At 35.9% G+C, this 54,361-nt stretch overlaps 3 protein-coding genes across 4 annotated transcripts; 2 read left to right on the top strand and 1 right to left on the bottom strand.

The window, feature by feature from the left end:
- Positions 1 to 13,281: 13,281 nt before the first annotated feature.
- Positions 13,282 to 35,327, top strand: LOC126965673 (glucose dehydrogenase [FAD, quinone]-like). Of its 2 annotated transcripts, none has more exons than XM_050809388.1 (7): positions 13,282 to 13,426; positions 27,927 to 28,837; positions 28,917 to 29,133; positions 29,223 to 29,424; positions 30,585 to 30,796; positions 31,865 to 32,014; positions 33,696 to 35,327. In XM_050809388.1, the coding sequence occupies exons 2-7, from the start codon at positions 27,951 to 27,953 to the stop codon at positions 33,909 to 33,911; spliced, it is 1,884 nt and encodes a 627-aa protein (XP_050665345.1). In that variant the 5' UTR covers positions 13,282 to 13,426; positions 27,927 to 27,950; the 3' UTR covers positions 33,912 to 35,327. The 2 variants fall into 2 exon arrangements, with proteins under 2 accessions (XP_050665345.1, XP_050665346.1); XM_050809389.1 differs by lacking the exon at positions 13,282 to 13,426 and adding an exon at positions 23,411 to 23,519.
- Positions 35,328 to 36,088: 761 nt separating this feature from the next.
- LOC126965754 (39S ribosomal protein L51, mitochondrial) lies at positions 36,089 to 42,720 on the bottom strand. The gene is made up of 4 exons (XM_050809513.1): positions 42,500 to 42,720; positions 42,285 to 42,404; positions 42,044 to 42,188; positions 36,089 to 36,276 (listed from the first exon to the last, which is right to left on the bottom strand). The coding sequence occupies exons 1-4, from the start codon at positions 42,556 to 42,558 to the stop codon at positions 36,133 to 36,135; spliced, it is 468 nt and encodes a 155-aa protein (XP_050665470.1). The 5' UTR covers positions 42,559 to 42,720; the 3' UTR covers positions 36,089 to 36,132.
- A 7,462-nt stretch (positions 42,721 to 50,182) lies between these two features.
- Positions 50,183 to 53,826, top strand: LOC126965711 (zinc finger protein 665-like). The gene is made up of 2 exons (XM_050809458.1): positions 50,183 to 50,293; positions 50,554 to 53,826. The coding sequence occupies exon 2, from the start codon at positions 50,568 to 50,570 to the stop codon at positions 51,699 to 51,701; it is 1,134 nt and encodes a 377-aa protein (XP_050665415.1). The 5' UTR covers positions 50,183 to 50,293; positions 50,554 to 50,567; the 3' UTR covers positions 51,702 to 53,826.
- The last annotated feature ends 535 nt before the right edge of the window (positions 53,827 to 54,361 follow it).

Genomic DNA, 54,361 nt, shown 5'->3' with positions numbered 1-54,361 from the left:
CCCTAAGGTCGAAGGTCCCTAATTCGTATCGGTTCGGAAAAACAGCACAAAGTGGCAGTGCGAGTCAAGAATTTCTTGCAAAATGTGCGGTTGTAGAATGCTAACTTGAACCGTTGAACGTAATGCTGGTGGTATTTAGACTTTTGACGTAATGTCCGGTGGTGGAATTTGGCCGCTGGAATCAACCCGAAAAGCTGCTCTGAGCTCTCCCCGTGATAAATGCGGTAGAAGACGCAGAGATAAATATATTAACGCCAAAGAATCAACACGGTTGGAGATTACTTAATCGTCGATGATTCGAGCCACTCTTCGGTCTTATATAGTTGCAGATGGTGGTTTATAGTGAAGTATTGTCTCATCTTACTCAAGAGTACACCAAGCTTTTTAGTTTTTAGACGCCAGTTTGGCCTTTTCTTCCACGTGACCACGCGGTTTTAGCGGTGAACGGACAAACTTGTGTCTTCTTAGGGTTGAAATGGACAAAATTTAGAAACCCATTCTGAGACTTTGCAAGGCATTGTCTCGCTTTCATACACACGTTTGTTCCAGTTCTCGTCGACGCTTTCCCGGGAGATGATGGAACGGCCGGTGTAGGAAGCAAACCCTGTACTTTCATCTGCAAAGCAATACAATAAATACTGATGATTTGCAGCTTATCATTGATATGCAGAAGAAATAGTGTAGACTGTAGGGGATCGCACTGAGCCTTGCGGGACACCAGCGTTTATGGGTTTTAAGTCGGAGCATACACCTTTGATAACAACCTCGATGCTCCGATCGGCCAAAAAGCTAGTGACCTATTTTCACAACCTCTCGGGAAGTCCATATAATGGCAGTTTCACTATAAGTGCTTTCTGCCACACCCGATCGAAGGCCTTCGCTGTAAAGTCGCGTGCGGCACATAGTAAAGGTTAAAGTTCAGTAAAAAAAATGGATTATAAAGTTTGAATTAAAAATTCCAAAAATTAAGGTTAAAAAGACTTAAAAAGACATATTTAAAAGACATTTTTAAAAGACATAGAGCGGTGGCTCCATTCCCAGTCTGTTGTATCATTAAGAAAGTCATTTATGTTATAGTAACATTAACCACACTAACGTATTTAAAACGTTTGTTCCAATAAACCGGTTTCATCTGGAAACCAAAAAAGAAAATTCAAGTTAATTATAATGTTTTATCTGGGTTAAAACGTGTATTTAAATATAATTGAAATTCTCGGCTTAGCATTGATTTAAAGATAGCGGAATGCAGTTTTTGCTAAGACTATAAAGGTTAAGGTGCTTCCCTTTCAAGGCATCTTTAAATTGGACATAAATAATAATGTTTTACATTGCCCGTTACAAGAGTTGATAGCCAATGCTTTATCGAGATAAATACTTATTTATTCATAGTGTACAAAAATGCATTAGCATAATGTTATGTAAAGTATTAAAATACTTAAGATGTACTTAATATAGAGGCATGCACCGTTTAAAAATACATTATCGAAGTTTTGCATTTAATCAAAGTTATTCACATTTTCAGACTTCGATCAAATATTATGACGTGCTAGGTATACATAATTGTCTAAGAGCCCATGGACCCCAGACTTACGTTATTTTATAAAAGCTGAAAGTTTGTCAGCGTATGCTCCCAACACAGGTAAGAACGATGGACCATTATGGAGATTGGGTTACAGTTGCTATGGCAGGTAAACAGTACTAAAGATGTGTAAAATACCGATCTAAATACATCAAATAATAAAGTGCGATTTTTTTTTTTCAGAATATTATTAAAAATCACGATATTCATTGCCAGACACTTAACATCGTGGCAGCCCCTTGCCAGACACCCTTAATGTTCATGAAATTATAATTTTACTTACATCATAGTATAAAAGCTGATTTTTAAATATAATACTTGGGTAATAAGTAGATGATGTTTCCTCATTAGCCAGACACTTTTGGTAGTTCCGAACCCTTGCCTTGTCTGGGGTCCACGGGCTCTTGCTCTATAAACACGGATATAGAAATAAGATGTCCTCAAATATAAACGTGCTAGATGAACCACCAGACGGTAAGTAGGCCTTTAAATAATTTCAACTTTTTTGCTCATAATGCAATTGATCATGATGATGTATGTGCAATTGATCCTACAAATATATAAAATTAAATTTTAATATATATATTTCTTTTGTGCGTCTGTTATAACTGAACTCTTCCTAAACGGCTATACCGATTTAAATGAAACTTTCTGTGTGTCTTCAGGTGGATTCGAGAATGGTTTAGATTCACAATTAAACTACCTCCTAAACGGCTGGACCGATTTTGTTGTTTTTTTTGTATGGTCCAGTGAATTTGTGTGTTCCAGTGGTTAAGATTCTCAATTCCGTCCATATACTATAATTCTCCTGCTCATGTGTATGTTAGTGAACTCCTCCTAACGGCAACAACGTCTGTCGGGTCCATTAGTATGTTTATATATTTTCTGATATGAGATGAAATGCTTATGAGATCCAGTTTCATAACTGTAAAACTCAATTTAGTTTAACAATTGCAATCTTAAAAATTTTGAGACCTATATATGTATATATATATATCAAGGTCAAAATAAATTACAAATCGCAAATATGTAACTGAATGTCTTCGCTGTCCGACCAGTTTTAGTTGGGTCAGGGTTATTACAAAGGATTGATAAAAATATAAAATTAATTAATTAATTACACAGTGCTTAGAAAATATGTCAAGTTTAACAAATCTTTCAATTATGAGCATATTATTAATCCATTCATTTCAATATGTACATCTGGGCTGTATGCATGTTGCTCAATTTTATTAGACATTATGGCTTAGATTAAGTATTGGTCTCCGCTGTTCTCCAAGTAGATACCGCACTACCTAAGAACAATAGCTTTTTTATTACGGCAACTATTAGATGCTTGTATATGTGGCGTCTTGACACTCAATGGCATCTTTCAAATTTTGTAACATACGCATCGTGTTATTTTACATTGAAATTAATGAAATACAAAATACATATTGATGATATGTGATCCCAGTGTCTTTCTTGGTTCTTGTAGTATTATTTGGAAAAAGTTTTACTGCGCAACCCGGCATTTTAGTTTCAACTAGCTGACCCGGCAAACGTTGTTTTGCCATATAAAGTATAATTCACGCGATAGTTTTATAAGTAATAAAATATTGCCTATATTATAGCCTGTACATCATTTTGTTCTATTGTCAATAGTTTTTGCAGCGCACGCAAAAATAGGTTTTCGATTTTACACCTTGTGTTACAAAATAGCAATTTTATTACGGATCCCTAATTTTGAAAAAAAAAACATAGCCTATAGCCTTCCTCGATAAATGGACTACCCAACACTGAAAGAATCATTCAAATCGGACCAGTAGTACCAAAGATTAGCGCGTTCAAACAAACAAACAAACAAACACTGCAGCTTTATAATATTAGTTTCAATTATTGGGAAAGATTAACAGAACATGTGGCACGTCAACGTCACACATTGTTCGAGATTGCCTAGAGAACGCCCACTTCGACGTAGTATTAGTTGCCGCACAAAATATTATACACAGCACTAATGTTGCACAATACGTCAGCTGTATAGCTACAGATATACTGCTATAAGTATTTCGGTGATGCGAACTCACGAGAATTCACCCATCAAAAATTGTCTAACTATATATATTTATATTTATTTTTTAATTATTTATTTATCGCGTGCGTAAGTCATGTCAGTAACGCGAACCCATGAGGTATTCCTTACCAAAAATTGCCCAACACGGCGAAAGAAGTATTCATCAAATTCAAATTCAAATATTTTTATTGAAAATAGGATGTGAAATCACTTATTGAAAGTCAAAAAACTACCACCTTTGGGCTTTTTTTTTTCATCAAAAAATTTGTTTTACAATTAAAATAACATTTACAAAGTAACAAAGTAACAAAGTAACATTGTACAATTAAACTTATTATTTAATAGCCTGAGGGCGGTCGCTTCATTCCCAATCTGTGTATTAATATTAAGAAAGTCATTTATGTTATAGTAACCTTTATCATTAACCCCGTAAGCCCAAAGTGCTCAGGCTAAGTCGCGTGCGGCAGCTAGTAAAGATTAAATCAAGGCAACACTTGTGAGGACATAAAAATAACGTTGATAATGACATTAACCTCAACATCTTTTAGTACAAAAATTTATAAGCCTGAATTTGAGCCTCGGAGTGACAGTTTATTTTACTGACATTGACATTAGCATGTCGTTCAACCGTGCACGTGAATATGCGTATATAGATAAACAACACAACTATTTTCAAATATCTTTACTACTCGATTACATTATGACCTGACATCGATGACGTCACATCGTAGCTTTGTTACGGTGTGCATAACAAGCGTCACTTGGATATTATCTATATATATATAAAAATGAATTGCTGTTCTTTAGTCTTGCTAAAACTCGAGAATGGCTGGACCGATTTGGCAAACTTAGGTCTTGAATTATTTGTGGAAGTCCAGAGAAGGTTTAAAAGGTGAATAAATAGGAAAATGCTGCTAAATTAAATAAAAACAACAAATTTGTTTTTCTTTTGATGTGTCCATACATAATTTCTATGATAGAATTTATTGACACACGGTTTGACAGTTCTGCTGTGAAACAATTTCATTACGACAGCAGGATGCATATTTTACGAAGTAATTTTTGATGTTATGATAGATTATTGACAAATTCATACAAAAAACATAATTTTATTTATTATATACAGAACAACGTCTGTCGGGTCAGCTAGTTATTTATAAATAAACAACGATTTATTTTTGAAGTCAAAACTTCTTTAGCGGCGTTTAGCACTTTTCATGTGATGGGTATAAAATGTTAAACTCGCGTCAGGACACGTGGCCTGATCGGAAATTCGTAAGACATCGTTGAATTTATGAATGAAAGTTGATTTTTCTGAGAGATAAACTTTTTAATGTAAAATATTTGTAATAGTTCTGACGTGTTAAATTTTTTATCCAATATAAATTGTTATTTTTGTGTACGATAGCGCAATAAATGAATATTGTATTTAACCACATAAATAAAAATAGACCATATCGTGCGAAAATACTCCCCTGGTTAGGGAGTTAAATTCCAAAGTAATTTTTGCACAACGTTAATGTACAAGTTCAAGTCACTTTTGCCAGCACTCCCGGAGTGCAGCCTGTATTTTTTGTTTTATGTTGATTTTGCGCTCATTTTTCAAGTATATTTAAGAAAGCATACTATGTTAGGAGTATATATTTAACCTGTTGTTGTACTTAAAACAATAAATAGCGATAAATTCACAATTGAGTTATGTTTTTACAAATTACCCGACCGCTTATCATGCTCGCTTAACCGAGTAAGGTTTCACTATTGCCAATTATTATTACCGTATGGTAGCGACCTAGCCAAAAATTACTTTTTTCTTTTGTGGATCCGATTTTAACCACACGGATGATGATGGGGTAATTAATTGAAATCGGTGTCGCCGTTTTGGAGTTCATAGAGAATAAAACATACACGCATACACATCGAGGGAAGCTTCTTTACACAGGGTCTGGAGGTCTACTCGCAAAATCGACAACGATACATTCGGAACGATACGATAATACTCCGAATATATCGCAACTATCCTACTGTAACAAATGTTCGAATTCCTTATCGTTTATCGTTACCATAGACTAATATTTTGATTTTTTTACGATGTTAGTCTGAATGAAATTTGTTCAAACCTAAACATTATCTGTGCTATGTCGCAGTTAAGTGTCAATAGTCAAAACATAGTTTAGGCGCTAAGGACCATGCTAGACTCTGCACCACCAAGTTGGTATCATTTACACATATTGTAAATGTAAAAAAAATATGTAATGAATATAATATTACCATTTAAAATTGAATAAATAATAGCATCGACAGCCTAGGAGGTGCCGTTGAGATTATCGTAGAAGTGACGTTTGATTATTTGTGAAATTCGAATATTCGTCTCTGACATTTTCAACTAAGAGTAGGGTTAGGACCGATAATATCGAATAATGTTTCGTTCGTTCAATCATCGTTTCGACATTGATTACGATGTAACTAATGTAACTAACTAACGTGGGATTCGATACGACTAATGCCACGATTAATCGAATATCGTAAGTACCCGCGACGGCCTGCAAGGCGGACTTTTGCGAGCAGTGACGGACGCGCGATTTTTGTTAACACCAACTTCACAGATCCGACCGATATTAGAATAATAAATAGTAGTAAAAAAAACTAAAAAACATACTTTTATAGTGAACCGAATTAAATTTATTTTGAAATTTAAAATTAACTTCAATTCTTGCCCTATAGGCGATTGATGAAAATTATTATATAAAATAACAAAAATCTTATTTTGCAAATTGAAAAATGGAATATTTTTATCAAATTAATGTATTGTCATCTGTCCTCGCTCTCCTAAAGTGGGTCAAAATCACGCCCAAATGAGTCGCTTACAAACAAACATACAAACAGGTGAAACTAATAAAAAGCGTGTAAAAATAGAGAAACATATAAAAGCAATACATATTAAAGGTCATTGTGATTCAAATTTAAATTTATCACCTTTTCTAAAGACTAAACAATCTCATATAACCTATTTATTAGCTAAGTTTCGTAGGTAGGTTTCGTACTTAGACCAAGACCCGACCGCGAAAAAGTTGTCATTGTTAATTTGACCTGTCCAAGTCTAGCTCTCGCCATGGTTCTCTACAAGGTCGTATATACCTACCTATTTAAATAGTTCCTTTCTTTCCTATTCCTATCTTCAACTAATGTAGGTTTGACAACGAAAGAATATTGATTTAAAATTACGATTACTTACATACCTATTTATTTTATACAAAAAACTAAACTATTTTTATAAGGTTATCTAGGTAGGTAGCTCGGTTTAAGGTAAAGAAGACAACCCTAATGTCGTCAGAAAAGGAAAGGGTAAGATAGAACGAGAGGCAACCTCTAGATGAATAAGAATGTAGGTTTATAGCGCTGTGCGATCTGAATTACACCTTATTGTATGGCCGCAAGAGTTCTTACTTCTTTAATTGATTTTGGGGAGTGAGTCTTCTGTACTTGTACTATTATATATTCTGTGACAGGGTTCTAGATGGGCACCACAGAGCCCTATATGTCATCAAGCATGTAGTGTTCTTGTATGAAGGACGTAGCTGATTAAATTACTGGTCTAATGTGAAATAAAGAATGTCAAACTGAATTCCCAAGAAAATTGCAAATCATTGATAAAAATTGCAATGAGATTCCCTGCGTAATTTTCTTTAATAATTAAATACTGGGCTTAGATTAAGTATTGGTCTCCGCTGCGCTCCAACTAGATACCGCACTACCTAAGGATAATAGCTTTTTTATTACGGCAACTATTAGATGCTTGTGTGCCTGGCATCTTGTGGCATCATCTCTCGTCTTTCTTATTTCTTGTAGTATTATTTTCACATAGTTTTACTACGCAACCCGGCATTTTATTTTCAATTATTAACAAAGTTTAACAGAACCTGTGGCACGTCAACGTCACACATTGTTCGAGACTGGCTCGAGTACTCCCACTTGGGTGTAGTATTAGTTGCCGCACTTTGCGATTACGCCTGCGTTATCTAGTTGGAGCGCAGCGGAGACCAATTCCTAATCTAAGTATAATAAATATTAATCAACTATTTATAATCATTAATCATAAAAAATCATTTTAACAGAAATGAACGAGCCTACAGAAGCCTTGAACGTAGACAATGTTTCACTCTGAAGGTTATATACCAATTAACACATATTCTGTGGCCCACAAGCCTGCTCTAATAGCAGGTACGTTATAGAACACAACACTAAGATCTAATTAAACATAACCAAAGTTTTACTTGTCACCCATATATCTAAACTAATATTATAAAGAGGAAACATTTGTTTTTAATTAAAATATAGCATTTGGAGCTATGAACACTACTTAATCTTGTAAGACATACCCTAAGTCTTGTTTGTATTTTATGTATTTATTAATACGGAACGTCAGCATCATGTTATATTTAACAAATCTCTTAATTAAGGTCTTAATTAATAAAGGACCAATTACTGATACACATGACTATAACAGATATACACAATACAATACAAAAAAAATGTAGGTTGCCAATGCTTGCTGTTGGTTATAGTTAATACTCCAGAATTATTATTAACTACTATTTTTATTTACAGTTAAACAAGTTTTTCTCGGCATGACGCATTTGTTTAGCACGAAACTCAGAAGAGTTATTTTTATAGCTTGTACATTTGCTATCCTCATAATTTCGTTGGCGTTAAGTTCCAATCCTATCTACGTTTTGCTCAAGATTTGTATTCTACTAACCAATATTGTTCTACTAACGGCCGTTTTCAATAACGTATCTCTAGTTAAGGATATATTGCTATCACCGTTTAATGACAAGATCTTATCTATCCATAGATATGTCCAATATAGTTAAAATATTAGTTAGAGTCCAACATTTCAGTCGATAGGTTACTAAAATGTAAGTAAGCGTAAAAGGATAGATTTGTCTACCTCGGGTAAGTTAAACTAAGGATAGAAAGGTTATTGAAAACGGCCTTAAATCGAAAGACTTCTACTACTATTAAAATAACTACGTATGCTCTATTGTAAGATGTTTTAAGTTGTCAACTAAATCAAAGATCAAATTTTTCAGGATACACATCATACAATTTCCCTGATTTGGAACGTAACTGTATCACATTCGGAAATGAACGACGGTTCATTTATTAAATTTGTCAATGTGTGTTACAAGAATACACTCACCCCAACTATTTACCGCTGGACTGGCGGCTGTCAAAGTGCTTTTGTGCCTGTTTGATATTCTCCATTTCGGCGCTGCAGCTGTTGGTCATGTAGCGAGAGTCTGCGGTACTGAAACTAGTGATGCAACCTCAGCAAACATCGATAGATGGTGGGAAACTATTAACAAAAAAAATTGTGCACTGTATTACGTTGATTCTTGAAGTATAAATAACACGGAAAACGAACGAAATTTAATTCAAAATGCAAAAATACTTCCGAGTATTGTACGTTCCTTCGCAGCCATTTGTATTATACGTCAAAATTAGTTCTCTGGACGCTCGCGAGTGGCGCTTTAAAAGGCACAAAAAATTTGCTTTCAAACATATGGAACAGTCGCAATTTGGGGCACTTGCTTAGGCACGAGAGGTACAAACTCCTACAACTCATCATGATGGGAAAAGTTGCCGGAAGAAGAGGCGTAGGTCGCAGAAAAAAGTCTTGGCTGCGCAACATCCGAGAGTGGACTGGCATCGCGAGTGCGGCAGAACTATTTCGCCTCGCGAAGGACAAACAATTGAAACTACAAAGCTGACCGCCAACCTTCGCTAGTCGGAGAGGCACGCGAAGAAGAAGATATGGAACAGCCTGTCCAGTGGTATTTATACAATGCAAGAAGCAGTCAGTGCAAGAATACGAAATTTAACTTTTTGACTTATGTTCGCTTCGATCCTATTCTCATTTTCTTACGATAGAGCAACAGATTAGCCCTGTTATTTCTCTAGCTACAGGGCCCTTGTAATAACTAACGGAAACACAAAAATACTTGAAAACTACTTGCTTGACGACTTTAAATGTGGTTACCATCTAGCCACTCAATATGTATAATATGTTTTATTCTCAACACTAATATGGCTAGATTAATTTTAATTAATTACCTCAGCGAGAGATCCATATAAAGTTTGGTTGCAATCGGATCGACAAAAAAAAATATTTTTGACAAGGTCGCCACTATATTGTAATAATTAGCAATAGTGAAACCGGGCCCGGTTTAACGAGCATGATAACCGGTTGGGCAATTTAAATAAACATTTCATAAAATTTGTATTTACGATTTAAGCGCCCTATAGGTCTCAAGTCAAAGTCAAATGAACTTTATTCAAATAGTTTTAAGCTAAGCACTCTTGAATCGTCATTATTAGAACATATATTTTAATTTAAATTACGAATTATTAAAATTAAGAAGACCAAGAGGAAGGAGCCCCATGCGATGGACCGATCAGATTCGCACTGCCCTTGAAACCACTGTCCACGACGCTTTACACTCTGCTTCCGACGGGGGCAGATGGCGGCAAATAATACGATAACAACTACTCTATTGAGATGATCACGACCCTCAGCACTGAGGAAACCGACGCGAGGAGGAGAATTTAAATTACTAACTCTATCATATGATAAGAAAAAGTAGAGCTCGTGAGAAGATTCCTGCCGCCGAATTCCACCTTCGCACGACACGCCACAAGTTAGAATATCATCCCCACCATCTGGATGTGTGGCGGTCCTCCACAGTGCGGTTTCAAGGAGCTTTCTTCCACGTACTACAAAGCTGTGGAATAAGTCAAAGTCAAAGCCACTTGCTTCTATCCTTACAAACCCCACGCGCTTCCTCTACATTCATTACTCTTTTCATACATGCTCGTCGGTTGCTTCGGACCTTTGCTTTTCTCAAAGGTTGGTCAACGAATGTTCTTCGAGGTCTTCTGCGTCCGACTTGCCTACACACACTTGCCTTATATATTCGATAAGTCATTATTTCTTCACTCATTCGCTCTACGTGTCCAAACCATTTCAGCATTCCTTTCTCACATCTTCTTTCAGACCACAGCGTGCTCGTATTACCGCATTCGGAATTCTATCAATCAGTCTCACAGCACACATACTACGCAGTGATCGCATCTCAACTACGTTAATTCTGCTTTTATGCTTCTTCTGCCATACCCAACTCTCACTTCCATACATTAACGTGGCGACAAGCACTCCATTATGGACTTTCGCGCCTCTATTATTTACAATTTTAACAATACATTTATAAATAATTTAATCAGTCTGTTCCATTTTTATTAGCTTGTTATGTACATCTGTTTGTATGTAACCTAATCTTTGAACGTGGTATACGACCCCTTCGAACTGGCAATGATTTGTGTCAATTTAATACCCACGCAAAAGATATCCCATGAGAAAAGTAAACCACTGACAAAGTTCAATGATATTTTGTGCGTTCGTAAAGTTAACAATTTTATTCATAAATTGCTAAGCAAACTTGAACTTGAACCTGTTCCTGACCTTCTAAAGTATTCTATATAGCCTGGACCTTTTGTTTCAGTAATTAAATACCAGAATTGTACAATCCCAGAATAGTGGAAGACCCCCATTCAACATAAAACAAATAACAATTCCTATAGATTAAAAAGAACAACATAAATAGTCAATATGCAGTTATTGATTTCCTGTAAAGTTGATAAGATCCGGTAGATGGAGCCACATGAATGAGGTAGGCATAGGCTTAGCTGGAGACAAGTTATTACTTAATGTAATAGAAAATAAATAATGTTTTTCTTTTAAAAATATTTATGGCAGTGTTTATAAATGTTTATTCCTTTTAATTACAAAGTAGCCTTAAGCTAATAAGCAATTTAATTTTAAGTTAATTTACTAAGTATAGAAAAGCTAATAAAGTGTCCATTAGAACTATTCTTATTGTCTCTATTAAGAGGAAGACACTATGTTCTTGATTTCTTTACAATTGTACATGTTAGTTTCATTTTCTCTGCACTATATTACACTAGCTTTTCACAACACAAACTCAAAAGGTTTATTTCTTTTGAGTCTTCTGACTAGTGTTGTCGAAGAGCTGAATAGCCTCGGCGTTCACATGATGGTAAAGTCTTAGCTCAAGAGCTTCTGCATATTTTTGAATAATTTTTACAATACCTCAGAGCACCCTATTCTGAAAGCGTTGTATAAATTGTATATTTACAACCCCAAAGTTTATCACGGGGGTTCCGAAGAACTGTTTCATCTGATTCATGCTGCCGATATTCCACCTTCGCACGACACGCCACAAGTTAGGATATCATCCCCACCATCTGGATGTGTGGCGATCCTCCACAGTGCGGTTTTCAAAGAGCTTTCTTCCACGTTCTACAAAGCTGTGGAATGCACTTCCTTGTATGGTGTTTCCGGGACGATACGAAATGGGTACCTTCAAAAAAAGCCCGTACACCTTCCTACCTTAAAGGACAGCAACGCTCCTGTGATTCCTCTGGTGTTGCAAGAGAATGTGGGCGGCGGTGGTAACTTAACACCAGGTGACACGTGTGCTCGTTTGTCCTCCTTTTCCATAAAAAAAAAGTTGAATACTATAAGACCTCACTGGCATAAGGATCTGTTTATGTAACAGGACTTTATAGTTAATGAATCATTGTATTTGTTGGATGCAATTCTAATTGTGACAGTAATCACGACCATCATGTTCACGGAGCATCCTTACACAAACAATGAGTTTAAGCTCTAAAGGTTGATGCATCCAATAAACGATAATTTATATTTATACATTTAATTATTTATTTCTTTTCATGAAATAATTTATATTATTTAAACACGACTCATATATTGTATGCAGCACATTACAAACTAATTTGTTATGTATATTACAACCATTGTAAAATACTCTATTCGATTGAAAAGAGTGGTCGTTGAGTTTCTTATATGTTCTTCTCACGAGATGAACTTCTTACGTACATATAGTAAACTCAGTAATTCAAAGGTAAGTAAGAAATATTTGTAGTGATGATTCAGAAGCGCTAACCTCAGGGCCGGATTTAAACTTAATGCCGCCCTGGGCACCGGAAAAAAATCCGCCCCAATACTGGAATTTTACTTATAGTAAAAATATAAAATACTAATTAAATTTCTTTAATTCCATAAAATAAAATAAAATGATTATTATTTTAAATCTCCAAGGAAATAAATTGATTAATTCTTTTTTATTATTAATTTTGACTAAACGAGCCAAAATTATAATTTACAAATAATGGATAAATTGAATTTCTTAAACTATCAATAAAACCAAAAATTATTAATTAGCAGAATTAATTAATTATATTGAGCAATCTCAATTAGACTAAAAATTTTTTTTCACTTTCAAAAATTCGCCGCCCTGGGCACTTGCCCCAACTGCCCCTAGTGTAAAGCCACCGCTGGCTAACCTATTAGAATAAAGTTTATTTGACTCTGACTTTATTGTTCACTGATAAGTGTTTATGGATGGCGAAAACTTTTTCGCAAATGTGAACCAAGCCTTAAATAAATTAATTATAAACGCACGTTTCAGTGTCCAGTTAAATAAGTCATCAGTAAATGGCCTTAAGTATCATGTAGTCAATCTTGTCAACCGACCTTAAGGCATAATTTGTGCAGGCTTCGATACACATCGGTCCCAGCGCGAGTCGAAAACAATATCAGAGTTACTACGTGCGTGATGCTTGTGGTGTGAGCTCTTTAAGTGATTTTAATTTAAAAAAAAAAACATATCTTCAATTATCAGTGATAACGTTTGGTAAGTACTTGACAGAATTTCTTAGCGACCTAGTATATTATTATTGTATAGAAAAATTAACAACTTTAAAAAAACAATACTTTAAAAAATATACAGTGTGAATCTAGTACAAATATTTTATCAATTAAACTAAATGTTTATAATTTATTCATTTTTAAATTTCTGTATAGTCCATACGAAATATTATAAAGAGGAAAGATTTGATTGTTTGTTTGCATTGAATAGGCTCCGAAACTACTGAACCGATTTGAAAAAATATTTCACTGTTGGGAGGTCCCTGGGTGACATAGGCATATTATATTTTCAAAAAAATTTGGGTTCCTCACTATAACTTCAATATTGTAACCCAAGGTGTAAGAAAATTACCTTAAATATTCTTTACTGCAAAAACTTGTTACAGCGTATTTTATAAGCTTAGATCGATTATACATCAAGATAGACTGTGACAGCTGTCAAATCGTTGAAAAGGTTGAGGTTGATAGTTAAGCTCTATTATGCACATTAACACAAAGCTTGTCACGCACACTAATGTAATAAACCTAGCCTGTTTTCATCGGTTGTCTAGCAGCAAGAGGCTCTATCTAGACGTATTAATTATCTAAAGCTATAAGTTTTTAAATTAAATTGAAATGTCGCAACAACGTGCTCAGTCCTGTAGGCGGAGGACGTCGCGGGGTATCAGCTAATCTATAATAATATGTATGTACTGGAAATGATAGAAAAGTATTTTATTATATGAAATGAAATAAAGTTTAAATCCGTATGAGAACCAAAGTTACCGACATAGTCCAAACGATTGCGAAATTGAAGTGGCAGTGGACATACATAGTGCGATTGACAGATGGCCGTTGGGGCAGTAAAGTCCTCGAATGGCGACCACGTACCGGAAGACGTAGTGATGGTAGGCCCACACAAGATGGACCGACGATCTGATCAAGATCGCCGGAAAACGTTGGACGAGGGCAGCGCAGGACTGATCGTCGTGGAAATCTTTAGGGGAGGTCTTTGTCCAGCAGTGGACGTCTTCCGGATGAAGATGAAGATGATGATGAAAATTTCACTTTAAATTTATATAAAATGTTTCAACCCAACTGTTGCTCTTACAACACATCCTATCAATATAATCTTCAAATACATGGGTCATCTCTACATATTATAAAACAAAGTCCCCCCCCGGGTGTGTCTGTCTGTCTGTTCGCGATAAACTCAATAACTGCTGCACAGATTTTCATGCTGTTCACGGTTCACCAATGGATAGCGTGGTTCTCGAGGAATGTTTTATTATATAGTTTATTATGTTTTTGAATATATTTTGATTACATTAACGATATTTATTGGAGGTGTCGGAAAAAAATAAGCCGTCTGGGAGTTTTCAACGATACCGCTGTCTAAACTCTAACAAACCCTTTGAGATATAAAAAAAACGTACGGTGGAATTGTGTATCTTATATAGATAAGTCTGGAATAGCATAATATGTCTATCTCTTAAGGATAACATAATAAAAACATAAAAAAAATAAACATAAATAAAAACAATAAAAAACTTAATACTTAAACAAAATTGGCAATACGTTTTTGTTTCATTTTTAACTCATTAACTTAGATTACAGATTATAGCGTTTCAGTCTGTAGGGCGCCGTAGCTAGTGATATTACTGGGCAAATGAGTCTTAACATCTTATGTCTCAAGGTGACGAAAACGAAAAGACGAAAAGACGAAAAACCCAAAAATAGCCCCAATAGCGCATTGGGTTTTTCAGTAATCCTGAGTGGCACTGCAGTGTAATGGGCAGGGCGTATCAATTACCATCAGCTGAACGTCCTGCTCGTCTCGTCCCTTATTATCAAAAAAAAATTGTTCGAATAAACTCGATTGCCGGTCATTTATAGGAACACGTCCAACTTTTAAATATATTTCAGTATTTTCTGAGTGGTACTTTTATTATTATTTTATGGGCGTAACGGCTTTTGTAAGTATTTTAAAATTGGAATTGTTTTTTCTTATCTATTATCTTTGTCTATTCGTACCTATTTAATAAATTGCCATACTGTTCTCCGATGCCACGCGACTTTGCCAAGTAATTACTTTACGCAAACCCAAAGTCAAAGTTAAAAATTAATCAAGTTTTAAAATTACACTATTGTATGAATGTAGTTTTAAATGGATAAGGTTTTTACATTCATCACCTCAGTCATAACTCACCACCAGATGCAATTCTTTAGCCTGTAAATATTGTTAATGATGTACCAACGTACGTAATCTAAACAGCAGAATATTTTCGAACAATAACGAAATAATTTTTCAATAACTCTTTTATGAAAATGAGACACGATGTATAATGGGCTCAATTTACTCATTATGGTCAAATAATTCACACTTTTGAATGTCAAAAGTTTACATTTTACCATTTACTACCAATTCGGAAATGGTTGGGCTTATTGAGAAGAAGTGGCAAGAAAAACGTTACCACTCTTTTAAAATAAACATTAACGGCTGCATCCATTTACAAATTATTGATGTAAGTACATTACTCAAATGTGTATGACTACCGAGTACGTTTGTTTAAAAAATAAATGTATATTATTAAAAAAAAAACACAAGAGTTTTTGAGTACTGTAGATGCATTAATCCTTACACATACGTATATATCTAATCTTATATCTTTAGATTAGATATATACGTATGTGTAAGACTATAGTAGCTCAGATGGGACATTGGGTGATCCGGAAAGCAGAAGACCCGGTTCGAATCCAGATGTCCTATTAGTTTTTTTTTTTAATTCAAGTTTGTAGATTCTTAAAAATCCGAGCAAGGCTCGGTTGTCCGGATATTCTTTATTTATTTACGGTGTATATGTGAGCTTAATAAATACTAACAATATATAATAGTTATTTATGTATCTGTTGTATAATAAGGGGTATTAAAATACACCCATAATATAAATCCTCTATAAAAGATTCTGAAACAGTTACCTTACTGCTAACATTAAAAAAGCCAATTCTAGTAACCATAATGCAAGCATTTATGTTTGTTTCCGAGTCATGGATGTTTATATATATTTATGTATGTTTATTTGTATGTTTATATGTATTTATGTATGTTTAAGTAAGTATATTGTATTAAATATATCGCTGTCTTGCAACCCATAACACAGGCTATATATCCCTAATTTGGGGCAAAGATAATTTGTATAAAAAGTGTGTCAACATTATTATGTTATTATTATTATTATAATATCATCCAAAGGAGTGTTATTATGAAAACGGGTGATATAATGTTGTACTGAATTTCATTGGGTGTTTTAATGTTGGCAATAAGCTAACTGTTTTAGAATCTTTAATAGAGGATTTAATACATAGATGTAGATAAAAATATGTAACAATCTACGATAACTTTAAATTTAATAAAATAAGGCAGAATTCCCCATGATAGGATATCTGTCAGTCTCATACGTCAGCAATCCGTGCGTGATGGATTTAGCTAAATAAATGAATGAATAAAACCTTCATTGCATACTAACAAGATTGTTTTAGCTAGCTAATTTACATTTCAAACGATACATATTATGCTACTAGTCCTATTCTTTGGGACACAAAACGGCTGAGGCAATGAGGCACAAGGGCTATGTAGGCAAAACTTACGCATTCTAACCAGGACACTGACAGGGCATTGCAGATTAAACAAACACCTCTCAATCCTCACAAATTGCAGCGTGTAAATCCTGTAATAGTGCAGATGAAACCCCGTTACACGTCCTCTCTGAATGTGGTCCTTTACGGCCGTTCCCAATTTTCTATCTACAGGTATAGATAAATTACTACCTTCTACTGTCAGTATTTAGCTGTCAATAAACTGAAGCTGTCCTAATATACCCGATAGTCATTCTTATCGCCTTATATTGGGACGCGTGAATTGCTGTTTCCATACAAACTTCTATCGCTGGTAAACTATACTTCGTCCCATTGACAGACAGTGAGTTACCGTCGATAAGTTTATTGGGACAGCAAATTCAACGATAGTTACGATTTTTATATCAAGTAAGAGATAGACTAAATATTGGGAACGGCCATTAATGTGTAAACCTAGCAACTCTTTGGAAATCCAATTCTTAAACCACTTGAGATACGTCAACTCATTGCAAAAGATATAATAAGATCCATGAATAGAATCAATCTTAGCAGTGAGCTATAGTTATCAGTGGCTATCACAATAGATCACATTGGTTGCAGTTGAACAGAGCTGCACTGAACTGTACTAGAGCCGCTTTACAAACCTTTACTTTTTTGGCGACGTATGATTGTTTTTCGATTTACTGACGTACAAATTAATAAGATTAAATATATTAACAACTCTCTATAGATATAGTGAAGACGCAGTGTTGGTAGGCCAACAAGATGGACCAACGATCTGGTCAAGATCGCCGGAGTAGGTTGGATGAGGGCAGCGCAGGACCGATCGTCGTAGAGATCTTTGGGGGAGGCCTTTGTCCAGCAGTGGACGTCTTCAAAATTTCATAATAATTAAAATATCAATAATAATAATTAATTATGCAATAGACTTTTTCTTCGACCTATTAATACACATCTTTTAACTCAACTGCTGCATTTTTAAATAGAATATAAGACGATAATTTTTATTGTGAAATATTAATTTTAATCGTATTGTCGTCGTTTTTCACAATATTGTCTCGACCAAAGCTCCAAGGCATTTTAAATAATATTATAAAGTAGCTTGGCTTAAAATGCCTTTATCATTTTACTATCACGTTAACGTAACTTGAACTTGACAAGATATTTTTGTTTTCACGGTCAACATTTAACCTACACCTACATTTGGATGCTTTTAATGTGGAATTTATAGTTGTTATAATATAATTAATGTATATTAGATTTTAAAATTATAATATGTTAAGGCCGGAATCGACTATGAATACCTAAAATTCACTCTAGTTATATCCATTTTGAACCGACTTCAAAAAAGGAGGAGGTTCTCAATTTATCGGTATTTTTTTATGTTTGTTACCTCAAAACTTTCGACTCGGTGAACCGATTTTGATAATTATTTTTTTATTTGAAAGCTGGTGCTTCCCGTGTGGTCCTATTGTAAATTGGTCCAGATCTGCTAGTGGCATCCATGAGAAAACCATAAAATTAGGTATTCGTATGTGGGCGACAAATTTACGAATAACTCAATATCGCGCCAACCGATTTCGATGATTCTTTTTTAATTGGAAATGATATCAAGGATATTTTGGTGACAGTTTCGTTGGGTTCAGATAACGGGATCCATGACAAAGTACCGGAACTCTTCAATTCTTAGGAGCAAATTAACGATACTCGGCCGAATCTTTTAATGCTACTAGGATATTTGAGTCACCTACCGTAACGTCATTATGGTCAAATAATTGTAATAGTAAAATATGGTGATCAATGAAACTCCTTAATAACTTACAGTAAGGGTGCGATCTGTGGCAGAATTTCTAACTGTCTGTAATCAAATTGCAAAGCGGTTACGTTCATTGCTGCATCGAGAAATTTAGTATATCTTCACATATTTAGACAAATTGTTAAAAACAACCGACTTCATACTACTACAATAACAAAAATACTATTCCAAAATAATAGATAAAAATTTTTGGGGTCGGGGTCAGCCAAGATAGGTTTGTAACTACATACATAGTTATAGGTGAGATGTGCTTGAGTCGTGAGGAGGCGAGAGGTGAGAGCGGGGCCGCGGCGGGGGGAGGGAGGACACCGATTCCAAAAATAACAATTATCGTAACTAGAATTAGATTAATAAATAAGTTTGTATATAAATACGCAATTATTTTTATAGTTTTTAGTGCATATTATATCTATTATTATTTGGAATAGTATTTTTGAAGTCGGTTGTTTTTTTTGTTAACATTTTTTTACTCTAAATTAATATAACTGGCAGTTATTAAAAAAAATATTATATATAATAACATGGGATGGTTGTTTACTTTTAATTTTTCGAATAATATTTTACAACTAAAAAATCATAATTTGACCTCTTTGAAACTTTCGGCTAATATTATAAACCAAATAACATAAATTCTTGTTTCCAAAAATGGAGAAAAGAAAATTACATCGAGTGGATGTCTTAATTTTTTTTTTATCATCATTTATTATTTATTTTAATCTTTAACTTCGGCTCATACGCCCTGGTCACCCGCCCTCGTATTTTGATCAAGGTCACTGGCGTGCATTAATATATAATATATGCTTGCGTAATGTATGATTAGTTAATAAAACACGTACTCAAGTGTTACCGCCACAGAAATATAAATAATTTTCGTACATAATTACTTCACAAGTCCCTTTATTTATTATTGTGTTTAAATTTTCCGTACCCAAAAGTAGCAAATGGTTGTATAATTATTATAATATAAACTCCATGATAATTTGGAGTCCCAAAAACAATCCGTACGATTGGCAGTGCAGAATTTTCCCATGAAAAAGAGTGCGTGCTTCTATTGATAACTGGCCTCAACGTTTAAAGGACTGTATTGCAGCCAATGGAGACCACTTCGAACAAACTTTTATATTTTAAATTGTTTTATATAAACTAACTTACTTTTTCCTTGTTTCAGTATGTATGGCATGATAAGATAGTGCTTGCAATGTAGGAAATTTATTTATTTTTATTATTTATAACACACAACAGTAAATGCTAATCAAAAGTAATTCGTGTCATCTCTTGGGTATTTCACGTCTAAATATAGGAATCTTTAAATTACGTATCGATGTAACTATTCGTGACCTTTTATTTATGCACAAGATGTCGAGGCGTACGTGAATTCCTTTCGTATAGCCATTCGTGTAAACACAGCTCTACCATAGAATAAATAATTATGCTGTGACCTACGATTACATAGGATTTACACTGATTTGGAATTAAACGTGATTAGGTAGATGAAATGTCATACAAAAACGTTATTGAAGTGAAAATTTCTTTAGCATCGTTGTGATTTGAAAGTCGATGAAGCGAAGATGCGTAACAGTTAAAATAGAAACATACATAAATTATAAGATTTATTTAACGTGGTAGAAAATAATATAGGAAGCATTAAACAGCGTTTTGGTACCAGGCGATCATAGTTGAAGAAGAGATTGTCTTATGTATTACGCGAGTAAACCTTAATATATTCTGACGTCTTGCGCACCACGTATTATTACATAGCCACCAGGAGAACATAAATATGGTAGCGGCGATAGAAATGTCTTTCATAGCGGTTGAAATCATGTGTCATCCTAGCAACATGTACCAGGACTTCATATACAGTTAAGAGCTTCATGCACAATGCAGGTTTCACTTCTGATATATTATGTACTTTGTACGCACGCCTTTTTTTAGGTATTCAATTTGGCATTGTTTGACATACTAAAAATAACAAAAGAAAAAAAAAACATTTTAAAAACCAAGCTTTTATAACTTGTTGATAAAAAGATCTAAAAAGTTAAAAATAATTGAAACCTGAGAAGAAAATAGTTATTTGTTCAATAAGTGAGCAAAGTTATTTTTTGCAGCGAGTGCTGACTTTAAATCACGAATTGGCGAAGTAGTCTAGAATTGAATCGCGAGCCTTGCGAGTGATTCTAATATAGACTACTGAGGTAGGGAGTGATTGAAAGGCACGAAACAAAAAAAAATGTTCTCGTATGAGACATACAACTTTTCACCTCGACTAGCGAGAAAAGTGTTATAGGTAAGAGAAACAATTAAGATAATAAATTTTTGTGACAGCTATGCAATACGCTAGGCTAAAATGAGTTTCGGAACGCTCCGGATCGCATCGTTTATTTTTTTAATAATTTTAATAAACAGGAAAACACTTCTCTTTTCCCATCCAGGGACCCCACCAAACTACAAGTACCTTGCTGTAGAACTACATTATTTCAGAGAAACTGTTTTTGTATGTGCATAAAAATCTATAATCACATCCCAAAAATAATAAGAGAGGTATCGTCAAATAGGAATTTCTCATCTAAATTGAAAATATACCTTAGTAAAAACTGCTTATATATTCATTAGACGAATATTTTCAACTAAAAACTTGACTATATACTATATAATACTGGTACTAATCTTTTGTTGAATTGATATTATTGTTACTAATGATTTAAAAATGTATTTTATAACATTTGCATGTCATAAATGTGGCAAATATGTAGTTTATAATATTTATGTAACATCAATCTAACATGTTTATGCAAATAAAAACGTTGACTTTGACTTTGACTTTTTAACGCGGAGTGATTCCCGGATGTATGGACACGTGGTGTTCGAAATTTTAATCACATTGCCTCACGATCGCAGCAAAAAATATATGAATTTGAATATTTCAACTTAAAAAAACACACGCAAGCTGAATACATAAAAAATTAATCCCTCCTTAAAAGCCGGCAACGCTCATGTGATTCATCTGGTGTTGTGAGAGAATGTGGGTGGCGGTGATCACTTAACATCAGGTGATCCATACGCTCTTTTGTCCTCCTCTTCCATAAAAAAAATAACAAATGTCAAAGATTAAAATCACAAAATCATTAGGTTATCTGTACTTTATATTAAGACGCAAAAATACAAAACTTCGATGCATACGCGACATTGTTTATTAACATATTTGTAACATTCAACGAACAAACTATGTAAATTATATTGATGTCAATAGTTTTAACATATCATGGCAAAAGGTAATAAGGCGATCGCTTTAACATTGAAGATCATGTTATCAACCTTCATAGCAACTATTCCCTAAAGTTGCACAATATATCTACATACTTACTCAGATATTAACAAGACTAGGTAACCTTCGTCAATAATGTTACTACTACATCAGTTATGTGCTATAGATACTTATTTTATTACAAAAATTTCACTGTATAATTGACTTTTTTGATTATATTATCATTCGATCAGCCCCCTGTTCCATTGGTATTAGTGTGCTTGCGTGAAGTGTGAAGGTTCAACCTAAATCCTCGCTAGCATTGTATATGCATTGCACCAGTGGGATCTCTCCTTTGAACAGGAAGCCGGCTATATTATGGGTACCACAACGCCTATTTCTGCAGTGAAGCAGTAATGTGTAAACTAGTGAAATTACTGGGCTAATGAGACTTAACATCTGGTCTCAGGGTGACGAGCGTAATTGTAGTGCCGTTCAGAATTTTTGGGTTTTTCAAGAATGTATTAGGTAGGGCGAATCAACTACTATCAGCCGAACGTCCTGCTCGTCTCGTCCCTTATTTTCATAAAAAAAAAAATTTTTTTCACTTTTGGCTGATGTTTGTTTTGTATATTCCTCTTTCTTCTTCTAATTCCAACTAAGTTCCTAACCTTGGATTTACAATGGATTATAATATAAGGTGAAAAAAAGACTTGTGTTTAGCTATCCCCGTTGTTAAAAGTAAGGAAAAAACTTGATCAACAGTAATTGGCCAGACAAAACATATCAATAAGCTTCTTTGCTATGGCAATATGAAGACAAACGGCGAAGGTACCAGATAAGTGATGTTATGTGATCAATGCCAATGATGCAGTATCTATCATCATATCACGGTACTTTTTTAATACAGTGTACCATCCCATACCGAATAATGAAATTCATTCTATAGTTTGATTTGGAAAAAACTTCCTTCTAAAGCGCAGTGTGGAATTTGGCTTTGCACTCCATATGTTTGAGGAAATGGAGAGACCCAGTATAATTATAGTGGGCTAACTATCAATCAAAAAATCAGTGCTTTTAGACGCGATGCGCGGTTTGATATGAATTCCAATAATCTATATAGAGTAGTCATTGTAGCTAGTAAGCAAATGTTCACACAGGCAGAATGCATGGAAGCATTTTAGCGTTTAAGTGTTAAACAAACTTATTTACATACGATCAACACAGTATAGTCATCTTTTATATATTTAGTATACGTGACGTGTAAGATCAGTTATATCATAAGCAAATACGTGAATCGGTATATATTTGCCGACGAAAGAATTCCTAGGAGTTCTAGAGAGTTATTTCTCGAAGTTTTTTTGCGAAACAGAAACCGAAGTCAATTTATTGTGACATGGAGACAGAGTATGTATACCTTTGTTTTTTTGTATATTACAGCAAAGTAACTTCAAAACTTCCACATTCACGGTCCGATTTAAAAATTAATAATTACCAGTTACTTTACCAGTGGGAGGCTCCGTCGCACAGGATGCCGGCTAGATTATGGGTACCACAACGGCGCCTATCCTACCGTGAAGCAGTAATGTGTAAGCGTTACTGTGTTTAGGTCTGAAGGGCGCCGTAGCTAGTAAAATTACTGGGCAAACGAAACTTAGCATCTTATGTTTCTTATGTCTCAAGGAGACAAGCGCAAATGTGGTGCCGATAAGAATTTTTTGGATTTTCAAGAATCCTGAGCGTTACTATGTTGTAATGGGTAGGGCTTATCAATTACCATCAGATCAGAATCAGTCCCTTATTTTCATTTTAAAAAATGGAAGAAGCTGGAACTGGGGAGCTTGTCTCGTCCCTTATTGTCATTAAAAATACTAGTTACTACAACGTAACATAACCAATTAATATATAATAGTACCTAATGACCTACATTTATATATATACCTACGTAGAAGTTGACTCTCTTTCTATCGTGTTGACCTAATTTCAATTTTTGTTTTGGCGGCCTATTCCAGTCCAAATCCAAACATGTAAGTCCTGAGTCACTAACGTAGCGATAATATCTATAACATAGATATATATATATATATATTAGGGGTACAAAAAAGGCCATTTTGTACTGAAAAATCCAAACATATTTAAAATTAAACTATATTTATTTAATGGAAGTATTTTTACCTTCATTATCTATTACTCTACCATGTCTCATATGGTCATACCGTTTTGTTAGGACTCTGGGGACATCGACAAATTCTGTGAAAGCATTGAAGTATTGAATCTTGAGTAGAAAATTTACTACCACATAAAAAATGTCCAAAACGTCGCGACAAAATAGTAGTCGGTTGGGGCTTGTGGAAAAAAACAGTTTCTCGAGCCGTGTAAGATATTGCGTCATTGTGCAATAATCATGGTGAAGATAGAGTTATTTGCGCTATTTATAATCTTTTTTATGATATGTACCTAATATGTTCATTTATAACTCAAGAACAGTTTGACTGATCTTGAAGAAAATTAGTGTGTGTAAAGAATATATGATTGCGTAAATAACTAGACAATACTGTTTGAAGTAAGTTGTTACAAGTTAAAAACTCATTCCATTCGAATTCAAATTTGGAAAGCTTTATTATGTTAGAAACATCGACCATTTCCCGCCATTTTACATCTTCGACGTTATTATTAAGTCACTAATTAATAAGAAAAATGGGATGTTAAAGATAACTAAATGCAGTGATTGAGTGGGTATGAACTATGAAGCCGTCGGTAATTACTTCAAAGGCCAATCGTTCGAATACCGTACTATCGATAGATATACATCCTCTATGATAGAAAAGAATCCACGGAAAAATAGGCGCGCCATTGCCGTCGAGTTGCGGATAGTAGCCCGTGATAACCTAGAAAACAATCCGAGAAATTTGCACGTTTTAAAAATTAATTACCTGGTTAAAATATCATCATAATATTAATTAATAGACATGATTTTTATTTCAATAATATATAATTACTAGCTGACCCAGCAAACTTTGTACTGCCATATAAAGTAATAAAAAAATTTTTTGGGGTATAAAGAATAGATGACGACCGATTCTCAGATCTACCAAATAGATCGTACATAAAATTTATCAGACGATTTAAGGTGTTAAAAAGCATGGGACGCACTTCTTTGTAAACCTTTGATGATCTTTTGATCGCATCTACTGACAGAACAGAGCGTGCTCGTCTTTTGGCCGTGACACAAAATGAGTCGGGCTTTTGGTTACAAGTCTTGCCTTCTGTGCCGATTGGAACGCTACTTGACAATATGCGTATCACTCCGGCTAGGTATAAAACTGAATGAACCACATCAATGTACATGTGGCGTTCAGGTGGATGCTCTTGGGCGTCACGGGTTATCCTGCCTAAAATCGGCAGGCCGCATCAGTCGTCACGCCAGCATTAATGAAGTCATCCGTAGGGCATTTGCCACTCTTAATATACCAGCCGTTTTAGAGCCAAATGGTATTATCTTCGCGATGGCAAGCGTCCTGATGGAATGACGCTGGTGGCTTGGGCACGGGGAAGGGCGCTGGTGTGGGACGCGACTTGCGTCGACACTCTGGCTCCTTGTCATGTCCAAGCTACGTCAGTTGGTGCAGGAGCTGCTGCTTCGACTGCCGAAGACAGCAAGCGTCGCAAATATTGTGGTCTCAGTGAGTCATACATCTTTGTGCCGTTTGGTGTCGAGACCTAGAGGCGCGGAGTATGTTCAAAATACGTATGCGTATCCGTGGATGGAATAGAATAATATTAAAATCGCGATACAAAAATAGGCTTTGATTGTAGACAGGTGAATTTGAAAGAAAAAATTTGAAGTTGTATGGATTTTTTAATGCTGAATTATAACAAAATTAAATAAAATATTTAGGGATGGGTGACCCTTATCATTTAGGGGTATGAAAAATAGATGTTGGCCGATTCTCAGACCTACCCGAGATACACACAAATTTACAAACAAATTGGTTTAGTCGTTTCGGAGGAGTTTGATAACAGACACCGGGACACGAGAATTTTATATATAAGATAGATAAGCGAATAATACCTTACTGACTTAGGTATAAGCTCATGAACTCAATTTATAGCGTGGCGACGTAATCATAAAAAAATAATCCAAAAATACCTAATTAACCTTAACAAAATAATTTTCCAATAATATCATTTCGGAACGACCTGTAAGTAATCTAGTAGCCGCGCCCTTTCGTAGACACTGGCACCTACCTATTTCATGGCTTCTAGCCTAAACACATGGACCATAGGTGCCCCAATGAGCTTCCTTGTCCGGTGTTTCCGGGACGATACGACATGGGTACCTTTAAAAAAGCACGTACACCTTCCTTCAAGGCTGGCAACGCTCCTGTGAATCATCTGCTGTTACAGGAGAGTGTGTGCGGCGGTGATCACTAAACACCAGGCCACCCGTACCTACGTTTTTTTTGTCCTCCTCTTTCATAAAAAAAACCTCGCACCAATTGTTCCGGCATCGAACTCTGTAGTAATAATAATTTTGTGTGATGGACAATGCAAATTACGATCGAATATGGTCCGCTACGAGACGAGATCATGCGTTCAGACTTTACCTGTGCCGTGATTAAAATCCTTTATAAACAAAATTTAGGCAGAAAACAATATTCGCAGTTTCCGCATTTGTGAAAATTTCCAGAAATGCTTCAAGATGATGACATTTTAATATTTCACTCACTTTGATGCATTACACAAGGATTTGATGGAGAGGTGTGAGGATCTTTTAAATTTACAAATTCCTCAATGGATAATTAATCCGTACAATACCACAGCCATAGACGAAGCCAATCTGATAATGCAAGAAGAGTTGATTGCAATCAGCACAGAGGAAGAGCTTAAGCAGAAGTTCAACCAAGGCTATCCGAAGTTCTGGTTGCAACGCAACATTGAAACACAGTATCCTATATTGTGGAACATTGCTGAAAAATACATTATCGCTTTTCCATTATCATACCTATTTGAAAAAAGCTTTAGTGTGGTAACAAACATTTTGACGAAACAAAGAAACCGTTTGAAAATCAATGAATGTGGAGATTTAAGGCTGCAACTCACCAGTATTGAACCGGATGTAGCTAGATTATTAGATAGTCACCATCACACTGAATGTTTTATTTTCTCTTTGCGAATTAATACTTTTTTAAATGTAATTTCCTACCTACTTAAGATTCTTTAAGTACTTAATTTGTAATAATCATTATAAATTAAAGTTGATATTTACTGACTTGTATGTCTTTTTATTTTGTTAAATTTTGATGAGAAAATGAAGTCAACTTTACTCACTTAACCAAGTGCAAAGTTTTCCAATTAGTACCTTAGTAAACTAAAGATAGGCCCTTATTCATAATAGTCTACTAACTTGAAGCATTTTTAATTCTCACTCTGTCTTCTTCTATTGACCTAAATTAGAATAAAAAATAACAATAACAGTTCATTTTGGAAAACGGGTCACTTGTTCAAAATAGTCTGGGGAGCCCTGATTTAGTACTTCATTTTTGATTAGTAACTAAGTCGCATGTAAGGCAATTTAATTAAATAAATAAGTATCCTATCCTCAATCCGTGTGGTCATTTAATGTCGCGATTGTAACTAGCGCCATGCTGTGTACTACTTATACTGGGTCAAGGACTTTGTTTTCATAACGCAGCTTCTTAACATACCATTAAATGCCAATAAATTTTTATTTTCACAGACGACATCGAAATAAACTGCCATAATGCAGTGGACTCTGATATAAACGATACCAATAAATTTTTATTTTTACAGACGACATCGAAATTATCTGCCACAATGCAGTGGACTCTGATATTAACGATCTCATTATCCGTTATATCTTTGACGACAAGCCAAACAAACAACATTTTCGACTTCTGGACAGACCTGTTTCGCCCTTTACCTCATGCTAAGAAGGAAGGGTTCGTCCCAGACTATACCCCTAAAAACAATCAAAAGTTTGATTTCATTATTGTTGGAGCCGGTTCCGCTGGATGTGTTTTAGCAAACAGGTTATCAGAAATTTCTGATTGGAATGTCCTCCTGTTAGAAGCTGGAGGTAATGAAAACTTTTTTTCCGATATTCCAATATTTGCACCCTTTATTTCAATTACACCTATGAACTGGGATTATAGTTCAGAACCAGAGAAAAGAGCTTGTAAAGATTTAAGGGGAAATGTATGCTATATGCCACGTGGAAAAGTGCTTGGGGGGAGTAGTGTTCTTAATTTTCTTATATATCAACGTGGTCATCCTGAAGATTATGATGATTGGGAGGATATGGGTAACGAAGGCTGGAGCTACAAGGATGTTTTGCCTTATTTCAAAAAATCTGAAAACATCAGAATTCCGGAACTGTACAATTCAAGCTTTCATGGCATAGGTGGTTATTTGGACATAGATTACGCGTCCTATTCATCACCATTGGAAACTGCATTTAAAGACGCAGGACAAGAGCTTGGTTACACGTGGAATGATCCAAACGGTGAAAATTTAATTGGCTTCTCAAAGCCACAGGCAACAATCAGAAATGGACGACGGTGTAGTTCTTCTAAAGCATTTCTGGAACCAATTAGATACCGAAAAAATTTGAAAGTGTCAAAGTATTCCACTGCTAAAAAATTGTTGATAGATCCACTATCGAAAATTGCATATGGAGTTGAATTCACTAAAAAAAGCAAAAGGTATAAAAACAAATACTTGCAAATTATTATTAAATATTAACTTTATTTCACGATATTTTAAAAATATTATAATTTCTAGACTACGGGTGTATGCCCGGAACGAAATCATATTAGCCGCAGGAACAGTTGGTTCTGCCCAGTTGTTAATGTTATCCGGCATTGGACCAGCAGATCACCTGAATGAGATAGGAATTGAACATATAATAAATCTTCCTGTAGGATACAACCTGCAAGATCATGTTACGTTTTCCGGGAATGCATTCATTGTAAATGAAACTGGACTCTGCGTCAGTGACGTACGTACTTACATAAGTTTTGCAATAAACTATACAAAATACTTATTTTATCTTTCGCAATAGATGTTTCATCTTTATTTTATTTTCAGATGATAGCAGCTTCACCAATGTCTGCAGCTGCATACCTAGCAGGACACGGGCCTTTAACAATACCCGGCGGAGCTGCAGGATTGGCATTTTCCCACACCAAATACTCTAATGATCTAAGCGATTCACGACCTGATATAGAAATAGTGATGGGAGCCGGTTCTTTAGCTGGTGACTTCCTGGGAATAATTAGATCTCTTCTCGGTAAGGACCTTTCCTTAATAAAACAAATTTTTAACTACGAAAATTACAAATATTATGGTTACATATTTTTACCGTTGGGGTGGAGACGATGGGTTCTTGGAGTCAGCCACAGACCGAACAATAGTATTGAATAAGTGTGGCTAGTACAAGGAGAAAATGAGGAAAATATGGAGAAACAGGACACCCCAAAGCCGCGACGACCAGGCTCGTGGGAACGTTTACATTAAATGAACACACGGGTATCTAACATTGATGGTAAAAAAATAATTATAAAATTTAAAGTAATTAATTTAAATTTTCAAATAACAAATTTTATATATATGTATATAGGAAACAAAATTTTAATCACCCTTGCGTGGTCGCATGCGACGGCACGAAGTATGTGTCAGTGCCTACGCTAGCACGCGGCTAGTAGATTTCTTATAGGGGTTCCGAAATGATATTATGGAAAATTGATTTTTTAGGTGAATTATGTATTTTATTTTAGAATATATTTTTTTATGATTACGGTTAAGTTGTTCTTCCCGTGTGTTCATTTATTATGAGATATTATGGAAAATTTATTTTTTATGTGAATTATGTATTATTTCTATTTGAATATTTTTTTATGATAACGGTTAAGTTGTTCTTCCCGTGTGTTCATTTATTATGAGATATTATGGAAAATTTATTTTTTATGTGAATTATGTATTTTATTTTTGATTTCTTTTTTTATTACGGTTAAGTTGTTCTTCCCGTGTGTTCATTTATTATGATATATTATGGAAAATTTATTTTTTACGTGAATTATGTATTTTATTTTTGAATGTTTTCTTTATGATTACGGTTAAGTTGTTATTCCCGTGTGTTCATTTATTATGAGATATTATGGAAAAAACAATTTTATGTGAATTATGTACCTATTTTATTTTTGAATATTTTTTATGATTAGGTACGGTTAAGTTGTTCTTCCCGTGTGTTCATTTATTATGATATATTATGGAAAATTTATTTTTATGTGAATTATGTACCTATTTTATTTTTGAATATTTTTTTATGATTACGGTTATGTTGCTCTTCCTGTGTGTTTATTTAATGTCGCCATTGTAGCGACACACTGTATATTACTTTCAATATATGGACGTTTTTTGTATATTTTATACCTATTCATTATTTGTCAGGTGTGACGGACGAATTTTATCTGAAGGTATATGGATCTTTACCAATACAAAAGCGACAACAATCGTTTGCACTAAACCCAGTCCTCATACGTCCTCGGAGCATCGGTCGCTTGACCCTCAGAAGCTCAAACTTTGATGAGCACCCAAAAATTCAACCGAATTATTTTGATAATTCTAATGATATGAAAATAATAATAGAAGGAGTACGATTGGTAAGTTTTCATTGGGTAATATAATTTTTAACTACTTTATGACTTTCATTACTTTATAAAAAAAAAACTACGTTTACAAAACCGACTTCAAAAAGTAAAAAGTATAAAATAACTTAATAAAGATTTAATTTAATACGCCTCGTATATTAATAAAACCCCCTTAATTACAATTTTTTATTATTAAATACTAGTATTTGTAAGTGCTACCTATTGAAAAGTTTTAAGTCGGTGCCAATACCAAAACAAAATAAAACTTAATATTATAAACAGCTTACTTACTGTAATTATCAACGACGTCTGCCCGCGCGTGTTCTACTCGCTTGGGATGCTTTGATCTAGAGTCTAGACCAAGCTAACCCGCTCAAAGTCACGCGTGGCGAGTGTATGTACCTACTACATTTGCCTTGTTTCCTCCTTTTTGAAGTCGGTTAAAAACATAAAAGTATCTCTGTCAATCTATCCCTAAACAGCTTCAAGCGATTCCCAACCAATACCTGAAGCACGCCGGCCCAGATGTGAACATCGCATATAAGAATAAATCTTCGTTCGCTCTTTTTTATTTGTAGCTTCGCTAACATCAAATCTATAAGAAGCACTTAAACTTCTGTGACTTTTTAATAAATTTTTCTTAGATAATTTATATGTCTAGATAAAGCCTCTTGTTCGTAGACAAAACAGGCCAGGTTTATTATTCCTCTGCCCCCACCGCACGTCCTTACACTTGTGTTGCCTCGGTATATTATATCGCGACAATAGCAAGTCTACCTAAAGACAATGTAAATTAAGTGAAACTCACGGTTGCTTTGAATGGTAGCAAACCTTGCATCTTAAATTCTTCATAGTATAACACTTATATTTCTTTAAAGCATTTATATATTTTATTTAGAATAATATTAGAATATGTATAAAGAGATATGTTATGATAAATAAATTTGTTAATGTTTACAATATAAATAAAACAAAGTAATGCGAATGTAAGAATAATCTTCTTAAACCTTACAATATTTTCCTATCTACTTAATATTATGTTTATAAACTTAATTTATAAGGCTATATTATCTCCAACAGGCACAAAAAATTATCAACACGAAGTCATTTCAAAAATACGACACGAAACTACATGATGTGCCATTCCCTGGCTGCGAGGACCTGGTGTTTGACTCTGATGAATACTGGGAATGTGCAATTACGCAGACATCGATTACTCTTGATCATCAAGTAAGTTTAGCGTGTTAAGGTGCGTATAGATGGGTGAAACGTAATGTATCATGCAATGAAAGAATTCGCCGTACACATCGCTGGAATTTGTAACAATTTCTTTTTTTTTATGGAAAAGGAGGACAAACGAGCGTACGGGTTAAGTGGTGTTAAGTGATCACCGACGCCCACTTTCAGAGGAATCACAGGAGCGTTTCCGGCCTTTGAGGAAGGTGTTGGCGCTTTTTTTGAAGGTACCCATGTCGTATCGCCACGGAAACACCGCACAACGAAGTTCATTCCACAGCTTTGTAGTACGTGAGAGAAAGCTCCTTGAAAACCGCACTGTGGAGGACCGCCACACATCCAGATGGTGGGGATGATATCCTAACTTGTGGAGTGTCGTGCGAAGGCGGAATTCGGCGGCAGGAATCAGGTGAAACAGCTCTTCGGAACACTCCCCGTGATAAATGCGGTAGAAGACACACAATGAAGCGACGTCTCTACGAAACGCCAAGTGATCCAGCAGTTCACAGAGCACTGGGTCACCGATAATTTAAGCTGCTCTGCGTTGCACGCGGTCAAATCGATCGAACTGATACTGGCGCGCGCCAGATCAGAGATGACAGCAATACTCCATGTGTGTCCGAAGCTGCGCTGTGTAGAGCACTAGAATGTGTTCTCATAGTTTGGCATTTGCAAAATGAGCATTTCACGCGCACGCTACGAGCATTACAAGCCGCGCATGCAGCGACCCGTGATTTGTCGGTTTTTCGAACGAACACAAAGGGGTGTGGCGGCTGAATGGCTTCGTAGTTCACGGTTGCAGCGAACATGCAGTGAAAGGTAGTCAGTTTACCAGTCTGTACGCACCTTTAAGTAGTTATAAACACGTAATGAGTATTTAGGCTTTCATAAGTCTAATTCTGTACTAAAACAAATACGATTTGCACTAATCGCCAGCATGGGATTATAGCCTATTATTTTGATTTAAGCTATACTTAAGGTTCATTACTACAAATCCATTTGCACTCATATTAGTCTACGATGGTTCCATTCATGTGCATATCACATCTGCATGATATGCACATGAATGGAACCATCTGTTCATCTGTCACAGCCGATGTGCTTCGAAAAATTAATAATAATTAGTAATTAATATGAACGAGCAGCTTTGGTTTTTTGTTTTGTTTGTTCATATCCAGTATTCATGTTTTAAATAGTGTTTAAATGTCTGTCACTTATTTAAGCATACAATTCTTCAATTGCAGACAGTCGTAGAGTTTATTCCTTAAAGAGTTTATACATATAGGGCGCCATCATTACTTCTGACAATAAGTTCCATTAATGAACCACCCTGTTGCTGAAGAAGTGTGCTAGCGGAAACTTGCACCAATCATAGATTGTGTCTATGAGGTTGCTGATGGCTTAAATCGTAATCGAGGGGTTTTTTCTCAAGAGTTAGGTGCTCTGTGAGATTGGTAGAGCAATTCACAGAGTATCTATGGGTCACCAGATGGTAAGTGATCACCGCCCCGCCGTCCACACTCACCGGCAACAACAGAGTTCATTACTGAACTACGGAACTCCAAAATTTTTTACAATTATTATAAATCTAATCGGCCCGAACTATTCAACCATCAAGTATAGAAGAGATTTGAAATTATTAATTTCATAATGTTTATCAATCGTACTTTTGCAGGTAGGCACTTGCAAAATGGGCCCTGCAGATGACCCAACCGCTGTTGTTTCTCCACGGTTACAAGTCCATGGTGCTAAAGGTTTAAGAATAGCAGATGCATCTATTATGCCAAGGATTCCTGCTTCTCACACTCATGCACCTGTTGTAATGATTGCAGAAAAAGCAGCAGATATGATCAAGGAAGATTGGGATAAACCTATTTTTAAGATTTCCTAAGATATATTATACTTACCACTAAAATTAATGTGAAATTCGAATTAAGTGTGCAGTTCCAACTTAGCCAATTCTTTAAGTATTGTTAAATGTGGCAATATTTAAGTACCTCCCTATAGCATAAAAATAGCAAATATAAGCGTAATGTAAGGAAAGGATAGATAACCTTTTTATGGGAATAATAGAAAAATCGATCAAATGACTAAATTAACCGAAATCTTAAAAAAAAGCTTAAAACATCCTTACGTGGGCGTTAATTGCCTACGAATTCTGAACGCCTGCGGTCCGGCGTGGGACAAGTTGGTGTCAGTCGCTACGCTAGCGCTCGGTTAAGAATTATTTAGACTTGAAAGAGCGAAATCTCAAGTCAATTTCCTAATTTGCAAATATTGGGGTTGAGTAGGTTATCAACTGTAAAGTAGATGCTGTAGATGGAGCCACAACCTGGGAGTTGAACAAGATATACCAAGAATAATTAACCATGCCAGACTCGAACGGTTGACTCAGTTGGTAGGAGCGCTCGGACGGAACCCGAGAGGTCGCGGGTTCGAGGCCCACGTCGTTCATAAATCTTTAATACATATTAATTTTCATTATATTTCTTGCTAGAAACTGTCCCCAATAGCCTCATGCCGCGAACCTTTCATCGCATCCATAAAAAATCTAAATGAAAAGGTAATAGAAGTGTTATTAGTGATAGTTCCTCGCAGGACGCCTGTCGGCATTATAATATACTATGTTTGCTTGCAACGTTTCGCGGCTTGTGCAGAAATGGTGAGGAAAATAAGGGCAAAACGAATAGATAAATTAAGAATCTCATATAAAAAATGATAGTATTTTCATTGGTATAGTCGTAAATAGTGGAATTTACTGCGATCAAAAATAATGAAATATAGCAAATGATACTAAATCACTACTTACTAGCTAGAGATCTGTGAAGCGACATGTTTATCGTGGCTATGTCAATTTTAGTACCATCTTACGCCCTTATTCATAATAGTCTGCTTAATTTAAAGCATTGCTGATTCTCACTCTGTCTTCTTCTATTGACCTAAGTCAGAATGAGAAAAACACTCCTTAGCGGCTGTTTAAAGTTAGCGGACCATTATGAATAAGAGGGATAATCTTCAAAATTCTATTCATATAGAGCTTATAGTGGAAGTCTACTGTCAGTGTAATTGTCCGTAGACATGAGTATGTAGGTATTGCTAAAATACGTGCTTAAACAAATATACCTAATTATTCACACGATGTTTGGATATCATATGGATTCAAATGGTTATTGTTATTGGAAATTAACAATCCCAGTCAAATAAGAGTCCCGTTAATCCTACAAGGCTATATAAATTTTATTGTAAGATATAAAACATATTTTTGTTTTTGCATCTAGTCATGATTTTAAATAAAGAAAATAAATAACGTGAGTATTTTATTATAACCCATGGTAAAATGACGACCCCTGTAGCATCTTATTAAGTGAAACAGTGGCATGTGTACTTTTGGTATAGCCATGGATTGGAACCATGGAATACTGGTGGTGTTCACTAATAAACATAATATCGTTTTCATTAATACCAGTGGGCGGCTCCTTTGCACAGGATGCCGGCTAGATTATGGGTACCACAACGGCTCCTATTTCTGCCGTGAAGCAGTAATGTGTAAGCATTACTCTGTTTCGGTCTGAAGGGCGCCGTAGCTAGTGAAATTACTGGGCAAATGAGATAACATCTTATGTCTCAAGGTGACGAGCGCAGTTGTAATGCCACTCAGAATTTTTGGGGTTTTTCAAGAATCCTGAGTGGCACTGCATTGCAATGGGCAGGGCGTATCAATTACCACCAGCTGAACGTCCTGCTCGTCTCGTCCCTTATTTTCATAAAAAAAATTGTTGAAATATTTTACCTATACTAACAGACATAACTGAATTGCCACTAACACAAAAAAGATCCATAATTAACACATAAAAAAACCTTAAAATTGGTAGAGAGCAGTGTACAAGGAGTTCAATGACATCCACATGATGTGTGCAAGAATAATACAATAAAAAAGGTTTGTTAGATGTTCACTTTAATTGATCTATTACACTGAAATTAAAAAAAAAAACGAATAACTATATTATTGTACTTGAAGAAAAAACTCTTATACTTATATATTATACCTACAAATTAAAACTACAAATAGTTAATCTAATTATTTATTTAAGATATTCCAAGAAGAACATACACTAAGTGCTAGAGAATCCAGTTTTAGTTTTTCTATTTAACCGTCTGTATAGGAAACCTAATCTTTTTTCCAACTCTTTCCATTTTGTTGGTCTTACTTGGGGTGATCCTGTTTTAGCAAACATTTTCTTTTTTCGTAACAGAATCTGAAAAAAGCCATAAAAGACAAAAAACGTATTAAGAATCTAAAATTTATTAACAAACAACAATTCACAAAAAAGGTGAATAAAATCTTGAGAATTAATGATCCTGGGTATACCTGGTGTGGAAAATGGGACAGGGTTGTCTTAGTAATTAATGTAAGTCGAAGAATCCCTGTCTGCCTGATGTACCACAACATGATAGTTATGTCCAATATCTACCTATGCTTAATTTATTATATTATATTATTCATCATCATTTTAGCCGGAAGATGTCCAATGCTGGACAAAGGCCTCCCACAAAGAGCCCCACAATAAGCGGTCCTACGCTGCCCTCATCCAACCTATTCCGACGATTTTGTCCAGACCATTGATCCATCTTTGGAGGGGCCTATGACTTCCAGTATGTGGTCGCCATTCTAGGACTTTACTGCCCCACCGGCCTACTGTGTGTCCAGCTTTGTGCCCTGCCCATTGCCACTTCAGTTTCACAACCATCCGGGCTGTGTAAGTGACTTTGGTTCTCCTCATTTCTGATTCAATCTCGCAGGGAAAATCCATTATCAAACTGGACATAAAGGTAATGTAACAGTTGATAGTTGATCTTGGCTATTTTTAATTGATTTGATACATCTAACGCCATCTAGTTTACACTCAACCGAGACATTTTCACTTTGTTAATTTGGTTTCCGGTGTTGTTATAAAGGAAATAGTTTTACCAAGGAAATAAAAGGAACTCTGTTTAAAACAACTAGATTGATTGGAAATCTAAAAACTGTGTTTCTTAAATTAACAGCAGTGTAATAAAACATTTAAATAATATGGTGGCTTGTATTTTTCATACAGGCTGTAAAGCCCCTTTACAGGTTGTACAAAATTCCATCTATGGGATGGTTGCTAGGGTGGTGAGAAATGGTTTTGGATGGCAGGAATATACTTGATCTCTGCCAGGTGTGGTTTCAGAAGATTTGTAAGTTATGCTTTTATTTTGAACAAATTTTGGATACTGATTCTTGACAACTCAAGCTACAACTTAACCGTTTCTTAGGGTGGGCATACACATTTCTATTCCCTATTAGTTTCTCTTTGGTTGTAACTTCAATTTGTACTGTATATATACTTTAGTTTAATAGTGTACTTTTGCATAACTTCGCTATTGTGAAACTCTCACTTTATGTGCATGGACTTTGCATGGCAACTTCTTTGCCATCTTGCTTTGTGTGTCCTTTCAGCCCATATGCCTTCTATATGCTGAACAGCAACACACTGAGATTTTGATACTGAACCTATGCTGAAAACTTGAATATGGTGGGATAACTTTGGCCCAGGTAACCCGTGACCTTCCACCAATGTTTATCAAGCTCTCACAGGTACCTTACCATTTATTTTATTTTAACATTGATCCCACTCAGGTCATTTAATAATAAAATTAAACAACTATAAACATGCAATAAGGTTTCTTTAGATATAAAGTTTGTGGTTCATCATTGGTCAATCAACACCTTTCTTTTCCCTTAACTTTTTTTTTATATAGTGTATTAATCTACACCTTTACTTAATCATTAGCTTAGATTTAACTCAATTTAAAGTACAGACATAGTTAGTGTGCAGTATGATATGGTTAAAAGGAATAACAGGCAATTATTTTCTCAAATTTATTCCTTTAGATTTCTTTTTGATGTCATTTCTAATATGCTAGATACTACTACCGCTTCGGAAACAAATGAAGCTCTGAGAGAGAAAAGCTGTGCAAGAAGAAAAAAGTTAAAACTAAACCTCTCTGTTAATTTTATGTGAATCTTAACTTTAATGGATTCTACAATTGTTTATAATTTTAGTTCCTAAGATACCAAATTATTATTGTTATATTAGTAAAGTTTAAAAGCTCTAAGGAGTACTATTCAACAAATTAAATAATTTTGAAGGACTGGGTGTTATTTCATTTCTATTTAATTTCAAACTAGGCAGGTTGGAGTGGTAGTGCCATGTTGGGTCCTCACGGACACAACCGAATTGGGCCGGCACGCCCGGAGAAATACCACTCCCCCACTCGAAACCGGCGTGAAATAGCGGCTATGCCGCTGTGTTTCGTCCGGTGAGTGGGGTATCCGGAGGCCTACACCCCCCCTCCCAAATACAAATGGCAGCACAGACTAAAACGATACTACTCCAGGACGGTACCAGGCTATGCAGCCTTGGAGAATCCGTCCCTGGGCGTCCACAATGAGGGCCTGTACCTAACAGTGGTTGCCCAGGCTGCCCCGCGTATTCTGGAGGGGGCAAATCTGCGCTAACTCGGGGCAAACAGAGCAGGAGGCTCAAACCACCCTCCTCCACACTCGCTGTGGACTTTTGCAACATCAGGGGGCTTCACTCAAATTTAAATGCCGTCCACTTTCACCTGGAGACGGCGAAGCCAACCCTGCTCTTTTTAACCGAGACACAGATATCCTCCCTGGCTGATTCATCTTACCTTTCCTACCCGGGGTATAATTTGGAACACTCCTTTATACCACGGGCTGGCGTGTGCGTTTACGTCAGGGAGGATGTCTGTTCTCGACGCCTGAATTTTCTTGAAGGACAGGACCTATCCATCATCTGGCTGCGTGTAGACTGCGATGACCATCCGCGAATCTACGCATGCCTGTATAGGTCCCATAGCGGTAACGCAGAGACTGACCGGCTCCTCGAACACATCCAAATGGCTACAGATTCCGTGTTGGAGCAGATCCCCACTGCAGAGATCGTGTTTCTTGGCGATTTTAACGCCCACCACGCCGAATGGCTAGGCTCACGTTCCACCGATCATGCAGGGAGATCTGTTCACGACTTCGCCTTAGCATATGGTCTGAGGCAACTGGTTATTGCGCCAACGCGAATCCCAGATGTGCAAGATCATACACCTTCACTGTTGGACCTTCTGTTGACCTCACTTCCGGAGGGCTACCTAGTTTCCGTTGACCCTCCTCTGGGATCGTCGGACCACTGCCTGATCCGGAGCACCGTGCCGATCACGCGCCCAACACGGCCCCGCTTCTTAGGCTGTCACCGCGTGTGGCACTATAGGTCAGCAGAGTGGGACGAGATGCGGTGCTTTTTTGCATCCTACCCGTGAAGGCAGATCTGTTTTTCGCTGGGAGATCCAGATGCCGCTGCTGATGCTGTTGCTGATGTGGTACTGCAAGGTATGGAACTCTTCATTCCATCCTCCTCTGTGCCTATCGGTGGCAGGTCCCAACCATGGTTTGACCGCTCCTGCAAAATGGCCTCTCGCCGAAAGCAGGAGTGCTATCAGGCTTGGGTCAATGCGGTGGTATCTAAGGATGTGAATTCCAGCGAAATTAAAAACACTTCAATCATGCCTCCAGGTCCTTCAAAAGAGTTATTGCTGACGCGAAGTCGAAGCACATTGGCAGAATTGGCGAGAGACTTGCACGCCTTCCCTCGGGAACTCGTGCGTTCTGGTCGCTCGCCAAGGCTGTCCAAGGAAACTTCTGCCAGCCAGCCATTCTGCCACTGCGCAGGGATGATGACTCGCTGGCCCATGACGCGAAAGAGAAAGCTGATCTCCTGGGCTCCCTCTTCGCGTCCAACTCTGGATGACCAAGGTGCACCACCACCGCATATTCCGCGGTGCGATTCATATATGCCGGAGGTAAAAATCCGGCATGGTGTCGTGCTTAAGGCGCTTCTCACCTTGGACATTCACAAATCGAGCGGGCCCGATGGCATTCCCCCGATAGTGCTGCGGACATGTGCTCCGGAACTGGCGCCGGTCCTTACCCGTCTTTTCCGGCTCTCCTACTCATCAGGCATAGTCCCGAAATTATGGAAGGCGGCTTTAGTGCACCCGATCCCTAAGAAAGGTGTACGCTCAGATCCGTCCAACTACCGCCCCATTGCCATTACCTCCATTTTCTCCAAAGTAATGGAGTTGATCATCAACCGCCAGCTCTTGGGATACCTAGAGGGGCACCAGCTGATCAGCGACTGCCAGTACGGTTTCCGTCAGGGTCGCTCAGCTGGTGATCTTCTTGCGTACCTCACCCATAAATGGGCGCAAGCGGTTGAGTCGAAGGGAGAGGCGTTGGCGGTGAGTTTGGACATAGCGAAGGCCTTTGATCGGGTGTGGCATAAAGCGCTTAAAGCGAAACTGCCATCCTATGGGCTTCCCGAGAAGTTGTGCAAATGGGTCAGTAGCTTTTTGGCTGATCGGAGCATCAAGGTTGTTATCAACGGTGCATGCTCCGACTTAAAACCCATAAACTCTGGTGTCCCGCAAGGCTGTGTGCTATCCCCTACGCTATTTCTTCTGCATATCAATGATATACTGCAAATCAGCAATATTCATTGCTATGCAGACGACAGCACGGGGTATGCTTCCTACACCGGCCGTGCCAACATGTCCCGGGATAGCGTCGACGAGAACCGGATCAAACTTGTGTCTGAAATCGAGACTATGCTTTGCAAAGTCTCGGAATGGGGCCGACAAAATTTAGTCCAATTCAACCCTAAGAAGACACAAGTTTGTGCGTTCACCACTAAAAAGTCTCCTTTTGTCGTATCCCCTCGATTCGAGATCACTCCTCTAACTGCCACAGCCTGTATTGGTATACTTGGCGTCGATATATCGAGCGACATTCAGTTCCGTGGTCACTTGGAAGAGAAGGCCAAACTGGCCTCTAAAAAGCTTGGTGTACTCAGTAAGGCGAGACAGTTCACTAAAAGCCACCGCCTGCAACTTTATAAGGCGCAAATTCGGCCTCACATGGAGTACTGTTCTCACCTCTGGGCGGGTGCTCCCCAGTACCAGCTTCTTCCATTTGACCGCATACAACGAAGACGATCGACGATCAAGTCATCTCCGATCGGCTTGATTCTCTAGCATTGTGTAGAGATGTGGGTTCTCTCTGCATCTTCTACCGCATTTATCACGGGGAGTGCTCAGAGGAGCTGTTCGGGTTGATTCCAGCGGCCGAATTCCACCATCGGACATTACGTGCTAAGTACCATCCGCATCCCGTAGATGTCTGGCATTCCACAACCGCGCGTTTTCTTCGAAATTTCTTGCCTCGCACAGCCACTTTGTGGAATCATAATACTTAAAGGCCGGCAACACATTTCTTGACACACCTGTTGTTGCGGATGTCCATGGGCGGTTGCCTCACCTCTCCCCATCCCGTGAGCCGCTTGCCCGTTTGCCCCCTCTGTAGTTTACTCACATTGTAATTACTCTCTTTCTGTCTTTTAGTTAAAACAAGTGGCACCCTCACTTTCCTCCCTTTGTAATCTCTGAGCTCCCCAGGGCCCATGGAGCTGGCTTACCATCAAGAGGGCAAGGCCATTGGCATCTAACTCAAATAACTAAAGGTCAATGTTACCTCCCTGAGGACTAGCAGAAGCTAGCACCTTAAATATTATGATCATACAGAGAGCAGATAACATTTTAGAACTAACACCAAATGCAAGGTGCATTTTTACGGTGCATGTTTACCAAAATAACAGAGGTCCATGAGATCACAATATGGCTTTGGAATATGTGGAAATAGTTATCCACAGAGAAAATTACAAATGGAAGCAGGAGAAACATGTTAAACAGATTGCAGTTCAGTTTACAGACTGTCCCAGGGACATTTACAAAAAGTACCTCCCAGATAAGAGGCAACAGTCTCGGCACTTGTGAAAATAGCACTGTATGTCATGTTCATACATTAAAATATCTTAATTAATTCCTTGTTACATTCTAAATCTATTATCTGTAACAAGAACATACCTGATATTCATTCCCACTTACTCCCTTGATCCATGAAGGAATTGTATACAAAGTCCTTAATGGGTGAAGTTCACCAGAACCTAAAATATCTATGTAGTCATTCTGGCCAAATAAAGCCCTCCTTTCTGTCCATGGATTAAGTGGTCTGAAAATGATTATAAATTAAAAGTTTATATATCTCATTTATGTGGTCTTTGAATAACCAATATTTATACTAGTATGTAAAACTTACAATACTTACCTATATTCTGGCATAGGTAAACGTTTTCCAAGTGATCTAGGCATTAATCCACCACTCCAGAGTTTCTCTTCATAGCCATAGCGTTTTATGATGCGCGTCTTTTCAGAATGATATCGAGTTCTGTGGATATCACATATCTAAATGACTTTCAAGTTTCAACTAGTTTTTTAACGGCTGAAGACAATTTTTTTCTAAAAAATATAGTTATTACTAACCTCACAAAGTTAGTAGAGGGTCGCCACAATACTTTTAGCAAAGAAGTTATCCTTTCCATTTTTTTTTCAAAATGTAAAAGAATAGCTTTGATAAAAATAATAAATATTATAGTCGAGTTTTCACTTTTCCATCCACTAAATGTTTTATTTTTTTAAGTTGCTGATTGTAGTTTAATACGGCTAACTTTGAAAGTGAACAGTTGCTTTTAACCATTCCCTATATATTATTATACTCTTTGCTTTTTCTTTTTTTTTTTTGCGCCATTTATTGGCCTGCACGGTTTGTGCGTCAGCCATACAAAAAGGTGAGGAAGTGTGTCATTGGATTGAGAATTGGAACGGAATTTGGAAAAGGATCAGGTAAATTTAGTATATAAGTACATAAATGGTTATAATTTTATATCGTTAAGAAAAATAAAACTAGCTAAAATTCTATATACATCAATATTTATATTAGATAAAAGGACAGAAATTGAAGTAGGAAAAGGAATTTTAATGTACAAAAGCGAGGAAATAAAAGCGGAACGGTCATGTCGAGGACAGGCAAAGAATATATGATTAAAATCCCCAACGTCATTGCCACACTCACATATATCACTAGGCAAAAGGTTAAGCCTTGCCAGATGCAAGGGAATGCATGCATGGCCCAGCCTCATACGAATAAGAGTCGAAGTGGTAGCTTTACCAAACGTCAGATTTGAAAACCACGGTTTATGAGGTATATCCACCTGGATCGTGCTGTAATATCGACCTTTAGTCTGACTTGAAGAAAGCCACATATGTGTCCAAGAGTTGAATAACTGGGATTTAGGAAGGAGGGCCAAATCACAACAAAAGTTTTGGTACGGAACCAGATCTCCGTCATTGACCGCAGCTTTGGCAAGGCTATCAGCCTTGGTATTGCCAAAGACTCCTGAGTGCCCCGGAATCCAAGCAAAGGAAACTGTGTAATTTTTGCTACAACATTGATACAATAAATCACGACATGCAATAATGACTGGATGATTGTTACTGCTAAAAGGAAATCTGTCCAAGGCTTGTAGGGCACTTTTAGCGTCGGTAAAAATTATTGTGTTTTTTAATTTCATGATTAAAATGTATTCCAGAGACTTCAGCAGACCAAAACATTCTCCAGTAAATACTGAAGTCTCTGGAGGCAATTTTATTTTCTGTACAATGCCAAACTGTTGATGAAAAATGCCAACTCCCACACACTTCTCAGGACCGGGTTTGGAAGAATCACTAAAAACTAAATGGCAATGTTTCCATCGGCTGTCACTGTCAATAATATCCATAAATTTGGCATTGGCAGAAGGATCTTGTTTACAAACACCAAAGTCAAACAAAATAGATGGATTTAAAATTAATGCATCATAGTTAACACAAAATATAGGAAGAAATTGTGATCTATGTGTTGGAGCTTGAAGAGCTAAGTATTTTTGGAGACTAACAATAAGGCATGGCGGCGATTTATGAGCCCAGTACGAATAATCCATACATTCCAACAGAGACCGTAACTTATAGTAAAGAGGATGAGTATAAACTTGTAATGCTCTAAACAGGAACCTGTCACAAAGAAATTGACGTCTGAGGTGCAGGGGGGCTTCAGAACATTCCACCTGCAAAGCGTTAATAGGGCTCGACCGCATAGCTCCCGCAATTATTCTCAGAGCCTTAGACTGGATAATGTCTAACTTATGGAGAGCTACTGCATTACAGGGTTCAAGTATAAATGTTCCATAGTCTAAAATGCTTCTTATTAGAGCATTATATAGAAGCTTTAGAGAGAAAGGATGGGCTCCCCACCAAACTCCAGAGAGACAACGCAGTATGTTTATAATCTTCTCACATTTGGCACTTATATAGTAGCAATGAGGGCTTCCTGTAAGTCTTGAGTCTAAAATTACCCCAAGAAATGTTGCTTCACTTTTAGTGGGAATTCTAATGTTATTATAAAATACAGATACTGCTGGAGGAAGTCTCATACGTAAGAATAAGACTATAATACTTTTAGGAACCGAAAGGCTTAAAGTGTTATTGTCAAGCCAGACTTTTAATAACTTAAGGGAATGTGTCATAGTATCAGACATGTTGTCTACAGAATCACCAGACACATAGAGGAGTAAATCATCTGCATATTGGAGTGTGTTAACTTTACCCTTAAGGGAGGCTTCCAGATCATGAGAATATATATTGTAAAGTAAAGGACTTAAAACTGAGCCCTGAGGTAAACCTTTCCAGGCAATACGGGATTGGTAGGAGTCTCCTGATATTACTTTAAGCATTCTACCAGAGAGAAGATTGATTGTGAAGCTTATAAAAATTTGTGGGATATTCAAATTAGTCATTTTTTGTTTCAGAATTGAAAGGTTGACATTATCATAGGCTGCCGACACATCTAAGAATGCCGCTAACACAGACTTATTGTAAGAAAATGCCAATCTTAAGTCTGTCATAAAAATACTGAGACTATCCATTGTACTCCTGCCTTTCCTAAATCCAAACTGGTTTGGTGATAGTAACCCCTTACTCTCAATAAACCATTCTAGTCTAGTTTTAATTAAATGTTCAGAAATTTTGGACATAACTGGAGCTAATGCAATTGGTCTGTATGATGATGGATCATTAATCGGTTTGTTGGGCTATCGGTTGTTGTTAAGATTGAATTAATTAAACTGAGAAAATAAGAAAGGCAGGAATCATTCAGGTTTTGAAAAAAGGAATATGGAATTCCATCACAACCAGGGGCTGAGTCCCTTAGTTTTGAAAGAACCCCTTTGAGTTCTGAAAGGCTAAAGGAAATGAATGAATTGCTACTATCATGCTGGGGGAGGAGAGAAAGCTGTGAGTTAGAAGACATATTATCTATAGATGGGACAAATGGTGGAGCTAATCTGTCAAGAAACAAATCAACTGTACTGCTATCCATAAGAGGAGACCTTGGAGGTTTAAAAGAGGATCTGAATCTACGAATATTTTGCCAAACTTCAGATGGAGAAATGTCTGGTGAAATTGAGGCACAAAAAGATTTCCAGCCATTGAATCTTTTTTGTTTTAATAATTTACGTGTTTTAGTTATAATATTACAAAGAACATTAAAATTTTGTGATGTAGAATTTTCTCTGTAATTTTTTTCAGCTATCTTTCTCTCAGCTATCGCAGCAGAACACTCACTGTCCCACCAAGGAGGTGATGGAATATACCCATTGCCATTATTATTTTTAATAGGAAAAACTTCCTCAGCAGCCTGTAGTAGGGCCTGTGTAAAAGCTTCATTACAAAGATGATTATTGCTATCTTTTAGTGGAGGTATGGTTGATAAATTTTGTTGAACTTTATCTCTATATAATGACCAGTTAGCATCCTTAAGTTTATATTTTAACCGGGAAGGAGACTTTGACAACTTTTCGCTAATTTTTTGAGGAAATGATACAATTAGTGGAAAGTGATCACTTCCATATGAAGACGATAGAGGCCACCAGTTTAATGTAGGGGCAAGGGAGGGACTACACAGGGTTAGGTCTGGTGCACTAATACCCTCATGTGGCTGTGACCTTCTAGTAGAACAGCCAGAGTTTAGAAGGCATAAATTATTATCATCTAAGATGTCTAAGATTCTAGCCCCATAATGATCAGACTTAGAACTTCCCCACATAGAATGTTGTGCATTGAAATCTCCCATGACTAAAATAGGGCGCGGGAGTGAAGATAGAATGCTACAAATATCATCAAAGACTTCAGTGGAAGGGTGAGGTATATACATATTTACAAAACAAATATTATTTACACTAGCAGCAATAATGGAAAATTTATCACTGTGATTAGGGATGGGTATGTGGACAAAGGGCACACCTCCTCTAAGAATTAGTGCAACTCCACCATACCCATCTGTTCTGTCTTCTCTAAGACAGATGTGTCCTGGAATTCTAAAATTGAATCCGGGACGAAGCCAAGTCTCTTGAAGAGAGACTGCAAATGGTTTGTAACTATTCAATAAATAAATTAGGTCACTTTTTTACTATTAATACTCCGGCAATTCCACTGAATCACTAGAGACTGGTTTTGTGGATGGTCCTGACTGGCCATGATTTAAAAAACTTTTCAAAGTAGCAGCATCGTTGGACGGTATTTTAATTATATTAGATTGTGAAAGGTACTGAATGATAGAAATGATGAGATCCTTTGTTATTATTTCTGACAAATCATTGTAATTTTTGAGACAACCTGTAGAAAAGGAAGAAATGTTGCTGTAATCTTGGATAAGCTCTGCATGCGCTTTTTGATCATATCCCTTACTAGAATTTCTGGGACGAACTTTGGGTTTCAAGAATACTGTTTTCCTATATGTGGGACTCTTAGAAAGGCTTGTTAAATTATTGGGGTTGGAATACGTAATAGTTGGACCAGTAGGGGCCGATGAAGCAGAAGCAAGAACGTCAGCATAAGATTTCGAAACTGGTGGATGGACTTTACTGGCTTCTGAATAAGATATAGAGTTTCTAGCCATTGTTTCCTTAATAGCTTTTTGTCTAGCATACTCCGGGCACTTTTTGTCGGTTGCGAAATGGGAACCAGAACATAAGATACAGACAGCATCATTCCTTTCAGTCTCACAGCTTATACCTGAGTGGTTGTCACCACATTTGTAACACCTTGGAGTGCCTCTGCATTGCATTTTGGTGTGACCAAAACGGCAACAATTAAAATATTGCAGCGTGGGGAAAATATAAAGCTCTACAGATAAGGAATTGAAACATATAAAGACCCTGGGAGGTAACACCTTCCCGTCAAAGGTTAAAACTACGGTCTCAGTTGGAATGAACTTGGGTGTCTCTCCATCATATACCTTTCGGTTTAATCTCCGAACTTTCAAAATGCTTCCACAGTTCTGCGGAAGCTCAATATTTTCTATAATATCTTTCTCATCCCAGTCACATGGCACACCTCTCACAATTCCCATGCGGGTGATAGTGAAGGCCGGAATAAATGCTTTGTATTTATTAACATCAAGAGATTTGTGATCTAGAAATGTGTTAGCATCCTGAAATGTTTTAAATTGTAAAGACAACCTATTCCTTCCAATCTTTTTGATGCTTCCCTCTACAATGTTTTTTATCAAACTTTTTTTAAGGAAAAATCCAAATTGTACTGGGTGAATAGATCCGGTTTGATTTGGTAGTAAGATTTTTTGAACATGGACAACATAAGGCGCAGGGTCTGACGCGTGGTAAAGTGACCGAGCAGAACGAGGGTTACTTGTGATATTATTAGACTGAACAGCCTCATTATGGTGGATTTCGGTGTTTTTATCATTAGACTCAAGCATGTTAGGAATAACATTATCCTTCAAATCATTGGGAGAGTATTGGGAATCTGATGGACCCTTATATCTGTGATTTTTTCTCTTCCTTTGATTTCTATCTGAGATTCTCTTTCTTTTAATTGATTTCGTGTTTTCCGAACAGTCCGTATCTATAATTGAACTTTCCGTTTCCATTCCCGACGCATCTATTGTGACTACATGAGACACCTGGAGGGATGCCCCTCCAGGGTCTTCGGGCTCCAACATGGACGCCAAGAGAAAAATTCTATTTACATATAATACAATAAAATGACTTACCAGTTGAAGAGAAAAAAACTAAAACTATAAATAATAAACACTAACTACTTATATATACACCTTACAACTTAACTGATCCTATAATATCAAATTAATTTAACTTTCAAAAGTTTTGCCAAAAAAGGACGTCCGCCTACTTCTAAACTTCCCGCCTTTCACTCTTTGCTTTTAACGTAGTGGATTTCGGCAATCTCCGTTTTTTACTAGATTATAGCCGTCATCTGTCAATCTATCAATGACGTTTCATACAATCGAGATAGAGTGTGTGTTTAAACTTTAAATTTAATGTAATTGGGCCCAAAGAGTATAATAATATATTATAGGGAATGATTGGGCCTTAGGAGAAAGAGGTCGTGTAAACAAACTTTTTTAATTGTCCTCTAATCACAAGCCTTGTGGTGGACAAGTCTTATGCCGAAGATTACTGCGCCTGCGCGGAAAAATTAATTAACGTGGGATAAAAAAAGTGTATGATTAAATTAAAAGGAACAGATGTTTTTTGGATGAACACATAAGAGATAGTTTCAAAGTATAAAAAAAACTTTAAGAATCTACTGTAGGCGCTTACTTGAGATTTAATTTATGTAAATTAAAAAACAAAAAAAATTTGGTTCAAATATTGAAGAACAGTTAAAAAGAACAATTGAATTTGCCAATAAAATTAATTACCCCCCGCCAACTTAAGAGAATCAGTGAATCGCTGTTTTCTTTTTTTTTTTAAGAGTTTCGCTAGGCCTTACAATATTAATATTCTTTGTTTTGTTGTTGAGCTTTCGCCGTCACAGAACACTGTTTGCGTAAGCATCATATTAGGCTGTGACTGTTCGCCTTTCGGTTTTGAAAACAAAGAGCAAGGAATATATATTAAAATAAACAAAACATGACGAAGAGGATGTTAGAGTACCTAGTATTATTATTCTTTGAGTGGTTGATTGAGGTTGATTCAATATCGTGCGGAGCCAATAAACGAAGAAAAATAAGAAGTAGACTGAGGTAGACGGTAGTAGACAAGAGAGCAAATAATTGTTCTTAGAATATTTATATGTCTAGATAGAGTCTCTCAGCAAAACCAAAGAGGCACCTTCAATGCATTCAATTCCTGTAGATGGCTTACTAGGAAACCCTGTGCAGAGCCAACCAGTGATTAACGTCTGCTATGTAATTTAATATAATGTTAATAATGAATGTAATAAAACGAAAACTAACAATATGTATTTGACTTTAAAAGGAACTTTTAATAAGGAACTTTAAAAAATTAAATGAGAAATAGATAAAGCAAATATGTAGTTATAAATAAGTATAGATAATTTAGTTATATTAATTTTTATTATTTAAATTATAGCTTAATAATTGCAAAAGCCATTCTCGTACGTAGATCTTACTTTGTAATAAAATATGTCCGCAATTTTTATTTTTTTATTTAAGGTAGCATGATTTCGACTCATCACAAAATTAAACTTCAGAACACAGTAAATATTTTGGAATCTACGAGACGCTATAGCCAAATTTTCTGTAGCGACAGGGCTTCTTTTGCTGTTTAATTATTTATCAGTGTAAAAATAATTGTCGAACGGCAAGGACTCTAGTTTCTTTGTATAGTATATCTGAAGGTTACATGAATGGTTTTTAAGCTATTATTTTTAGAAGCATTCGTTGAGCTCTTTCAAGACGTATTAAATGGATTTTGTTTGCACCTCCTCTGTATATTACACAATACCTCAAAACAGAACCAACCAAGGCGTTGTAATATTTTAAACAAATCCTAGACCACCTTGATGCCTTATTGTTTTGAAAAACTTTCCTTTCGGATTCCCTCTGAAAGTCTTTTAATAAGTTCATTCCATCTTAGATAACTGTCTATGAAAACCCCCAAATGTTTAATTTGATGGACACGATCAACTTTTATGTCTTTATTTGGTTGTGAAATCACACTTGACTTAACTTATTTTAATTATTAAATAATGGACTGTACCCTACTAGAGCTACTATTTATCATTAAAGGAAAATAAGAAGGAAAATTATCTCACATTAAGTTAATTACCGATTTATTATCTATGGGGAGTGCCTATTGAACAAAACAAAGTTGGTCCTCCACCCTTGTCAATTAAACAAAATGGCCGTCGAAGCGTAGTAGTTACTTGATGATTTAGAAATTTTTTTAAAAGAAGAAAAAGGTACGTTCAATACAAATATTCTGAAAGAAAAAAATTTATTCATGAAATTAAAATAGACCTTTATTTCACTCAATTTTCATAATGTCAAAGTGAAGTTTATTGCGCGCATGTTTTGTTTGTTTACTTCTCTAGTTCTAAAGTTTTAGTAAACAACATAGTACATATTTCATATTTGGTATATGTGACTTTAGGATTGCATTATAATAGAATTAAATGATGTTAGAACTTTTTAGTAATTTATTGTTTTACAATCATTTCAGAAAAAAGTGGCAAGATGTCTAAAAGAGAATCCAACGATCGAAATGAAAGGAAGTATCCCAACGATTACGAGAATCTCTTGTCTCAGCATAATTTGGAATCAACGAGATCCAAACAAGAGTTGCCTAGTTTTCCAGGCTTTTCAAATGCTGAAACGCAGACTAAAACAAGTGATATGAAAATTCAGGGAGTTCAAGCTGGCATAGGAGCATGGCCTTATAATCCTTGGTGGATGCTTGCAAGTACTTCAAAAAACATTCCATCTCAAGATGAATTTTCCGAAAGCAGCGACCAAGCGAGTAGAGTTAAACAGGAACCAAGTGGAGCAGATACTCCTGATCATGAACCATTACAAAATGAATTGGAACAGTTTCAAACAGCAACACCTCCAGCGGGCCTTGACTGCTTTTGTGATGACTGCTCAGATCCTTTCTGTGATTCCAGTGTAGGCATATGTCGGAAACTTTTCCACTGCCCTCACTGTCGTAAGAGTTACCTCACAATTTTGGAATTCAACACTCATTTAACAGGTGTTCATCCTACACAAAAACCATTTCGTTGTCAAATTTGTCTGGAACCATTTTATAAAAAGTCACAACTACGTAGACACTTGGATTCAAATCATTCACGGAAAGATGTGAATAAGTGCTCTGTTTGTTCGAAGTACATAAAAGATAAAAGTAATCTACGAAAACATATGCAAGTACATACAGGTCGTGTTCCCCAAAAACAGTTTAAGTGTGACCTTTGTAATAATAAGCGTTACATGTCTCTGGATCGCTTGAATAATCATAAAGTTGTATGCACAGGTGAAAAAACACTAAAATTTTGTGATATGTGTAATAAAGTGTTTGATAATTCAAGATCGTTGAACAGTCATAAAAAGGTTCATTCCAGAGAGTTGAAATGTAACCTTTGTGGTGAACAGCTTCGTTCCCTTCATCAGTTTAATGAACATCGGGTGTTATGTTTAACAAAAACCACAGATATTGGAGGAAATGCATCAACTAGCACTGGCAATGTCAACAATTGCTGCACAGAACCAGGTTTGTGTGAACATGATAAGCCAGCTTATTTGAATATTCCCAGTTATGCAGCTGGGAGGGTATTTGAAGCAACACTTTCAACATTAAAATCAGACTCAAACTGATTGCATATGTAGCACTTTTTCTGCAGTTCTATGTATATTAATTAATAAAAAATATAGATAACCAAAAACTTATAACAGTTATAAAAACACTAACGAAACAAATCTAAAGTTACACAAGACTGATGCAAATATCCCGCCTCACAACTTGCTTTATATTAACCATTTTTAGAATGTAGGACTTTAGTGAATAGGTATGTAGGTTTAAATAAAAGTAATATTATTTGCTGTATGTTCTTAAAAATATTTAATTATATTGTTTATATTACTTATTAGACGCCACAATTAATCCATAAAGTTAGCGTTACTAAATAGAAAACATATTTACAAGCAGAACATAAATTAACATTATTTATTTTAATTATTGAGATGCTGTTAGAAGTTTTGACTGATTTGAGCTGTTGGTAGTTTGCAGTATTACATAAAATATTTTTATTTTTCTACTTTCCAATATTTTAAATGTGTAGAACTCTATAATTTTTTTGTTATTAAGGGTGTGAATAACAATTTTCTTTTATTATTGTTGATTGCTTTTATAAATAGATGTGGATTTTTATATGTCATTAAGATATTTAAATGATAAGCAGTGTTTCATGTTTTGTAATATTCACTTGAATGTTAACAGGAATTGGATGTAGTTCCTGAAAAACGTTCCAAGCCACAAACATCACTTTTTAAGTAATTCGTGTTTAAAGTTTAATAAATTTTAGTGTATTCAATACATGTGGGTTGGTCTACGAAGTCATGATTTCATTTAAAGAGTGACAGTAGGGTTGCCATTTTTTGTCAGACCGTTAATAAGAATCATGTGACCAGTTTTGTGTTCTTAACTAAATTTCGACATGATTGTGAAATGGAACATTTTTCTGGAATTACGTCCAATTATGTACTTTACAGTCTTGGTATGCCTAAATCATAATTATCATTTAAAAATATTTTTTTTGTCTAAAGACATCTAGTAATTATGTTATACTTTAATATATTTAATATATTATTATTTTACATAATAATTATTATAATTTATACAAAAATTGTTAAAGACAAAAATAAAAAAAACACTATGTTAGACCTAAGAAAAAATATAAGTGCAATCACTGATGGCTTAGCCATATGGATATTGTTTTTTTTGTAATTTGATATAATTATATACATGATATAAGTATTAAATCCTTAAAAAATTTTTTTAAAGATTATCAACTGTATACTTTTTGAAATGGCTTAACTCACATTCAATAGGTGTATGTACCAACTAGTTTTGGAGCAATCTGAGTGCAAGTAATGCACGCTCGAACTGACAACATGCAGCTTGACAGGGTGTGGGGTGCATCTCACTTACATGATGTAAGACCTGTGATTGGTCTGATACTAGTAGGTACATACAACAATTGAATATAAGTTTAAAATATAACATAATATTGAAGTGAAACTTCTTTGCGCGCATGAGCGGTTTTTTTTTACGGATGAAATGCAATAGAGTGTCACAAAAAAGATTTTTTTCAAGAAAAGGGGAGGTTTTTGTTCAAGGTAGAGAGCAATTGAGGTAGAACATTTCTTACTCTCGGGCGAACTTAGCACGAAACACAGCGCCGCTAGTAAGTAGAACATCTTCCCTACTAGCGTTGTATCGTGCAGGTTAAGCGCGCGGCCGCTAGTAAGTAGAACCTCTTCTCTATTATCGTTGATTCGTGCAGGCTTAGCGCGCGCCCGCCAGTAAGTAGAACAGCTTAGAAAATCTCCCCGACAAGCATTGAGTAGAACACCTTCCCTACTAGCGTCATATCGTGCAGGTTTAGCGCTCGGCCACCAGTAAGTAGAACATCCTTTCATCCATCCAATGACAACAACAAAATATCATAATATAAACATAATTTCAATGAAAAATTTAATTGATAAAAAATTGACTACATCATTAGATTTAGAGAACAGTTTAGTATAAATTTAAACGAGATTTAAAAATTATTTTGCCAAAGAAGTTTCACTTCTGACCTGTGTACTATGTACGCACGCATTTTATTTTATTTCATCTAAGTTTATAAGTATGTACTAATAAACTTAGTTTTTATATAGTTACTTGTTCATTTAAATTATTTAAAACTTGCCATGAATATTGTAATTATATTATATAAGATGAGTAACTGTACTACTGTATACTGATGTATATATTCATTATTGTATTAAATTTATATTTAAATTTTTCTAATGATGACATATTAATTATTCTTTTGTATTTATTTGATGTGAAAAAGTGGATATTGGATTTCAATTATTAAAGATGGAATAACAGCTGTCGGAATAGTCATATTATGTTAATATCTTCAAGGAAATGCCAATTTAATGTGTGGAAAACCTAATAAAAATTATTAAACACTGTTTTATAGGGATTAACAATAATTATTGGCAATACTTTATAGTAAAATCTCTGTTTATATGATATGATCTATGAAATTATGCATGTAAATCATGAGATTAGGTACAGCTGATGTCTGGAAAATTTGAGTTTAGCAATTTTGGGAAAGCTGTGCCAATGTATTTTGTTTTGCCATACAAAAGAATGTCACAGTACAATAATTCTAAGAATATATATTTCACACATCACACTTAACTATTCTTTTGTAAAAGCTATTGTTTTAGCAGATACTAATATATGAAAAAAAAAATCTGTA

Source organism: Leptidea sinapis, chromosome 8 (genome assembly GCF_905404315.1).
Source record: "Leptidea sinapis chromosome 8, ilLepSina1.1, whole genome shotgun sequence".
NCBI lineage: Eukaryota > Metazoa > Arthropoda > Insecta > Lepidoptera > Pieridae > Leptidea > Leptidea sinapis.
Note: the sequence above shows the minus strand (reverse complement) of the source record. Positions and strands in the feature narration are given on the sequence as shown.

Excerpts from the sequence above, each read along its gene's own strand:
- LOC126965673 (XM_050809388.1), top strand. The coding sequence starts at position 27,951 with ATGCAGTGGACTCTGATATTAACGATCTCATTATCCGTTATATCTTTG. Across the intron at positions 30,797-31,864 it reads TAATAGAAGGAGTACGATTG|GCACAAAAAATTATCAACAC; the intron begins GTAAGTTTTCAT and ends TATCTCCAACAG. Across the intron at positions 32,015-33,695 it reads CGATTACTCTTGATCATCAA|GTAGGCACTTGCAAAATGGG; the intron begins GTAAGTTTAGCG and ends GTACTTTTGCAG.
- LOC126965754 (XM_050809513.1), bottom strand. The coding sequence starts at position 42,558 with ATGGAAAGGATAACTTCTTTGCTAAAAGTATTGTGGCGACCCTCTACT. Across the intron at positions 42,405-42,499 it reads CCCTCTACTAACTTTGTGAG|AACTCGATATCATTCTGAAA; the intron begins GTTAGTAATAAC and ends TGATATCCACAG. Across the intron at positions 36,277-42,043 it reads TAAGTGGGAATGAATATCAG|ATTCTGTTACGAAAAAAGAA; the intron begins GTATGTTCTTGT and ends GGCTTTTTTCAG.
- LOC126965711 (XM_050809458.1), top strand. The coding sequence starts at position 50,568 with ATGTCTAAAAGAGAATCCAACGATCGAAATGAAAGGAAGTATCCCAAC.